Below are 72,089 nucleotides of genomic sequence, written 5' to 3' on the forward strand. Positions count from 1 at the left end.
ACCAGGTTCAGCCTTCATGACCAGTTCACCAGATTACTCTCCTGAGGAGCACATTCCCATGCTAGACCTTATGAGGCCCTGTTAGACCTTAGAAGCCCTGGTGTCTTAGCACCAGCAGGTGGACCCTAGCAGTGTCAAGTGTGGCTTAACCTTGACGGCCTGTCCACCACAATCCATACTGAAGTTCACCTCCAGTCTTGCGGGCAGGCCTACGAAGCAGCACACCCTAAAGCAACAGTGACTCCATCACTGAGGCCACAGGACCCTTGAGGTCAGTCCGCCTCACCCATTGGTACCTCCGTTGGCCTTGTTTCAGCAGTGGTAGTGCAACTCATCAGGGATCAGCAATGCAGGATTTGCACGCACACCAAAATAAGTTTGCAAGCTTTACAGTCTCCCTGCTTCATGCAGAAGCACTTTAAACATGTGTTGTCTGCTTTAGGGCCACTGGAATTATGCATAAATCGAGGACAAAATGATGTCGCAGTCTTGACTAAATTATGCAGCAAAAAAAGGCTGCCGCATAATGTGGTACATTTTCTAATACTGTATTATTTTGAAATTTTTACACATAATAACAGTCTCTGCAATGATTGTGCCTCAGTGCTAGTGTAAAATACAAATGCATCAGTGAGAACGGTGACCAGTCAACCTTTGCAAAGGGCACTCCACTTCGCAGCAACACAAGTCACATCTTTTAGTAACTTTTGATCCGTTTGAGCTACAAACTATTTTTTTGTTAAAATTGTCAGATTATGCAACATATGATGTATTATCTGGCAAATATGGCAGAGCCATAATTATGTGGAAAACATTTGCAAACTAGGATATTTTTCCATTCCTGTTTCAACTGCACTTGTGGAAAAGGGGAGGAGAAGTGCTGATGACAAGTTTTGCAGTTTTAAGAGTATTTGGGACATTCTGTGATTGGAAACGTATTCCACATTGTGCACATATTGTAATGTCAATAACTCATAATAAACCTTCAATAAACATGTGTATCCATTGGTTGAATTAAATAACGTAAAAAGCTGTACGTGATCAGTGAAATGCCAAACAAATACTAATAAATTAGATGTTTTGCTCTTTCTAGCCACACTTCTGACTTTGCCCGCTGACCCAATCCTTAGGTTATTCTCACCTCTGATTCTCCGCCCACAGTTTCCCTACTTTTTCCCCCTACTTCGACCACTGATAACACTTTTCAGTCTGACAGAGTGTAGAGCCCGATCGTATTGTGTTTCTGTTGTTCTTTTGCACATGAGAGCTTCTCTTTGGTCTAAATAATATGGCTGTCTTCCACCCTGATTCAGTTCTGGAAATTCAGCTCAGGTCAGCTCAGGTTTTTCAGATGTTTCCCAGGCTAATGACAACTGTTGAAGGAGGCTGACAGTCTGTGAGTGAGGGTGTTTGGACATTTTAGATTGGAAAGCCACTATTCTGCTGCTTTGTGGACAAATGTACAATGCTGTGTTGGAGGAAGCACACATGACTTACTTCTCATCACTCACAAGGCATTTATTAGAGGGAGCTCACACTGTTGCACTGCATTGAAATTGGAAAGCAATTCTGTCTGCTGTATGTTTCAGACTGCACACATTTTTTATTGTGTTTCAGCAGCAGTTTCATGCAGAGTTTGTGCTGCACACCTTATATGTCAACCAACGCCTCATTGCTTTCCTTGTTAATATCGAGCAGGAATTAAGGTTAAGGACCAGATATACTAAGCATTTTTACAGTTGCAAACACACTGATTTAGCTTTTGTGGTCATAAAAATGCCTTTCCCTATGTACTATTCCCAGTTTAAGGTTTTTTTCCCATTTCGAAACCAATTGCAAGACCGGTTGCATTTCCAATGCTTGTTTTTCAGGAGCCTACATATGATTAAGTTGAGATTCTTTTTTCAGCTAATTTTTAATGTTAGTAAAACATTGACGCTAAGAGGAAAGTGGTGGTATCCTTGCATGCAACACAGTATTTTCCTGATTCTCTGGATTTTTAAATCTCTGAAGTTTCATTGGGTTCCATAAGTGACAGCTACTTCCAGGCTGAAATAGGGAGCCATCCAGTTACTGTAGAAAAACTCTTGTCTAACCTAAATTTCTTTTCAAGCAGCCTCCAATAGGCTCATAATCAAGGCAGATCCACAGCACGATGCTTAACAACAATCCATTATACAAAATACATTTATTTTTCTTTAGCACACTTTTTTAAAAATATAAACATAAAAAATAATGGTAATCTTTTTTTGTATATTTCGTTCATAGCAATTCAATCTGAACAGAATTGTACATTAAGTTCACTTTTTTTTTTTAAGATAAACAACATATATTTCATAAAAGCAAAACAACATTGTTTGCATTAAAAGTGTTTCCTAAAGAATATGACAAAGGGGCATATGTAGGTAATTTCCATTTTGCCATTCCCAAATAGCGATTTTTAAGGAATTGCTATTTGAGAATAGCAACATGGAATGTAGGTAAATATTTGCAATTTTTTTGAGAATCTTTAACATTCCTTATTTGCGATTAGCAAATGGCGAATCGCAATTAAGGAATGAGTGTCCCATTCATTCCTATGGGCCAAAAGGCCCATAGGAATGAATGGGGATACATTCTCAAATTGCGATTTTCTGTGTGAAAATCGCAATTTGAGAATCGCAATTCCAAGGGTGCCAGGGTGTCCAAAGGACACCTGTTGCACCCCTGGAATGTACCTGTAAGTACATGTGGCGCACATACATGCCCTAAGGGCATGTCTGTGCACCACATGGCACTTTGAATTTTAAAAAAAAATGCATTTTTGAAGGAAATCGCAAAATACCATCTACTTGAAGTAGGTGGTATTTTGCAATTCCTTATGCAAAAATCAAAATGTTTTAAACACCCCTACATAGCATTTAAGGAATCGCAAAATTGTGATTCCTTAAATGCTATAAGCAAAATAAGGAATCGTAATTGTTGCGATTCCTTATTTTGCTAAGTGGCACCTACATATCAAAACGCCGTTTGCGATTCGCAAACGCCGAAATTCACTGAATTTCGGCATTTGCGAATCGCAAACAGCTACCTTCATATGCCCTAAAGTGGCAAAAAGGATTAAATAAATAACATCATAAAAAATGTCAGTAACCTTACAAACAACCATCAAGCAGTCACTCTCTCCAATCAGAACTTTCTCCCACACGCAACACACTCACACACAAGTGTGATTCTGTGGTTTTACTTAATCTAAGGAGTATCCACTGATGTTTTGTTTTAGGAAGATTTCCCCATATGGTCGGGGGAGTTTTTTTCCCCCTCACTCTTGGACCTCAAAGTTTATATTCGGGGTACCTTTCTTTATATGAAGGAGCCATCCCTCATGCAAATTTGCTGTCATTTTTGGTCCAACAAAAAGCACTTGGTTTGATTGTGCCGTTGACCCTCTCCTGTCCTATACCACAGGCTCACTCACAAATATGGGGTGCCATTTCTGAGGGGAACACAAGATGGTAAGACTTTTGCTGCTGTCTGTGGTGTTTTCCAGTGCATAAATGTGAGGACATTTTGCTTTTTAATTGATCGTTTGATGTTTGCATGGAATCCCAGTAAGAAATTGATGGCAACCATGCAAGTCACACTTTCAGAATTTCCTAGTGTCTCTAGTTTTCAGAAATGCCTGGAGTTGGATTCAATGGCTGCCAACCGGACAAGGGCTCAAATTCTGCAATCATTCACCATCCTAAATGTTTATCTTTTCTAAGCACCTTTCCTCCTTTCACTTGAGTATAAAAAATGTGGGGGCATATCAGCACAGCCAGCGATAATTAACGCCAAGCGCTCTTAGCGCTAGGATAATTATCACCAGCTATCGCTGGATTTTATCGCAGACATAGCGTGTTATCATCAACGCTTATCTCCAATGTGATATAAAATCCAGCGATAGAGGCTAAATGTGCGATTATCGCTGGAAATCAAGCGATAATCGCACAGCGAAAGGCGAATCCTTGATGGTAGGGCAGGGTGATCTTAGCCATACAATCCACCTCCCAAAGGATATAATGGCTAAGTCAGATTCAAAGCAGGGGTAAACAAACCTGCGATAAGCGCGGTTAGCGCTACTTTTATTATCGCTACGCGGGTTAGAGGCGAAAGTTGTGTTAGCGACATTTCTCATGTAATTTTAGTAAGCAACGCCTACTATGCATCTCATTAGCGTTGAGATGCTGGGCGTTAAGGGAACAGGCACTGAGGCATGGATTAACGCGATAGCCTGACCTTGCTGATCGTGCGATAAAATTATCTCTGCTTTTCGCCCATAAACGGACGCTAAAGCGGCGATAATTTTATCGCGGCGCCTTGATGACATACCCCTTGGATGGTAGAACATTTGCTATTGTGAATTTATTTCAAAATATTTCGCGTTTCTATTGTAGGTGTTGATACGTATGCAAGTCACAGCACCCTGGATTTCCTTGAGCTAATCGTTTAAAGAAATAGCTTGTGCTGGTGATGTACTCCCAGAGCTGACTGACACTGGCCCAAGTACTCCAGCATCTTCCAAGGAAATTTGTGGGGGGGGGTTATTACTGGTCCTCTAAATGGCATTTGTCTTTGTTGCAGCTTTGGACCTTTCCTGTCTTGCATGACAGTCAAAGCCACATTTGTGGGATTCCATAAATATCGAGAAAAGTGTAGGAATGCAGGTTGGTGTATCATATATTACTACCAATTAATTTCCCCCAAACGTTTGAATTCTAATTGTAAGTGTGTATTCACAAAAATCAATTTTGCACAAAGTGCCTCACAACAACCGCATAGCATCATAAATCTAGGTAACACAAATGACACCAAGATCTAAACTGAGCTATATGGTGCAATTAAAACATTGATGCAACATTTCTAATAATTTTTTTGTGCAAATCATGAATAAATCAGTAAATAATGGAAAGTCGTGGCTTGCTACAAACACTATATACTTGTGACTAGAAGTGTCTGGGCAATGTAACAGTACATTTTTGTTTGTCAACCTTCAATAAAAAACAGTTAACGATTCAGGCATTGTCACCCATTTATTTTTTATGTCTTATATACATCGACTATTGGTTCGTTTTTTGAGAAAACATTGTCCAATCCACACAAATGATCCTTTGCCGAATTCAATTTTTTTTCTAGGTTCTAGGCCTGTAGAGGTTTCTTGTTTCACGCATGGGTTTCACATCTGTTTCTACCACAAACTGCAAGCAGAGAGAGACCACAAAAAATAAGAAATACTGAGGACGACTTACAAATGTTTTTTTTTCTGACTCAGAAAGTTTAGTATGATTTTAGCACAGCAACATGTGATGCCTTTTAAAGAGAAATACAACACACATTTTTTTCCACAGGACTTTTTCATATGTTTTGAAAAAATCTGAATTTTTCATATTTTGAAAATTTTCTTAGACCATTCTCTCATAGAAACTCACAAACACTGGATATCTTTATAGTCCTTAATGTGTGCTAAAAGATTGCAAATTTGGGGGGCGATGTATCAAGCGTGAATCGCAAAATAGCAGCGTTTGCGACAAAAAAACGGGAATTGCGATGCATGAAAAAATCGCATCGCAAAATTAAGGAATCACAAAATTTGCGATTCCTTAATTTTGCGCTACCATTTAAGGAAACACAAAAAGTGATTCCTTAAATAGTATGTAAGAAAGAAGAAAGGTTTGCGATTTCACACTAAGAAATCGCAAATTACCACCAACTTGTATTTGGTGGTAATTTGCGAATTCTTTTACAAATGCACTTTTTGCAATTTGTAAAGGTGGCATGTGACGCTCATATATGCCCTTAGGGCATGTATGTACGCCACATGCGCACACATGTAAATTTCAGGGGTGCAGCAGGGTGTCCTTAAGACACCCTTGCACCCTTGAAATTATTCTCAATTTGCGATTAGCAAATTGCAAACCGCAAATTGAGAATAATTTCACATTCATTCCTATGGGCCTCCTGGCCCATAGAAATGAATGGGAAATTAATCGCAATTAAGGAATTTTAAGAAATCGCTAAAAAATAGTGAATTTCTACATACATACCATTTTGCAATTCTCAAATAGCGATTCCTTAAAAATCGCTATTTGAGAATCGCAAAAGGGTATCTTGATACATCTAGCCCTTAGTATATTTATTTATGGTTGATAAAACTTAACGAAAGATAGAAGGTTTAAAAAACCTACAGTCACAAATGACAAAAAAATGACTTAGCATTGCAGTGTGTTAGGGGACCATTAGCTCTTACAGGATTAAAGCCCTGCTAATGCCCTACTGGCAGCAAACTCAAAATGCCCCTGAATACTTCGGGCAGTCAAGGCTTGTTGTAATCCTATGTAGCTGTGAGTGCGGTAGGTGTGCCCCTGTACTTTTGGATCCAGTCATGGTTTTTGAGGAGGGCCCATACGCATCCCCCTCCCCCCTTTAAATTCCCCAGACCCTTAGTACTAAGCTCTCAAAGTGAGGCATAAGCTTTCTGAATACAAAAAAGTCATCTCAGCTTGAAAAGCATATCAGTGCCCAACCCTGGCATAAATCAATAAGCACAGACTCCTTTATGCGTGTAATGACTCCAGCAGCGCCTAGACTAGCAAAGGGCCACTTTAAAAGAAAACCAGGCATTGAACCTTGTCACAATCACTCATAAAACCACCCTGTGTGCTAATCCGAGGGAAGGTTCTTAGCTTATGCATCACATAAATATTTATGCAGTGCCTGAAAAGAAAAGCAAAAAGTCGTGGTACAGGCCATGCACATCCAGCAGGAAAGTGCTGGTGCATAATTACAAAGTGCATGTGAGGACGTCTGTAGAGCTCGCGGGCTTGCAGAGACATGTTGCCAAGTCGTTGGTGCATCAGAAAGTAGGGAATGGTAATGCAATTACTCACATGTTATAGAACTACTGAAGGAATGAAATTATTGATCACTTAAAGTCAAGGATCGCTGAAAGTATATATATATTCACTGAAAAAACCTTAGGTTTCAGGCACGTTATAGTTAGAAATTAGCATTTAAAAAACCTTAGAAATTCACTGAAAAAAAACAAAGGTTTTAAGGAATGTTATAGTTAGTTGGAAATTTCACTCGTACAAAACCATAGAAATTCTCCCATTATAGTTAGTTCAGCTAACTATAACTCACGCCCCCACAATGCACTGCTGATGATGTCACATATTACATCACTCATGACATGGTCAGTGACATCACTGATGACATCTCAAATGACATCACTGATGACATCATCCAGTAACTATGTGTTTCTGTAAAGTTTAAATATGTTTAATATATATAGGGAACGGCGTATTGAAATATGAGTGGATGTATAAGTGTCTAAATGGATGATTTAGTAGGTGCGTGACTGACTCTATCAGTGAGTGATTAACCGTATCTTACTGAATGCATGGGTTAGTGACTAAACTGTGTGAATGTCTGTATTCGTCTGTCTGTTGGTGTGTAAGCAGCTGCAGGGGTTTGCGAATAGCTGCATAAGTGTCGATATGGGTTATTGATTGGTTGTCTGAGTATCTGTAGGGGTGCCTGAGTGTTTGTGTGGGTGGGGTGTGTGTGACTGTGCATAGATGTGTGAGTGGGTGATTCACTAGGTGCATGGTTTCAAGAGTGCATCTGTGATGGACTATATGGATGAGTGAGTGTGTGTATGGGTGTGTTAGTGAGTGAAAGTATATCTCAGTGGTACATGTGTGAGTAACTACATATGTGAAAAGCAGTATATCTGTGTGTTGGAGTACATAAATGGCTATAAGTAAGAGTGTCTGATTATGAGAGTGGCTGTATGGATGAGTGTGTGCTTGTGTCAGTGATTGTATAAGAGCGTAAGAATGTGCTAGTATGTGTATGAGTAATTGAGCTGGTATGTGTATAACTGTATAGATGATTAAATGGCAGTGTGATTAATTAGTTGCTTGACTGACTAGGTGTGTGAGTACCTCTATGGATGAGTGGTGGTGTGTGAATGTCTATATAGGTGTATGAGTGCATATGATAGTCCTCTACTGAGTGACCATATGTATGAGTGACTGTACGGGTGAGTGAGTGGATGTATGTGTAAACCTAAGAATCAGTGAGTGTGTATGTAGTTATTGGTGTTGGAGTGTCTATGGTTTTGAGAATGGTCTGTAATTCAGAGTGGGTGTATCAAAGGTTATGTTAGGGTGTGAGAAGATGCATCAAATTATCACATGGATGATGTCATCAGTGATGTCATTTGAGATGTCATCAGTGATGTCACTGACCATGTCATGAGTGATGTAATATGTGACGACGTCATCAGCAACGCATTGCGGGGGTGCGAGTTATAGTTAGCTGAACTAACTATAACGGGGGAATTTCTATGGTTTTGTACGAGTGAAATTTCCAACTAACTGTAACTTTCCTTAAAACCTATGTTTTTTTCAGTGAATTTCTAAGGTTTTTTAAAAGCTAATTTCTAACTATAACAGTCCTGAAACGTACGTTTTTTTCAGTGAATTTCAAAGGTTTTTCAAATGCTAGTTTCTAACTATGCCTACAGAGGTAGGACATGTGAAGAAAGAAGAAAAAACACACAGAAAGAAAAAAAAGAAATGCAGAAAGAAGCAACAGAAGTCCACAAAGATGAAGAAAAGTGCAGGAAGAAGCAAGACATGTGCAGAAAGAACCAACAGAGGAGCAGAAAGAGGCCTTGTTGCAAATTCATCCTGTGCCCACGACTTTTCCAGACGGGTACTGGTGGTAACTGACTCTGACTAACCAGGCCTAGAGCCAGTGCTATGCTAAAAGACACTTAGAATACAGTGAAAACACCTACATACACTAGGGAACACTATGCGTTGGGGTACCCATGTGATTAGCATGACCTCCTCTGTAAGGCCCTGTAAGGCCCTAGTACATAATAGGGCAGAGGGATTAAAACTACCTCTCAAAACGCGCTACGGGGCGTTTTTGCACAGTGGTGAAGGGAGGAGGGGCCTGAGGTGACATGTGTGCAAACACGCCCTGTGGCCGTTTTAGGTTGAGAGATTAAGTCCCCTTGAATCCTGACGTCCCTGGGTTTAACTAGACAACCAGGTACCTCCAGTAAGCGCCACAGAGCTGCGTTGCAGAGAGGTGTAAAGAGGGGCATGGCCTGGACCACCTCTCTGTAACGCAGGCCTGTGGTGCTTACTGGAGGTACCTGGTGGCCTAGTTGGCCCCCAGGGGCCCTCAGGATTGAAGGGGAATTAATTCCCCAATTTAAAACTCACCACATGGTGCGTTTGCAGAGTGTTGCTGGGAGGGGGCAGGGCCTCTAGCACGATCGCGGTCCTTTTTTTTAAATTTATGTTTTAATTTTTTTTGGAAGGGCCCCCCTTCTTTTCCCTTTTTGGGGGCCCTGGGGACCCCATCCCCAGGGCCTGACCCCTTTTAAAAAAAAATATATGAACTGGAAGGGGCTGCCTCCCATGGCCAATTCTGGCCCACGGGGACCCCATCCCCTGGGGCATGGCCACATTTAGGTTTTTTTATGTGGAGGGGGCTGCATAGCCCCCCTCCTGAGGCCTCTATTGGCCCAGGGGACCCCATCCCCTGGGGCTGGCCTTTTTTAAAATGTATTTATTTATTTTCATTTTGAGGAGGGGGCCGAATGCCCCCCTAGGCCACTTCTAGCCCCGGGGGCTGGCCCTCTCCTTTGGGGACCATGGGGGGAGCCCCAAAACCCCCACGGTCCCTGCCACCTCCCCGCCTCCTGCAGGAGCCGGCATTGCTTTTCCACATGGAGAGCTGCTAACATGCAGCTCCCCGTGTGGAAAAGCAATCTGCTTTGCTTCAGTGAAACGAGAGCCGGTTTCCCTGCTCTCGCTTCAATGAAGCCAAGCAGTTTGCAATGACAGGGCGGGAGCTGTGGGCTTCTGCCCTGTCATTGCAAACAGCAGTTTCCCAGGGGTGGGCAGACCGGGACACTGCAGGAGCCAGCCCTGGGGGGTGGTGGTCCCTAGGGCCATCACTTGCTCCAGGAGGGGGTCCGCGCAGCCCGCCTTCCAACATTGACAAAGCTCTAGGGGGTGGTGGTCCCCGGGGCTCAGGGGTCCGTAACGGACTCCCACATTTAAGTATTAGTGCCCCGGGGAGGTGGCAGTCCCCGGGCGTGTGGGAGTGCGAGCCCCCCATGCAGTTGTTTTAATTAAAAAATAGCCCTAGGGGTGGCGGTCCCCGGTGCTTGGGTGGGTCTCCAAGGCCCCCCCCTACAGATTAAAAAACGAGCCCAGGGGGTAGCGGTCCCCGGGGCTGCTGGGGGCCTTGTGCTCCACGCAAATACTTCTGAAAAGCCCCACGGGGTGGTGGTCCCCAGGGCAGTGTGGGGGGATTGGGCCCCCCCACACATTTTTTATTGGCCCCGGGACCTGGCCCACCCGGGGGCTTTAATACAATGAAACAAAGGAGGCCGCGCTTCGTTTTTTTTTCTCAGCCGGATTTGCGCACCCAGCGCAAATTCGGCCGTTTAAAAAACAATGCTTTTTGGGGCCCTGAGCAGGCCTAGGAGGTCAGGGTGTTTCTACCCTACCCCCTTTTCTTGTTTTGCACATCTGTTTTACTGTTTTCTTGTGCCTCGGTTCTACAGAGGCACAAGATGGCTGCCAACACTTCCTGGTTTGGAGTGTTGACAACCAATTAGCATAAAGCTTGTGGTCGGGAGGGTGCGCGGATCCTCCGTGCCTCTAAATATCAAAACTTTTATTTTTGATTTTCTCAGCAACTACTGAACGGCTTTACGCCATTTTTAAAAAAGGATGCTTTCTGGAGCAAGCACTACCTTTTTGCCACATTTGGTGAAGTCGGTAATATATTTTTTTATATATATATATATATATATATATATATACACATACATACATATATATATATATACACATACATACATATATATATATATATTGCTCACAGAATCCGATAATATTAGAGGATGGCAGAATGGGGCGGTCCTCGCTCAGGGTATCGGAAACCCAGCAACATGCAACACCAATTCCTGACAATTTCTCAGAATAAACGAGGACACCTTGGAAGTAGCAGTGTACAGAAATTACTGACTGCACCAGAAACACAGTTCAGCTTACGCCTTGGTCACGCTGAAGGCTAAGCAGCAGCATCATCTTTTTATTTCATTTTACAAGTGCACTAAACATAGTAAAAGGACAATACCCCCAAAAAATGTGAACGTTTCACAAAAGCATATTGGCCATCTTGTTGGTGTTAAAACAGTTAAACACATAGGAAGCCTTTGTTTACTATACGCAGTTCAAGGTATTTGTAGTTTCTCCACATAAGCTGTTGTTACTTATGAAAATCTATAATGCAAATGTAATCCAATATAGACCTATACAGCATGAATCCACTGTATACTCATGTGTTTTAGACTACTCCTAGCCATTTAGTTTAAACACTTTGAGACAACCAATCATATGCTCATGGTTTACTAGTACCCATAAAATTCCATCTGCTGAATAGCCACAATAGAACAAGGTAGCCCAACAGTCCCACATCCATGTATTCACAATTCTGCCCAAGTGGGCGAAAGATTTCAATATCTCTAATGTGGATAATCTGATGTACGTAGACAACAATTCTGCCCCAGTGGGTGATGGATTCCAAACTCATAAAACGAGTTCATGGCCAAAGTTAAAGAAGTGCACCCCATCGAAAAAATGTGAAAGACGACATAAAATCATTAATCTACATTAGAAAACTGTTACAAAGCAGACAAATCAAATGAACTTTGCAGCCTAAAATGTTACACTCACTATTTCAGATTCCTTACATGTATGCAATTCATTAACTTTACTGTCATAGATGTACCGCTAGTTTGTCACTTGACTTCAATCCCAAGGGGGTCATAGTCTCCAGGTCAACGATGTGACCAAGTTGGCGTAGCTGGGGGCGAAGTAGGTTCCCATTGCTGTGCGCCGCAACTGACGGTAGATGGCATCATCAAACATGAAAAAATTGTTAGTCAAGCAAAACTGAATCATTGCTACAATCATTTCAGAGTGTGACCATAGAGAGATTGAGCGGGTTTACAAATAATGTCTTATGTCATGTAGCCAAAAGTCGTGTTGGATGCATGTGTATAAACTACACACATCAAGGGTACCCAAGGTGTAATTAGGTTCCCAATGTATCCCATCGATAATGGTTAAGAAGTGTGTTGTATCCCTCAGGTAGGCTGGTAAACTGACTACAAACGGTCGTATATAGTGATCAATAAAATGAGAAGTATTCTCCAATAGTGCTCCAATGGAGAAAACAATCGGCCTCCCTGGGGGGTTGACTGCATCCCTATGGAGCTTTGGTAACAGATAGAGTATGGGGACTTGTGGATGGGGGCACTTGAGATAATTGTACTCCTCCTATTCCAGTAGTCCTCGCTCTCTTCAATCCACAAGCAACTCTCCATATTCCATATTCGATTTTCCATTTGGCATTTCTATCTGAAACACTATAGCATGTTACATCCGTTAACTGTGTGGAACCTCTATCAAATAAGCCTCTTTATTCTGTACCACCACGCTCCCGCCCTTATCAGACTGGTGTATTACTATGGTGGTATCTGCTTTAAGGTCCTCTAATGCCCTGATCTGTTCTAACTGCAGGTTTTTCTTCAAAATGGGAATTTTCTTATGCAGTATTCTTTCAAAATCGGCCGATATATATATATATATATATATATATATATATATATATATATATATATATATATATATATATATATATATATATATATATATATATATATATATATATGTATATATATATATATATATGTTATGTTATAAGTTTTATAGAGCGCATACCTGCCCCAGAAAAGGGGCGTCCCAGCGCTAATCACCAACTGACATAAGGCACACACAGAGACTCACAGAAATTAAATAGAGAAAAGATGTGAGCTGGCAAGCCTGTCTGCAACTGTACGCACCTGAATTTCTCCCAGTGCCAGGAACTCTGGCCCTCTATCCTCCCACAGATTCTCCACAGCTGAGCTCTGAGCACTCGACACCAGACGCCGCAACAACTACTGCTGCATCACATCAATGGTAGGACCTTTCACCTGCCCCCGCTGTTTCTTCACCTGCGACTCAGGACCTCCCACCCTCACTGAAGCCCTCGCCAAACTCAGCTCACCAATCACGACCACCCCAGATTGACTCCAGTGCCCCATGTTCAATGCCCCATCACTCTTCAAGCACACCACGGAAATCTGGAACACCATCACCACCCTCACCCCGATGTGCTCTTATTAACACAGAGACCTGGCTCAACCCCTCCTCCACCCCTAACATCGCCACCACAGCTCCCAGCGGCTACCAGATGATACCCTGGGTCTGCACCAGTAAACATGAATGAGGCATTACCAACATCCACAAAGAAACCATCCATTGCACCACTACCGAAGACTACACCACACCAATCATGGAACTCCTCAATGTCCAGCTCCAAACCAATGGCAGAACAACCATCAGAGGCACCCTTGTGTACAAACGTTCCGTCTTCTGCAACATCATTACATCTTCCTCAGTGGCCTCAACTTCCACCTCAATGACCCCACAGACGCTAACTCAGCCAACCTACTCCACACTATACAATCCGGTCTCCAGACACAAGTCTTAACTCCATGCTCATGCGATGCTACCCAAAAGGATTCTGTAGCCGATGTGGGCACTTGAGAGGACACCGCTTTCCAGATGTCACAGGTAGATGGTGTAGGTCCCTCAGGGGAGATCTTTCATGTACCTGAGATCACCAGGAGAACAGAAGGCCTGCCGACGCGCCCCTGGAGAACACAGGGCACCACAGTTCAGCAGGTCTTCAGACCAGGCTAGCCACTATTCAGAAAGGGCATGCGGTCCCCTTTACGGGCAGTAATCCTCCATGTGCACAACAGAGTCCTCTGGTAATGTGCATCATGCAGTCTGGGTTCTCCGGTCCTGCGTCCCCACAAGCATATCTCACCCCTTGCTGAAGGATGGCATCCGTAGTTATAATGTTGCGTGTCTTTGAAGTTAGGGGTGGTTTAAGGGGTTTCCCTTTGAACCACAGATGTTGCCCCTAAATTGTAGGCCTGTTTGCCATGGGGCTGTGGAATGCACATCTTAATTGTTAGTGGGCCATGATCTGACCCGAGAGGCTAAGTGTGAAAACCTCTCTCTTCAATCTATTCCATCCGCCCTCAAGTGGCAGAGGTCTTGTTGTTGTAGTGGGATGCCCATGGCTTATGACGGTTGCTGGGGAATGCACAGATGTGCTACCCCGACCCCTGGTGTCCACCGGATCCAGGCACCTTGGCACACATGACTCTTAGAGAATAGAAATGTCCATATTCTATAAGTGGCATTTCTAAGTGAGTTATGCAAAAATCCACTTTACCATTGGAAAGGGTTCGGCATGGCAAATCCATTGATAGGAAACATCATGAGGCTGCTCTACTACAATCCACTATTGCAGCCTGAAGTAATGTCAACCACTTCCCTATGTTAACCAAGGGAAGAGCCAGCCTCATAGGTATTACTACTGGGGCGCACCTACAGCTGCCCATTAGTGTAATCATGATAGACGCCATTGTGCACACGCCAGTCAGGCCAGGCACATGGGCTTACCCAGGTGCGAGTGCACGCACATCACCCTGCCCGGACCTGCCAGACACAGGTTGCCACCTTAAGGGTGCGATTGCGCACATCTGGCCTTTGACGACTGGGCTAACTCTTGTGTGAAACTCCGGGGATGCAGGTATGCCCTCCCTAGCCCACTATGGTAGGCTGGGCACCTATCCCAAATGTCACAGGTGCCAGGGCGTGTCCTTGAGCATCCAACAGCAGGTGGAATGTGCATTTGAAACAGCATGAGGGCTGGTGCGCACACCCACAGGTGTGAGCGCGCTCTCCCCAGTCTGTATTGACAGACTGGCCCATGTTTCTGAACACCGGGTCAACACTTCTTACTAGACTATGTTGGAAGGCACACACACTTCCACACTGTGTTGACAGTGAAGACATGCTCAAAGCCCTGCGACCACACTAGACAATTGGCAACATCCCAGGCATAACCCATGGTAAGAACTGACTCCAAGGCAGGGGAAGCCGCACTTTGGGGTTCCTTACTACCTGGGAAGGAAACACCCATATGTACCCACCCGGACTTCAGCCTACCACCCCTATGTGCCCTTCAGGGCATCCCTGGGGGAGGTGCAGTCATGGTATGGGATGACCCACCCAGGGCTGGATGAGGCATAAGTGATGCCAACCGAGGAAGGGCGCAATGGCGCCCCACTGGCCTGCAATGACAGGCCTGTTACAGGGTTGACAAGCTATTCCGATGGAGGCACACTCAGTGCTACGTACCACTACTAGCCAGTACGGTATCCGCCCCGGATATGTGATGTACCTGTTTACGGTGTGCATGGACATACGGACCCTAAACCCCCTGTCTAATGCCGGCAAGTCAGGAGCACGCACCTTCCCTCTGCAGGCCCGGAGGATGGTGCCCATAGTCCTAAAGTCATGGGGTCTGATCAATAAAAGTAATCTGAGGCAAAATCCTAACTTTATGACTTTCGTTAACAACAAAAGGCATTTAGGAGTAGTAAAGTTAGGATTCTTACATTTACTACTCCTAAATGCCTTTTGTGAATACCGAAAGTCATAAAGTTAGGATTTTGTCTCAGATTACTTTTGTGAATCGGGCCCACGCTGAGAGAGTCAGCAAAGACTAGGAGGGAAAAGCAAAAAGTTGTGGGGTCAATTCCCTTAAGAAGGGCCATGTCCAACAGCGCAGCAGCAGAGACCCCAGAGACAGTCATCCTTAAGTCAGCCCTCAACAAACCCCTGGGACATAGCGGTTTCCCTGGGAAACCTGTGTTTGCTCTCGCTTGGTAGGAGCAATTTCATAACTCCATCTAGCTGGGAGACGACTTCATATCTGAGCAGTAACGCAGGCAGGGAAGCAGACCTCAATATATTGCTCCTGCCCGCTGGGAGCAGCATTTTTAGCTTTCCCAAAATTGGCCCAGGAAAGGGGGCTGCATACCCCGTCCCTGTATACAATTGGCCAGGCACCAGAAGATGGGGTCCCTTGGGCTTAAATCTGCCCAGGGAGTGGGACTGCACATACCCACTCCCCCGTAAATCCAGTGATGGGGATGGGGTCCCTGGGGCCAAAATGGCCCAGGGAGGGGGACACAAAATCTGCCAGCCTCAGGAAATCGGCCTGGGGAGGGTCTGCGTGCCCCCCTCCCCCGGATGGCGGCCTTTGGGGGGTTGGCCACAGGACCCGGCCGCAGGCAAGCCCTTTTGGCCAACCCCCTGCTGTGCGGTGTAGGGGTGGCTGCAAGTAGGGGGTTGGCCACAGCCAGACTCTGCGGCCTATCCCCTGCCAATCTCCTGCAGTACCCGGCCAAAGACTTTGCGCAGCGGCGGTTTGATTAACATGTGGCAATTAAATATTACTGTACGTTTAAAAAAAACTACAAAATTCACTGAAAACACCAAAGGTTACAGGGACGTTACAGTTAGGTTCAGATTTTACACACTCAAAAACCATAGAAATTCAGCAGTTATAGTTAGAGTTATCTCAAAAAACTATAACTCGTGCCCTAAAATAACTATAACTCACTACCTTGCCATGCACTGTTACTTACCTCACTTATTACATCAATCATGACATCTTGTATGACATCATTGATAATATCACTGCAACATTTGCTGTAAAAGTATTGATGAGAACACTGTGCATGGGGAGGGAGGAGTTATAGTTACCTTAGGTACAGTGTGCAGGTATATGTGTGGTGTATGTGAACAGGAGAAAAAGAGATAAAGAGAAACATATACATACATACATAGATACACATATATTTACATATTTGTATATAACTAAATGTGTATATAAATATATATATATATTGCCAATATTGCCAATATTTTTTGAAACAGCGTAACATATCTGATTTGAACCACACAACGATGCTTCTAATCATGATACGCATCTGCCTTGCCAACAATATTTTCCTATTCAATAAGGAGCTGTTTAAACAAGAATGTGGTACAGCAATGGGAATTTCGTTTTCCCCAAACTATGCCAATATCACCATGGGTGGTGGGAGCGGACCATTGCATGGAACACGGAAAATCAGATGGAGATGGAGCGGGTCATCCTGTGGGTCTGCTACATCGATGACCTGTTCCTTATCTGGAATGAAACAGATCAAGAATTCCGCAAATATTTCTCCAAACTTAATCACAATGAAATCGGTCTATAATTTACTTGCACCACAAACAAAAAACAAATTGACTTCCTGGATACCAACATCTTTATAGAAAATGGCAAAATTGAATCAACAGTATTCAGAAAGAAGACCGCGACAAATAGTGTTCGACATGAAACTAGCTTCCACGCGAGGCAACTAATAAACAGCATCCCTTACGGGGAATTCACACAAATGAAAAGAAACTGTTCTAAGGAAGCAGATGAGGAAGATAAAATCCAAGAAAGCAAGAAGAGGTTCAAATTAAGAGGCTATCACGAACGTACACTGAGTAAATGCAAAAAGAGAATTGACCAAAAAAACAGAGCAAAAACCTTGACATATAGCAAGGAAAGTGGATGCATCGTGAATAAAATGAAGAAGTACTGGCACCTAATCTCGGGGGATCCTGATATAGGTGAACTAGTAGGTAGCAAACCAACTGTAACTTACAGGAAAAATGTCTCCCTTAAAGACCTCTTGGTGAAAAGCCATTTTGAGATGAAACAAAAAACTGATTGGCTTACGAATCAACGTAAAGGCTTCAAACCATGCAAATCTGGTAAAGCCTGTAAAATAGGCAGGAGTGTGACAAACTTCCCAGAACCAAATGGAAAAGTAATGACTATTGATGAGAATATAACCTGTACATCAATTTTTTTCATATACATGATAGAGTGCAAATGCAGTATGAAATATATCGGAAGCAACGAATTTTGGAGCGCATACGTGCAGTGAAGAACGCCAATATGGCATATGCAACAGCAAAACACATAAGCATGTGTCAAAAAGGAGACTGGAGAGCGATGTGCTTCTATGGGATATAAATGATACCGCAAGAAGATCGAGGTGAAGTGGAATCGCGTCTGATCATAAAATTCAGAACCAAATACCATGGAGGTATTTATAATGATGAGGAACTTTATGTTCGTTTGGAATAGTACCAACCAACCATCCTTAAGAACTGTAATCAATCTTTCATTTATGTAAACTGCGTGAAACATACATTTTGAGTGGGTACTATACCCAATAATGGACTTATGAAATCACACTACATATATATTCTAAATAATATTGTAAATATAGCATGATACGGTACTAAACCGACAGTACATGTAAATACATTAGCAGATTTGAAATATTGAGGTGAAACAGTCACGAGTATATAAGTCTGATAAATAGCGCACTTGTCTTTCTATTGTATGTATAAAGTTTTGAAAAATTGCTATAAACTACATATCCCACAATGCCACTTAAAGGCAGAAGTGAGAGTATAAAGGGTGAAATTAAAGAAGGACTTACTGACCGTGAAAAAAGCCTAGAGTGGCTGAAACACGTTGGTGGGGTGAAAGCTTATCAATACAATAGGCTAAAATTAATTCAGGAGTGCCGCATCTTTTGTGGAAAAATATACATATTTATACATATATATATCCAAGAAACTCCTCTAACAAGAAGAAGAGGCCACAGCAGGGGAAACGAGAGAAGCAGCTTTATTTAAAACCACAGGCCATGGCGATTCAGAACACCCACTGTGGCGAATGCATTTCGGCGTCTGTGCCTTCTTCAGCGTCGAGGGTGTAACAAAACAGGAGGCAGGCGTGTATCCTGGATTAAGTATCCTGCCCCCTCCTGATTGATGAAGAGCTGCTCCACCCCCAAGGGGTAAGTACCAATCGCCTTATACCTCCTCCCAGGCGCCTCGTGGGTGGCGCCTACAGGTCCCAGCATGCACCTTTCAATGCTGGCAGGTATTGCGATGGGAGTGGATTAATGCTCCGATGTTGGTGAACCCCAAAGTCCATGTGGCCTCCAAACAAAGTGTCCCCTCGAGTCCCCAGACCACATCAACCCCCCTGCCACAGGAATCCATTCAGCGGGGGCAAGGCAGGGAATCCACCTTGCCCAGCTTGATGCCAAGTGACTTCAACACCGCCCCTTCTCCTCCCGGGCCCGGAGGTGGGCCGAGGTCGTTCCAGTACCCTGGATTCCAAACGAGATTCCACCGAAGCGGAGACCAGCAAGTCCAAGGCCTCTTGAGGATGCGGGGGCCTCTTATGCGCGACGCTGGAGCGTACGCTGTGAAATGTCCAAGAAACTCCTCTAACAAGAATATATATTACCTACTGGCGATAGCCAGTAGGTATATATAGTTAGGATTTTTTCTCTATGGGATTTCTGAAAATTCTATGTCTAATAACTTTGGCGTTTGTCGACGGAATTGGCTGAAATTTTCAGGAAAATGGCACATGTTGTTTCTAAGCAGCCCCTGAAAATTTGGGGGGGTTTCGTCAAGCGGGGGCTGAGAAAAAAGGGGGGTCCCAAAACGTGTTTTTAACATTGAGTTTTCCATAGGGCGGTTGGACTCACTTTTAGCTCGAACGGCTGAATGGATTTCCACAAAACTTGGCAAAATTGTAGGGACTGGTAGCCCGATGTGCCTTTGCTATGTCTCAAGATATATGCTCCAGTGGTTTTTACGAAAATTAACTTTGAAAAATATATATTGGGCTACATTGGGCTATATATATGTTGGAGCCCAATGTAGCCCAAAGTAGCCCAATGTAGCCCAAAGATGGCCACCAGAGACAAAAGAGCCCAAATGTAGCCCAAATATCAGCCAGATGTAGCCCAACTATAGCCCAGTGACAGAATGTCCCAGAGTGTTCTAAAGAACAACTAGAGCGCTAACAGTCTTACTTATGACAAAAGTATGGCACACCTGAAGTCATCTTGATTGGAATAAAGTGTTAACACTTAAAACATTTAATTTGCAAAGGAACAAAATGAGGGGTTTCATTTTGCCATAGAAATGTTATATATATTACCTACTGGCGATAGCCAGTAGGTATATATAGTTAGGATTTTTTCTCTATGGGATTTCTGAAAATTCTATGTCTAATAACTTTGGCGTTTGTCGACGGAATTGGCTGAAATTTTCAGGAAAATGGCACATTTTGTTTCTGAGCAGCCCCTGAAAATTTGGGGGGGTTTCGTCAAGCGGGGGCCGAGAAATCAGGGCGGTCCCAAAACATGTTTTTAACATTGAGTTTTCCATAGGGCGTTTGGACTCACTTTTAGCTCGAACGGCTGAATGGATTTCCACAAAACTTGGCAAAATTGTAGGGACTGGTAGCCCGATGTGCCTTTGCTATGTCTCAAGATATATGCTCCAGTGGTTTTTACGAAAATTAACTTTGAAAAATATATATTGGGCTACATTGGGCTATCTATATGTTGGAGCCCAATGTAGCCCAATGTAGCCCAATGTAGCCCAATGTAGCCCAAAGATGGCCACCAGAGACAAAACAGCCCAAATGTAGCCCAAATATCAGCCAGATGTAGCCCAACTATAGCCCAGTGACAGAATGTCCCAGAGTGTTCTAAAGAACAACTAGAGCGCTAACAGTCTTACTTATGACAAAAGTATGGCACACCTGAAGTCATCTTGATTGGAATAAAGTGTTAACACTTAAAACATTTAATTTGCAAAGGAACAAAATGAGGGGTTTCATTTTGCCATAGAGATGTTATATATATATATATTCACTGAAAAAACCATAGGTTAGAGACCATATATAGTTAGGAATTAGCATTTAAAAAACCTTGAAAATTCACTGAAAAAACCATAGGTTATAGACCATATATAGTTAGGGATTAGCATTTAAAAAACCTTATTTTACTCACACAAAACCATTGAAATTCCATATATAGTTAGTTGCACTAACTATATATCGCGCACCCGCAATCCACTGCTGATGATGTCACATATTACATCATTCATGACATGGTCAGTGACATCACTGATGACATCACTGATGACATCTCAAATGACATCACTGATGACATCATCCAGTGACTGTGTGTTTCTGTAAAGTTTAAATATGTTTTACATATTGAAGAATGAGTAGATGTAGAAGTGTCTGGATGAAGGATTTAGTAGGTGCGTGACTGACTGTATGAGTGAGTGATTAAATGTGTCTCACTGAGTGCATGGGTTAGTGACTAAACTGTCTTAATTTGTGCATCATTATGTCTGTTGTTCTGTAAACTGCTGCATGTGTTGATCAGTAGCTATATGAGTAACTATATGGTTTATTGATTGATTGCCCAAGTATTTGTATAGGAGACTGAGTGTGTGTGTGGCTGGCTGGGAGGTGTGTGACTCTGTGCAGATCAATGTGTACTTGTATCAATGATTGTATAAGAGAGTAAGTATGTGTTAGTATATGTTTGAAAATGTAAGGTGCTCTATGTTTAACTGTATAGATTAGAAAATGGAAGTGTGATTGATTCTTTACAGGACTGACTAGGTGTGTGAGTAACTCCATGGATGAATGACAGAGTGTGAGAGTCTGTATAGGTGTATGAGTGCATATGATAGTGTTGTAAAGATGAGTGATTGTATGTATGAATGATTGTATGGGTAAATGAGTGAATGTGTGTGTAAACATAGGAATCACTGAGTGCGTATGTAGTAACTAGTAATGGTGTGTCAATGGTTTCAAAAATTATAACAGAGGTTATATTAAAGTGTGAGGAGATGCATTGTATTGTCACATGAATGATATCATCAGTGATGTGGTCATTGATGTCAAATGAGATGTCATCAGTGATGTCATCAGTGATGTCATTTGAGATGTCATCAGTGATGTCATTTGAGATGTTATCAGTGATGTCATTTGAGATGTCATCAGTGATGTCATCAGTGATGTCATTTGAGATGTCATCAGTGATGTCATTTGAGATGTCATCAGTGATGTCATCAGTGATGTCACTGACCATGTCATGAATGATGTAATATGTGACATCATCAGCAGTGGATTGCGGGTGCGCGATATATAGTTAGTGCAACTAACTATATATGGAATTTCAATGGTTTTGTGTGAGTAAAATAAGGTTTTTTAAATGCTAATCCCTAACTATATATGGTCTATAACCTATGGTTTTTTCAGTGAATATATATAGAGCGAGAGAGAGAGAGAGAGAGAGAGAGAGAGAGAGAGAGAGAGAGAAAGAGAGAGAGAGTGAGTGAGTTCAGTGTGCTCGAACACCTTAACACAAAATTTCCTCTGCATTGTTTTTGTATGAAGCTGTCTCTCTATAAAGTGTACTAAAAGGATCTACACTGTGCAAAGAGTCCAGAGGGTCCCCGATTGGTTTACAGAGACTAATGCTCTCTTTTGTGGCAGTGTGGGTGAGAAGTTAGACTTATCAGGGTACAGTGCTAAACATGTGTTGTACCCAGAGGCAATAAATAAGACAGATACTCAAAGAATAAACCCAAGACCAAATTAGAAAAATAACACTTCTCTTGATATATTTTGCAAAACCAAGAACTTATTTCATAAGTAAGGAGTTTTTTAACGCGATTTTTATAGGTAAGTAAACGTTTCAACGTAGTGCACCTTTATGCACAATGCAATCCTATGAAAGGAAACAACATGTATGCATAAAGAATGTTACAGTAGGTTTCAGGGGTTCACGTTCTGAGTTTCGAGTTGTAGGGGGCCAATGTCCAAAGTTCTACCAGGAGTTCTTCTGGAACTGTGCGGATTCGGCTGGGAGCAGGGTGCTGGTGAAGTTGGTAGCTGGGCGAGCTACTGAGAAGGAGGGCCACTAGAAAACAAGCTGCACAGGGGGTCTTGGGTACAAGTCAGAGAGCTTCCAAATTAGGGCTTGAGTCACAAGGGGCTTTGGAGCAAAGGGGCACAGCCGGTTGGCTGGGCTGGGCGTCTCGGATGCAAAGTGGGCTGGAAGTGCAAAGGTGCTCATTGCGGTTAGGGACAACCAGCTGACAGGGGCAAAATAAGCACAGCTGGGCCACTCACAAAGGGGGTCTCAGTGATGCTGAAATCCCTCGACAAGTCAAAAGGGAAAGGTTTGGGTCCTGTGTCTGTACTGGCTTGGACCACTCAAATCTGCTAAACAAACAAAGATGCCAGACAGATTTTATTTTTTCATTTAATGTTCCCACGCAGTCGAAGTGTACTGGGGGGTAATCTATTTTATTTTAGTTTTTTTGATTTTTTTGAAAAAGCATTCATCACATTAAAAATATATGTCATCAGAAATAGTCATCAAACAATGAAAAGATTACATAAAAACAACAGATGTGCAATTCTGTGCAATGGTAAACTGTACAAGTGCTCAAACGAAATATGTGTAAATTAATACAAACAACACAAAACAATACGCAATCATGTAACTAATGATACATTCTCATTAGGAACCAGTCCTTTTTGTTGGATATAAAAGACAAGCGGGCCTCAAATTGCAGGTGAAAAACCCGCCTGTCTTACTAGAGCCTAGAATTAAGAAAATTAATTGGGGGGTTGCGGCACTGGGGAACACGCAATGTGGATTTTAACAGCCCTAGTGGCACCCTAGAGCCTGGAAAAATAATAAGGGTGCCACTAGGGCTGTTAAAATCCACATTGCGTGTTCCCCAGTGCCGCAACCCCCCAATTAATTTTCTTAATTCTAGGCTCTAGTAAGACAGGCGGGTTTTTCACCTGCAATTTGAGGCCCGCTTGTCTTTTATATCCAACAAAAAGGACTGGTTCCTAATGAGAATGTATCATTAGTTACATGATTGCGTATTGTTTTGTGTTGTTTGTATTAATTTACACATATTTCGTTTGAGCACTTGTACAGTTTACCATTGCACAGAATTGCACATCTGTTGTTTTTATGTAATCTTTTCATTGTTTGATGACTATTTCTGATGACATATATTTTTAATGTGATGAATGCTTTTTCAAAAAAATCAAAAAAACTAAAATAAAATAGATTACCCCCCAGTACACTTCGACTGCGTGGGAACATTAAATGAAAAAATCTGTCTGAAATCCCTCGACAGCTGCTTGGTTGTGGGGCAGTGAGAATTTGGATTGTGCTCTCGCTGTTGGTGTTTGGTGCAGGGCATCCGTTAACCCGGGGATTGGTGCTGCATGGCTCCTGTTGGTCCTGGTGTCTTCACACTCAATGGGGAAACAGATCTGACCTTCCAAAGCACAAATACCTCTTGCTGGTCTTCTGCGGCATTGATCGGGCTGGGGAGCAGCAAGGCGGTGGACCAGACTCTGCTGTTTGGTGCCTGAGGGCTGCAGGGAGTAGCTCCTCTTCTCTAAGGGAGTCTGCAGGCATGTGTTCGAGTGCTGGCAGGCTACCCAAGGCTGTGGTAGATCTCCAGCTTGCAGGACAAGTAACACTGTTGCGATTGTCAAGAGATGTGTAAGCAGGCAGGGTTTTGTGCCAAAAGTTCACAATCCTGTAGTTCTCGCCAGGCAGTGACTCTTCTTCATCCTTCTTCTCTTCATCCATCGAATCTGAGTACTTGGGTTCAGAGGCGTCCCCTAAATACTCAATTTAGGGGCATTAAGGGGGGGTGACAGGTAATAGCCAAAGGGCTACTTACCTTTAGGGTGTCTACACCTTCTATATGACCACTTCTTGTGAGAAGTGGGCATAACCATGGCACTAGAAGGCTAATTCCATCCAAAACAAGATGGAGGAATCTGAAGGTGGTGTCCACATCAGCTAGTCCACCTCATGTGTCTTTCCGCCAAAAAATGGGGCCAGGACAGGGGGCGGGCATCTCCAATACCTGGAGAGGCCGAGGTTGCATAACAAAGGCGGTAGGGCCTTTGAAGCGTCCCGCCCTGAAATGCAAATTCTGCGGGTAGGAGGTATAAACACCCCCGTCCAGAGCAGGTTTTATTCCTGACCTCTGAGAGCAAAGGCTCTCACCTCAGGGGGTCAGCAACTAGTCTATGGTGGCTAGTTGGTTGAGACCAGTTAGTCAACTCACTAGTAGTTCGTAGGTTTTCAGGGACACCTCTACGGTGCCCTCTGAGTGCATTCATTAATAAATCCAACACTGGCATCAGTGCGGGTTTATTAAGACGAGGTGTTTGATATCAAACATCTGAGGATACAGTGAAGCCATCATGTAGCTGGGGAACTCATAATCATGCATGTCTAGCCCATTGCACTCATCATGTCTTACCTGCGCACTTATGATATCGAAGAATGGACTTTGATATCACAGGGACACTTCCACTTACACACTATGCCCACATCTGTGGTATAGTGCACCCTGCCTTAGGGCTGCAAGGCCTGCTGTAGGGATGACTTACCTATACCACAGGTAGTATTTTTGCATGTATGGCACACAGGGATGTGTGTAATGTTGACCCTTCACTTTTCTCTGCACCAAGACATGCGGCTGCAATGGCACAGTGTATGTTTATACTGAACCTTTGCAGAAATGTAATAGTATTGAGGACTATTCAGAGGAGCACTCTTGTTGCATTGTTGTAGGTATGGCTAAGCACAGAGTGCAGTGAATGATACATGTGCATAAGCTCATTCATGCCATCTTCATGTGAGTTGGCTGATTGCACCTCTTGCAGTCTGTTGTTTCTGGAGCTGCTTCATGGACGGGAGGTGGTGGGGTTCTCTATTAGACAGCAGTTAGGTCTTCACTGCCTTCCTGATTTCCAGATGATCGCTGAAGTTACTTATTTTCCAGAGTTTCACTCCCAGAACAGGGTACGAAGTTCAGTGGATGCAGGTCTTAATGAAGGGTGGTCCAGTCAGTAGCCATGCCAGTTTTTGGTGTAAGGTTCTATTTTAGATGTATCGGAGAACATGCATTTGGATAAAAGATGGTCCTATGCCTTTGAGTGCTCTGTGGGCGCTGTTGGGTGCCTTGAAGGAGGAGCATCTGCCTATTGGTTTCCAGGGAAGTGCTTCGAGTGTCACTTAGGGGCATATTATCAAGGACGGCGTTAAAATTATCGCCGGTCTAGCTGCACAAAACTGCAGCTAAAGCAGCCATAATGGGCTTGATAATATGCCCTAGAGAATTCCAATAGAAGCCCATGTTTACACCAGAACATGGACTTCTATTGGAATTTTCAAGGGCATATTATCAAGCCCATTATCGCTGCTTTAGAGGCAGTTTTCTGCCGCTAAACCGGCAATAATTCTTAACGCCGTCCTTGATAATATGCCCCCAAGTCCTTGGTAGAGAGTGCCTTCTTAAACTGCACAGAAGTCACAATTACAAATGGTGTGATGAACTTTGTACCCTTTGCAGTTTATACCTTTCTGTTTTGGCAGGTAAAACCTGCCCTATTTTTTATTTATTTTTTGTGTTCAAAGTATTTTATTGATTTTCATAGACAAGTACTTTAGCATTTCTGTTGCGAGGTTTAGCCAAACTTAACTTATGTTTCAGTAGATACAGGTACATTGGAGTACATGTTTAGCTAATCCCCTCTGCATTGAATGCTGGGAAATTAGGCAAAGGATGATAGAAGGAGAGAGAATAGGAAAGAAAGGGTGAAGAGAGGATACAAGTAGGTTCTATAGCGGTGAGCCAATTTGAGTTTATGGCTCTGTGTCAAATTTTTATGTGAGGAAAGGTCCTGGGAAATACCAGGACATGCAGATTTTGGTGCACAAAGAATCAAAATTGTCACCGTAGGTCCCATTTGTAGGGTAAATTGTAATTGGTGCTATTTGTCACACATGCAGAATTCTCAACTCCTGTTTAGTAGATTTCACTGGGTGTGAAAAAAATAGTGCCAAATCCTTGAGGCCATGCACAAACGAGGTATAAGCAGGGCTCGAGTCGGGGTACCACGCGGGTGGACGGCGTCCCCCCACTTATTTTACCGGGAGCTCGATAACTGGAGCAAATAGAGCCACACATTCACTCGTTGGCCTCTCTGGGGCGAGATCGGAGCTCATTCAGAGCGCTGCTCACGCGCTGGCTTCTCTGATGCAATCGCATCTAAGGGGTGAGCGAGGGGAGGCAATTAGTCTGATAGTGCAAGACACCTTTCGTGACGTCACTTCCTATGGTGATGTCAGCGTCCCCCCACTTCTTTTTTCAGGACTTGTGCCCTGGTTATAAGTGTGCATTTGTGGCACTACATGAGTGCAGAGGTATCACGTAGACCCCCTACAGTCAGTGGGGGAATGGGTTTTGTGCAAGGGATTTTCACATCTGGGATGCAGACAGCTAAGGTGACGTGAGTGACGTCCCTCACCTAATCACTACTATGTGTGTTGCCTGTGTATGTTTTCCTACATGTGTGTGCAGGTGTGTGTGTGTGTGTCTGAATGGGTGTACTTGTTTGTGCATGCATGTGCGTGAATGTGCACTTTGTTTATACGCCTGTTTCAGGACTCTGTGGATATATGCAGGGCACAAGTCCTAAAAAAAGAAGTGGGGGGACTCTCCAAGGTAGGCGTGGTCACAGGAAGTGACATCACGACAGGAAGTGACATCACGACAGGAAGTGACATCACAACAGGAAGTGGCATCACAGCAGGAAGTGACATCACATGTAAGGCAGATCTATCATTTGCATATAATGCAAGATTTAACAATTGAAGCTGCTTGGTACTTAAGCCTGTGACTTAAGGTCCCTGCATGGAGGAATTAGCAGCCCAAATGTGGATGAAGTTTGGCGAAGGTGACATGAACACATTTTCAAAACGCTACAGGAAAGTTTGACTGCAAGATTTAGTATACATTACAGGTTCCCAGAGAGGCTGCTTCCCACACTCGATAATGACTATTACACACAGTAGGGCTCCATATTCACGTTATTCTATTGATGAGTGTTATATGTTATCTCCCCACCTATTGTAAACTAGCGACTCTGTATTAAATAGTTTTGTCCCAGCTGCCTCTCTCTAGCTGTGGCTAGATTTATTTATTTTATTTATAAAGTTTTATATAGCGCGAACTTGATCCCGAAGGATATCAGAACGCTTTACAATTTGCAGCAAAGGTAACAAATCAGAACATTAGTCTAACATTGGGAATCTTGGCTGAAGACAATGGAGCTGCCGGGGCATTAGCTTGGGTCAATGCCTAAATTTTAGATATATTAACTGGCCATTGTATTTATTTTAGCAGATTTATTTATTTCTATTTATTTTAGGAAATGTATTTAGTTTTGGTATATTTTAGTTTGACTTATTTGCCTTAATTTACTTCAGTGCAACAAAATATAAACATTGCTTTACTTTGTATTAATACTGTTTATTTTTGTGATAGTTCCTAAAAAAAGGGCCGATTATGACTCATGCATTGTAATGGTTGTTTCCCCCTTTACAGAGACTACTTACTATAAAATCGGGGTGGGCCTAGCTCATGATGTCATTTTGTGGGGACCCCTTGAAGAAAGCGGGCAGAACCTTTGCAAAACTTTGTGCCCCCCTATCCAGTAGTGCAATTATCCAAACACTGACAGGATTGAGCCTAAATTAAAAATATACTGACATACGTAATGCCAAGTCAGACGTCATCATGGAGTCATGTTTAAATGAACAATCCAGCACCATCCTACACCTCCCCATTCCACAAAATTATACAATTCAGACCAACAACACAAACTAGAAGGGGGCGTTGCTGTCATCATTAAACATTCCATGTGGAAACAGCGACACACGGAAGAACACACAAGGGTACACCATCATACTACTTACATTTTGTAGCCTGGTGTCAATTGTTCAATGCAGGGCGTAATTTGTGCCAGTGCTTAGCGCCGGCACTTAATTGGCAGGGCCGGGTCTAGTGGGACTCTGATTCTACACGCACGAGGCGCACAGTGCATGTAAAATGTTTTCATTTAACTTACAGCACACTTGCTAGTACTAATACTTAATTAACTCCTCAAGTCTCGTGCAGCCGCATCGCATTGTGTTTAGTTTTTCACATCTCAGTTTACCCTTAATTGTTCACAATCACTTGAATAATGAAATATTCTGAGTGGGAGAGCTCTTTGGCAGCACTCTGCCAGGTTTCTCTCTCGTCACTCTCATGCTGCTGTGTTAAAGAGCCTTGGTTCTACCGCACAAAGAATTAGGGTGACCAACTGGCATTGGTGCAAATTCAGGACGGTGAGTGTAAAAATTCAGGACAAAGGGTCAAAATTCAGGACACAAATTCAGGACAGGAGGTCAAAATTCAGGACAAAACTTTAGGACAATAGGTACGTTTTACAGACACATCAGAGGTTGTGCAATAGTATATAAGTAAGCCCAGCCATTTCCAAAAGTATTCAACCATTTGCAAACCTATCCATCATGTATCCTTCCATCTATCATTTCACTCATCCATCCCTTCATCCATCCTTTCACTCATCCTCCATTATCCATCCACCCTTTCACCCTATCCATCTGTACACTTATCCATCCACTCTTCATCCCATCCATCCATTCACTCATCCATTCAGCCATTTACCCTTTCACCAATCCAGCCATCCTTTTACTTACTAATCCTTCCACCCATCCACTCTTTTAGTCATCCATCCATCCTCCCTTTCTCTCTCCATCGACCCTTTCACTTAGCCTTCCTTCCTTCCATCCATCCATCCACCCATCCATCCATCTACTCATCCACTCATGAATCCATCCATTGCCCCTATCACTCATCCATCTATCATTTCACTCCTTCACACATCTATTCATCCTTTTGTCCATCTACTCTCCCTTTCACTCACTCATCCATACTTACACCCACCCTTTCACTCATATGTCCATTCATTCACCCTCGCACTTATCAATCCATCCATCCATCATTTCACACATCCACCTACCCCCCATCATCCACCCACCATCCACACACACACTCATCCATCCTTTCACCCACCCACCATCCAATCCACTGATCCATCCTTTCACCCATCCACCATCCACCCACCCACTCATCCATCCATCCTTTCACCCACCCACTCATCATCCATCCATCCATCCTTTCACCCACCCACTCATCATCCATCCATCCATCCTTTCACCCACCCACATATCCATCCATCCATCCCTTCACCCACTCTCCATCCATCCATCCTTTCACCCACCCATCCATCCATCCCTTCACCCACTCTCCATCCATCCATCCATCCATCCGTCCTTCCCCTCATCATCCATCCATCCATCCCCTCATCATCCATCCATCCATCCCCTCATCATCCATCCATCCTTCCCCTCATCATCCGTCCATCCTTTTCCCTCATCATCCATCCATCCTTTTCCCTCATCATCCATCCTTCCCCTCATCATCCATCCATCCTTTTCCCTCATCATCTATCCATCCATCCATCTGTCCTTCCCCCTCATCATCCATCCATCCTTCCCCTCATCATCCATCCATCCTTTTCCCTCATCACCCATCCATCCTTTCCCCTCATCATCCATCCATCCATCCATCCTTCCCCTCATCATCCATCCATCCTTCCCCTCATCATCCATCCATCCTTCCCCTCATCATCCATCCATCCTTTCACCCACCCCCTCATCATCCATCCATTCCCTCATCATCAATCCATCCATCCCCTCATCATCCATCCATCCACCCTTCCCCTCATCATCCATCCTTTCACCCACCCCATCCTCCATCCTTCCCCTCATCATCCATCCATATATCCATCCTTCCCCTCATCATCCATCCATCCACCCTTCCCCTCATCATCCATCCTTTCCCGTCATCCATCCATCCTTCCCCTCATCCATCCTTCCTTTCATCCATCCTTCCCCTCACCCATCCATCCATCCTTCCCCTCATCATCCATCCTTTCCCGTCATCCATCCATCCATCCCCTCATCCATCCTTCCTGTCATCCATCCATCCTTTCCCCTCACCCATCCTTCCATCCCATCCATTTATCCTGCCCTTCATCCATCCATCCTTCCCCTCCATCCATCCATCCATCTCCTCATCCATCATCCTTCCCCTCACCCATCCATCCATCCCATCCATTTATCCTGCCCCTCATCCATCCATCCTTCATCCTTCCCTTCATCCATCCTTCCTTTCATCCATCCTTCCCCTCACCCATCCACCCATCCCATCCATCTATCCTGCCCTTCATCCATCCATCCTTCCCCTCCATCCATCCATCCTTCCCCTCATCCATTTATCCTTCCCCTCATCCATTTATCCTTCCCCTCATCCATTTATCCTTCCTCTCATCCATCCTTCCCCTCCATCCCTCATCCTTCCCCTCATCCATCTTTCCCCTCATCAATCATCCAGCTACCCTTCCACCCATACATCCAGCTATTTACATTTTCTCTCCATCCTTCCCCTCACTCATCAATCCATCTATCCTCTCTCATTATCCATTTATTCAATCTTTCATTCATCCATTCACCCTTTCACTAATTCATCCAGCCATTCACACATCCCTTCACTTACTCACTCGCCCACCTTTCCATATTAATTTTGAGCTGAGCCCTTTTGAGAAGAGGCCCATCAAGAACTTCACCCTCGCTGCAGGGGCCGTTCCAGGACTGGGACAGAAGCCACCCAGGGCGGAGACAGGATCCACCACAGGGGGGGACAAGAGCCATCACAGGCGGGGGTGGACTGGAGCCACAACATGCGGGACAGGAGCCATCACAGGCGGGGGTGGACTGGAGCCACAACATGCGGGACAGGAGCCATCACAGGCGGGGGTGGACTGGAGCCACCACATGCGGGACAGGAGCCATCACAGGCGGGGGTGGACTGGAGCCACAACATGGGGGACAGGAGCCATCACAGGCGGGGGTGGACTGGAGCCACAACATGGGGGGACAGGAGCAGGAGTCATCACAGGAGAGGGAAGGTGATCCACCAGGGTGGGCATGCAGTATTCTAGTATCATCTTGGGCTTCTCGCTCCCTCCTGCACAAGACAACGAGAAGACAGGCTCCATGTCCAAAATGCCACCCCCCACTGTGATATACAGTACTTACAGAAGATACTCTAAGAGAACTGATTGAACTGATTGTCCTCCATACTTTGTTCATCAGTGTGGGTGCGATTGTGCCATTTCTTTATTGTATTACATTATGCATGTTTGAAGAACCGAGGTTTGCTTACAAATTAGGGACAGTAATTAAGCTCGGTGAAGAGAAGCAGGTGCTGCCTCGGTGTAATCAGGGGTGTAATCTGGCCGAGTCTAGGATGTTTGGGGCCCTGGGTAGAAATGGATGTGTGAGCCCCCCTCTAAATAGCAGATACAAGACGCATTCAGGGCTGTTTGCATGCGAATGGATGCCCTGCTCCTGAACCTGCAGCACCTCCCTCTGTCACCTTCACGCACCTCTTAACAGCTCATCAAGGGCTGGAGGTGTGAGGGCTGCCATCCCGCTGTGCCTCTACAGTGCTGCTGCTGCTGGGGGTCGGAGCTTTCATACAGCCTCGGAGTCAAGAAGGGAGGTGGGGGCAAGCTGTGCCCGGTTCAAATTACGGAAATGCTTTATTTACTTTGTGCGCGCCGCGCTCCCGTTTTTTTAATGGTGGACGCGGTTTTGATTTAGCAGGGTGGACGGCGTCCACCCTGAAAAACCCTCGGAAATAAGTGGGGGGATGCCGTCCACCCGCGTGGTACCCCGACTCGTGCCCTGGATATATGGCTTATAATCTCCAAACCTACTCGTCAGGCTTTTGGCATTCGTGGGCCAAAAGTGTCCTTATACAAAGGGGAACCAGGAATAACAAATTATAAAAGATTGTGTCTTGCAGGTGGAAGGGCGAGATTTTGATCGATACCTCATCACCATTGATCCAAACCTCGATCTGGTCGACTGAACCTTTGTTGCCTGTCTTGGAGGAAGTAAAGTGCCCCTCTCTTCAAGCTAGTTCACCCAATAAAGGACTCTGCTCCCAAAGATCACAAACAACTTCTAGCTTTCAAAAGTTTATTGTAAAGATATGATAAGCTGCAAATACAAGCATCTCAGAATGAGATTCACGAGATACACAGGTCCAATTACATACATGTGCTCTCGGAAGGCCCTCAGACGAGCAACGGAAATTACTAACACAAGTTCTAAGAATAATAAAGCTATCAGCATTGACGCATATCTCTCCTTCATTTAGGTTGGAGGAAAACGCACAGGTTAGGCTGTCCCTACCCTGCTCTAGATGGTATCCCTACTTAACCAAATCCCAACCTAACAAAGGTGTCAGCAGTGAATGACCCCCAAGGGAAGTCACTCACTCTAAGTCTCTTGGTGAAAACCTATAGTTCTCCAGTCATGACCCCTCTCTGCCTACCCATCCGCTCTCTAAAGGGTCCTCAGGTATCTGCTCTAACTCCACCCAGGGGTGCTGTCCCTAATACAAAACAGTCAACAACATTTGAGACGCCCCTTGCGAGACGCCCCTCACGTGGTGTAACTTCTGGCTTTTTCCATGATGCTTTGTATTGGGCCTCATACGTTAGAGTTGACCTTGCTTCTCAGACTCTTCTCCGGCCCGCTGATACCCCTCAAACATTCCGGAACCCTCCTCCATGTCTGGGCCGTCTACTGAACAGACCTCTATTCATTCATTTATAATTGGATCCCCCCTTTCCCTTTGCAGACAGATATCTGCAGCCAAGAACCCAACTCTCATAGACTTCCAAAAAGGCTTGCAACATTTCTCAGCCCAGACATGTACGTGCAAATCAATGTTAAAACATTTCAGGCCTACAATATTTCTCATCATGATTATAGCATTCAACTTCTTCATTAATTAAAGCATGTTAATATTCTTATTCTATTATTCAGTAAACATCTCTATAAATCATGGTCCATTTAATGCAATGACCAAAACATTAATACAATCTGTCGTGAAAAGAAACACCTTCCCTTTTAGCTCTGGCCCTGAGGCCTACCACATTCTGCGTTTAACCACATACCACCTTACATTTTACCAGCTACACGACATGGATTCAGAAATAATCACGTCTACTAAAATCATATAATGTCACACATTTCTGTATTAGTTCCACTTCTACTTAAATCTCTACATTAGCTATACATTCAGAATATAATTACGGATACTATTAGCACTCATGGCATTTCTCCTCATGATTTGTGCTTACTACAGGTAAGTGTGATGTACTCATACATTTAGGTCAGTTTGCGCTCTCTCAGTTCCCCCCTTTGATGACCTCTCGGGGTCATCACTAACATTTAAACTGCAGTTATTGGTAGCATAACTTGTCTCTGCGCTTCCAGAGCCCTCAGACTCCTGTACTGATTATCTTGTATGGCAGCCAATCTCTGCAGCTGTTCCCTTTGGGCCCTTTCTGACCTTCTTGCTCTGTACCATTTGAATACCCTCACCAATCCCCACAATATAATCCCACAGATCAATATTATGATGATAGGTTTTAGTATATACCACACAAAGCTTTTGCCTAAGGTGGAAATCCACCCTCCAACTTCACTCATTCCGTGGCCCACCTTTTCCCAGACATTTTCTCTACTCAAGTCTTCGATCTCCTTGTGAATATTAGTTATGTTCCTAATAACTTTCTCAAGGGGCTTCGAATTGTCTGGAATGTAAGTACAACATTCCTGGACCTTCAAAGCCTTACAGACTCCGCCCTCTTTTGCTAGTAGGACATCTAACGCAAGACGGTTCTGAAGAACCATAGCCCTTATCGATTGCATCTCTCCTTCTACCAGCATTAAGGACTGAGCAGTGCTGGCAGACAACCTGTCGACAACTGTTGCCAGTCGTCTAATTTTAACATCATTAAGGATTACTCCCAAAAGAGGGAACATAGCTCCAAAGACATCTCCAACCATTTCTGCATCTCCTATATCTCTCCTACCCCTCGATGATGTCTTGCCCTCAATGATCACTAAGTCTTGTGCATGATATATTTTGGGGAAGACAATTGCTAGGTAACATGATCCATACCAGTTGTCAGGTAGTCTCACGTAGGCATTTCTTCCACATACAAAATACACATTTGGAATCACTTGCATTCCCTTCAGGAAATCTTTAGTATAGTACTCTATATTGAAAGCGTGTTCACAGTCGACTTCTCCCACGTATACATTTTCATAATACGTTTTGGCTCGGTGAAGACATAGCTTTCCTCTCTGCGTCTTATCTAAAGCTATTGGACCGCTACTACCCTTTCTCTTGTGTGCCTTCTCTTCCTCGGTCCAATCTGTTTTCCATTGTCCTGATTTTTTCAAAATCTTTTGCTTCCTGTAACGATCATCCACCTGCCCTATGAACTTCTTCTCGACTTCTGACACCTTGCATGTCAGGTTATTTCTACGGGCATGTGAAGTATCTAAGGTAATCCAAGGAATGAAGAACTTGGCCAATCTGTCTTCACTCTTCCAGTAGTCCCATTTGTTCATCTGCTTATAATTTGGGACTTCTGGCAACACTGAATCATAATTGGAGAAATAGTATTCGAAACTATCTCTCTCGTAAAATATACTAAGCAATAAGCTACATGTAATGCCATATGTCAGCGGGAGGTGATGGTATCTAATACCTTCATCTACAGACGCCGGCAACTGCATGCAGACGTAACAATCCTTAACCTCCATGGCATCCACGTATTCATATAAGAGTTTAGCATAAGCATTTGACCTAAAGTCTCCTTGGGACTCATCTACGTGTAACCTACGGGCTTCTGCAGCTAATAACGCTTTCTCTTGAGTGTTTTCCCTTTTCTCACCAGCAACAGTAGGTGTAAGCGTTTCTACAGAATTCACATCAGTTACCTTTGCCTCTTCCTCATGTCCCTTTACATAAGAAATTGTTACCACTAAAGCTATTAATATTATCACTCCTACTATTAGTGTACCTATTATACATTTAGCTCTGCGGTTCTGGGTGCCGGCCTCCATTTCGTCAGACAATATGGCTCTCTCTTATCTTTAGCAAAAAGTTCTTTTCCTCTCGTTCCTTTACAGTCTCTTTTAATCCTTTTGTCTTTAGAATCCACACAACTGGAAGCTGACAACCTTCTTCGCAAAAGTCCTTTAACAGTTCAATAAAGACAACCCTAGCCCTTCTCCATCAACTCAAGGGAAGTTCCCTAAAATTCTCTGCTTCCTGGGCGCTAGGTAATCTTCTTTTTCTGCTCACTTTATTTACAAAGTCCTTTAACAGTCTACTATCAAGCCTGTGCCTGCAGCTTCAATAGCATAGTTCAGTATTTCCAAACGAAGATTGTGCTCTTCATGTGCTGTTATCGTTGTACCAAAGTCGGGGAATTGCAATTCTGAAAGGAACATGTGTTTTAACTTGCTGAGGCGGGGAGGTCTGGGGAGCATGAATGTTAGTGACCCTTCTTGTTCGACTCCGGGTACCAACAGTCGTATTTCCACGGTGACAATGGGCTCAGAACTGGACACCACCACCGCTCGGATCCTCCCTGTCTCCTGTTTCACAGACATTTGCCGCCAGATATGTCCACTCAGGTGTGGAGTATCTTCTGTTAGGCACACGCACTCTTCTTGACCTTCTTCGGTCGGGTGCTTCAGCGCCCTGAGCACCTTCTTCTGGGTCTGAGTCTTCTGATATCGGAGGAAGGGTTACCTCTGGAGTTGACCTCAGGCTAGAGCTCCTTCTTTGCGGCCAATTAGCTTCTCCACGTGCCCTTCTACTCCTTCTTCTTCTTGTCTCTTCTCGCTCTCTGTCAGACCTGTCAGGGTCTGACTCGTACTCCCAGCTACTTTCTCCTTCTGTAGCGTCTTCCGTTTCGCTGTTGTACTGACCGTCCTCAGCTTGGTCAGACTCGTTCCCTGCTTCCGCTGGCACCTCTACAGCTTGGCTAGCCCCCTCTATGGCTTCTCGGTCCTCTTCTGGACGTCTATCCGAGAGAGGAGCTGTTTCTTCCCGAGGTGCTGGAACCCTTCGCGTATGTGACGCGTGGATCCAATTGGGCAGGCCTCCCACCTTCACAGCTGTGCTCGTGATCAGGATGATCTGGAAGGGCCCACGCCAACGAATATCCAAGCAGCTTCTTCTCACATGTTTCTTCACCAGGACCCAGTCCCCAGGGTACAGGTCATGGCACGGGCCCTGGCACGATGGAACCTCGGCAGCCTGCACCTGAAGAGACACAGAACGAATGGCGTCAGACAGCCCCTTACAATAGTCCAGGATCATATCATCTGTGATATTTAACAGTGCAGTAGTTGGGACAGATGGCAGCCTCATTGCTCTCCCCATTAACACCTCATGTGGTGATAACCCCGTTCTTCTGTCTGGGGTACTACGAAGGCTCCTGAGAACCAATGGCAAGGCGTCAGGCCAACTCAGGGTCGTTGAGGAACAAACTTTGGCTATTCTGGCCTTGATCGTGCCATTGATCTGCTCCACAATTCCTGAGGCTTCTGGTCGGTAACTGCAATGCAACTTCTGATCAATATTCAGAGCTGCGCAAATCATTTTCACAAGCTCGCTGTTAAAATGTGTTCCCCTATCTGATTCCAAAAAGGCCGGCACCCCGAAGCGCGGAATGAGTTCCCTGAGCAGTAACTTGGCCACTGTGAGGGTGTCGCACCTACGTGTAGGGTATGCCTCAACCCATCTGGAGAACACACAAACAATCACCAGGACATAGCGGAGGCGGTTGCACCTTGGCATTTCAATGAAATCTATCTGCATTCTATTGAACGGACCTCCAGACCTTCCTATGTGGCTCAGTGCAACCGGTGTTCTTTTTCCTACGTTCAGCTGCTGGCAGGTTACACAACGCTGGCACACTGCTTCTGCTGCTATTCTAAACTTAGGATTGTACCAAGTCTGTCTAAACACTCTCAGCATAGCATCTCTCCCTAAATGTACGGGACCATGTATGAGTCTAGCCATTGGACTCACCATCTCATTGGGCAACACTGCTCTGCCATCTGCTGAGACCCAAAAATGGGACTCACCCATTACACATCCTGCTTTTTCCCATGTTTCTTTTTCAATATCAGGAGCATTTTCTTGCATGATTGACAGTTCATCCCAAGTATCAACAGTTTCCAGTATCATGGCTAATTCAGACCTTACATTTATTCCACCCACTTCCACCTCTGTGAAAGAGTACCCTTGTTCCGCGCAATACCGCGCAACTTCATCAGCATATCTGTTGCCTTTCGAAACGAAGTCCTCATTTCTGGTATGTGCGGTGCACTTTACAACTGCGATACCTGCTGGGCATTGCAACGCCTCTAACAACAGGCGCACAAACTCTCCATTGCGAATGGGAGAGCCTGAAGAGGTCATGAAGCCTCTTTGAGACCATAACTGCCCGTAATCATGAACTACCCCATAACCATATTGGCTGTCGGTGTATATGGTGACTCGAATTTGATTGCTGGCCAAGCACGCACGTGTCAAGGCAACAATCTCGGCTACCTGAGCGGAGTGTACTCCTTCCAGGCACCCAGCTTCCACAACTCCAGCAATTGTACAAACAGCATAAGCTGCTCTCAACTGCCCAACTTCGTCTCTTACACATGAGCCATCGACAAAGAAAATTTCGTCTGGGTCGGTCAGTGGCTCATCTACGATGTCGGGTCTGGGTTTGGTGCATAGTTCAGTCACATCGAGGCAGTCATGGTCTGTACATTCATCATCATCCTCGATATCATTTGGGAGTGGCATCAAAGTAGCAGGGTTCAAAACAGAGCATCTCTTGAGGGTCACATTCTCTGCAGCAAGAATAACTTGCTCATATCGCGTGAGCCTGCTGTTGGTCAGATGCTGTGTTTTGGTCCTGGTCATCAACAGTTCAACAGAATGGGGCACGCACACCTCTAACGGGTGCCCCATGACGATATTTTCACATCTCTCAATGCTGACACCCGTTGCAGCAACGGATTTGAGACATCCGGGCAACGCTGCGGCTACTGGGTCTAAAGTAGCCGAGAAATAAGCAACTGGCCTACGGGCATTCCCATGGATTTGGACTAACACAGACAACGCGCAACCTTCTCTCTCACAACAGTAAAGAAAAAATTGTTTATTGTAATCAGGCATTCCCAATGCCGGAGCACGACACAGGTCCTCTCGCAGCTGTAGGAATGCCATCAAACAGTCTTTGTCCCATGGTACCGGATCACTCACCTCCTTGTGCGTCAGTTTTTGCAAGGGCTTTGCTTTCAGTGAAAAGTTCACGATCCACTGTCGGCAATAACCCACCATCCCTAGGAACATCCTGACCTCTCTCTGTGTCTTAGGCGCATTCATTTTCATGATCGCCTCTATCCTGTCTGGTGACACCTTTCGTTTGCCTTTCTCTATTCTGTGTCCCAAGTACTGCACTTCGGTCAGGCAGTACTGCAATTTTCCCGGGGACACCTTGTGCCCATTGGCAGCTAGGTGATTTAACAAAGCAATGGAGTCCTCCCTGCAAGCTTCTTCTGTTTCTGACGCCACGAGGAGGTCGTCTATGTACTGGACCAGAACTGACTTCTGGGGCAGTACTAGACTTTCAAGATTTTTCTTCAAAAGCTGGTTAAAGATCGATGGGCTCTCTGTATACCCCTGAGGGATACGACACCATGTTAAGACGCGATTTTCCAGCTTAAATGCGAAAAGAAAATGGCTTTCTTCGTCCAGAGGGATCGAAAAGAAAGCCTGACAAAGATCGATCACAGTGAACCACTCAGCTTGGAATGGAATCTGAAACAGTATCACTGATGGGTTCGGTACCACTGGACAACACGAAACGACTATGTTATTAATCTTTCGAAGGTCCTGTACTATCCGAAATTTCCCATTTGGTTTCTGCAGACCCATAATCGGGGAGTTGCATGGACTACCCACGATTTCTTTCAGTATTCCCTGTTTAATCATGGACTCGATCACGGGTTTTATGCCTGCAATCGTTTCTGGAGTCAATTTATATTGGGGTGTTCTTGGGAACTCAGCATGCGGTTTCACTACAATTTTCACTGGGTCCACCCCTTTTACCAATCCGATCTCTTCCCCAGTGAAATCCCATACTTCTGGTGCCACTGTCTCTCTCAAGTCCCATGGGAGCTCATCTACTGTTAAAGTAGGATACAGCTCCACGCATATTCTTGAGTTGGCAACTTTGAAGTCTGCATCATCATCATTGGTCAATACCTCCACTCCCTGAGGTGTGCAATATATAGTACAATTCAATTTACACAACAGGTCTCTTCCTAGCAGACACACAGGACTTGAATCGCAAACCACAAACTGGTGCTCATCGCTGTACTTCCCTATTTTCACCTGTACCGGTTCTGTCAATTGGCTGGTTATTCTCCTGTTTGCGACCCCCACCACCTGTATGGTCTCTCCAGACATGGGCAGGTCTGGAACTGCAGCTGATCTGATCGTGGATCTAGTGGCTCCTGTGTCCACCAGAAATGTCGTAGGGCACCCTGCTACTTCTGCTTCCACATAGGGTCCCCTCTGGTCCACCTCCAAGGCTGCCCCGAGGGTGCAGTCTTCTCTTTCCACCCTCTGTCCGGTTAATGGGTCCACATAATAGCACTCTTCCCCCTCTACAAACAGGGGCATTTGTCTATAGGTCTTACCCATAGTCCCTACTCGAGGAGGTTGCGGGAACTGGGCTCGGGGAGGAGCCCCCCCCCCTTTGAGCACCTTTCCTTGGTATGGCGTCACCCCTCTTGTAGGCGCGCTCTGGACCTCTTCCTCCTCTATCTCTTGCTCTCCTATCTCTACATTGTAGGGGCACTCGCGTTTCCAATGCCCCACCTCGTTACACTGGTGGCACCTAGTCGTTTTCTTCAAGGCAGCTATATCTATTCTGGGTCTAAAGGTGGAACTCTCCTCATTGCCCTTGTTCTGACTGTACTGCTTCTTTCCTCCTGTACCTGTCCCTTGCTGCTGTTGCTGCTGTCCCCCCTTTCCTGCTGCCTGCATCTGTACCACCATCAACTTTTCTTTTAGTTTCTTAGCCTTGGAGTCTATCTCATCACAGCAGTACCTGGCATATCTCAGTATTTCGTCTAGGGGTTTACTTTGCCAACAAATCGAGTGTTGCTGAATCATTAAACTAATATCCGGTCTCAGTCCCAGGACGAACTTGGACACAAATTGCCCTATGTCTTTTGGATCCATTACATCCAAGCCGCTATACTGTTTAAACGCCTTCAGCAATCTCTCGTAATATTCGTGGACTGTCTCTTTGGGTTCCTGTCTTGTTCGGTCTATTCTGACCCAATCTATGTCTTGCATTGGCACTTTCTCTTTCAGCCAAGTCATTACTCTCTCGAATTTTGCCATCACAATCTCGGACGGCCCATTAGTCTTAGCATCTCTCTCTGGCTTCGTTGTGGGCCACTCAGCGCTAACCTTGCATGCTGTCCACAGATCTCCTGGTACTACAATGTCAAACAGCGTGTTCAGATCTATCCATAGGACCTTTGAGATTTTTACAAATCTCTCCACTTGCTTGTACCACTCCACTGGGTTTTCCCGTAATTTGGGGAAGGAGGTGGTAAAAGCAGCTAAATCTCCCCTACTCCAAGGGACATGTACATAGTTCCCATTTGCGACTTCACGCAAAGGGTAAGCTTCTATTCCCTGCTGTCCTCCTGGTGTCATACCAAGCGTGCTTCTCCTGCCGGTCCCTTTCTTGGACCACCTCTCTTCCCACTTATCTAGAGCCCTCCATGTCCTTATTCCAGCGATCAGTTCCCTTATGTGCGTTTTCAGCCCAATCGTTCTCCTCTCATCTAGGTCTCGATCTGTATAATGTAGCCTGTGGTTACCCTGTAATGCTTTGGTTCTTGACAAGTCCACCATATATTTGCCTGCTAGTTCGACTAACTTCTCATGGACTGCTCTCGCTTTTCGAGTAATGTCCTTTGCCATATACAGTATTTCATCCTGTTCATACATTTCCATTCTTTCTAAAGGCAGGGTACCATCTACCATATCATCCAGGTCTGACCTTAAACTGGCGACATCGAGTCTCTTGGCTTTTATCTCAGCTCGCAATATGTCTTTCGAAGGGGGCTCACTGGTCTCCCTACCATCCCAACTTCGAGCTCTACGTTTGGGCTCGGGAGAGTTAATGGGTGCTCTCCCTTGCTCCCATCTCTCCAGGTCCCATGCTCGGCCATCCGATCTTGGAAGGTGATGGAACACGGGCCTGTTACCCCCACTCTCCCCTGCTTCTCTCCTCTCACCGCACACCTCTCTGTTATTTTCCCTCTGATCTCTACTCTCTCTTTGCCTAGTATCGCTCAGTATCTGATACGATCCTTCCTGGTTCCCCATATTCCCTGGGCTGCGCTCATTTCCGTCATCACAGGGACTATGGCGCGACCTCTCACAACTCCCATTCAGTTCTCTGGTGCCGGGCACACAGTGTGGACACTTAAAGCTGTTTCTGTACTCTTGCGCTCTCCTCTCCCCTTCACTGAGTATTGGGCGCGCCACCCCTCCACTCCCGGGGCCCCCGTTTTCCAGGTCTGTTCCATCTCCTCTCCGGGCCCAATGGGTGACTCCCCTACTATCTCTCTCTCCACAGTCCCACTCCGGGCTGCTCTCCCCAGCCCCGCAGTGAGTCCGAGCTCGGCTGTCCTGACTTTCCCTTTCAGCTTCCGCAGCTATGATGCTCTTTTGAGCCTTCACTGCCTCATCCCACTGCTTCATGTACTCATTTAGCTCTTGAAAGGATTTTCGTCCAGATCCCCTCAGATCCACTGGCCATCTAGGGCCCCCAGGATCTCCTCCTGGGTCCCCTGCTGTGTGCATCGGGGTGCTCCACTCTCTCGGTATCGGCATCTGACTTGGGGAATTGATCGTATCGTTCCTTCTTGCCTTCTCTGCTCTTTCTCTGTCCTTCCGTACCCGTTCTTCCCCTCTTGCTCTCTCTTGGTCATATATCGATATTATAGGACCTATGGTAACAGGTACCTGTAGTGCATCTGGTAATGCGTAGGATGTGGCGCTTTCCGTTTCCGGCGCTCTTTGTACCACAAACCTCCCGACTACCTGTTGCACCTGACTAGGCTGGGACAGCTCTTTCTTTGCCTCAGGATCCCACTCTGAACTGGGAAGCGGTCTATGCTCTCCTGCATTGCCCCCCTTTTCTCCTTCTGTATGCTCGACCTCTCCCCCTGCTCTATTATACGGGGGTGGCCTATCTGTCAGTAATCTGTTTATCAGGCTGTCCTCTGTTTCGCTCTCATCATCTTCTTCTATGGGGCTTTTATTTACGGGCACCTCTAACACTGGGTACAGTTTATTTACTTCCAGGTTATGCACTCTCCATCTTTTAGCATCCGCATCCCACCTGGCATCCTGCACTGCCCTTACCGATCGTTTCACCCTTTCTTGTCGTCTGTTCATATTCTTTTCATGCGCTGCTCTAATCCAGGCTTCAAGAGCTTCAAACTGGGTCGGTCTAGGCAAGGGTCTCATTGAGGTCATGACTGATTTTAATCGATGTAACACCTCTAATCTGAACGTCCCGTACTTCGGGAACGTCAGTTCCTCATTTCCTTCAGTAATCTTACTCCACTCTGATATCCAAAGGATCGTATGCAGTCCAACATTCACTGCCATATAACGAGCTGGCGTACCCTCCGGCGGGGCTTCTTCCCCTTCATACGATCCCCGCTTCTCTTTTTTAAACACCGCTCTCAGCCATTTAAAACACTTCATAATTATGCGCACAATATCCAGCCTCGCTACTCTGTTTACTTCCTGATGACAATCCACCAATCCTGTCGCGGCTTTGCTAGCTTGGCCTATCGCAGCGCGGTCTTTCTCCGGTCGGCCAATCACGTCGCGACCCTTTCTGACGTCGTTTCTAGCTGGCCTATCACGGCGCGGTCTTTCTTCGGTCAGCCAATCACTGCGCGACACTACCTGACGTCACTTTTCTCCGCTTCGCAGCAGCACCCCTCCTTTCTCAACTCGTCTCCCGGTTATGCATGCGTCCCATTCATACACCGAAAAATGACTACTTCCGACCAAGCGGTCACTTCTCTCGACTGTACGTCCACAGTCTATCTGTAATTGTCAACACAACTGACGAAATGTCTATCGTCTCTCTGATAGGTTGCTTACACACACAGTAACTTCCGACCAGCGTCCGTTACTCACGCACTCACTCTTACGGTCCCCCTATCTCGGTCTTTCGGGTGATCAATGGTACCTCATGACCCCCTTCACACTAGTTGACGATTACTCTGGGTGTCCGATACACCCGAACCACTTAAGCTCTCCTTGAACTTAAGATTTCCACCGGTTGCGCGCGCTCACAACCTGTTCCACAGTCACTCTACAGACATTCAACTCCGCCAGACATTACAACATAGATACAATACAAAACACCGCAATCTAACACGCATAACCCTTTATACTCACTCTCGACCGATACTGCTGCCTTTTCTGTCTCACGTCATCCGGATCTTCTCCAGCGGGCTGTTCTTCCGATCATCGATCTCTAGGGGCCTTGGGGTAAGCTAACCTGGCCTAGGTCACCGTCCTCAAGAAGGCAACCATCCTCTATAGCTACCAACTGGAAGGGCGAGATTTTGATCGATACCTCATCACCATTGATCCAAACCTCGATCTGGTCGACTGAACCTTTGTTGCCTGTCTTGGAGGAAGTAAAGTGCCCCTCTCTTCAAGCTAGTTCACCCAATAAAGGACTCTGCTCCCAAAGATCACAAACAACTTCTAGCTTTCAAAAGTTTATTGTAAAGATATGATAAGCTGCAAATACAAGCATCTCAGAATGAGATTCACGAGATACACAGGTCCAATTACATACATGTGCTCTCGGAAGGCCCTCAGACGAGCAACGGAAATTACTAACACAAGTTCTAAGAATAATAAAGCTATCAGCATTGACGCATATCTCTCCTTCATTTAGGTTGGAGGAAAACGCACAGGTTAGGCTGTCCCTACCCTGCTCTAGATGGTATCCCTACTTAACCAAATCCCAACCTAACAAAGGTGTCAGCAGTGAATGACCCCCAAGGGAAGTCACTCACTCTAAGTCTCTTGGTGAAAACCTATAGTTCTCCAGTCATGACCCCTCTCTGCCTACCCATCCGCTCTCTAAAGGGTCCTCAGGTATCTGCTCTAACTCCACCCAGGGGTGCTGTCCCTAATACAAAACAGTCAACAACATTTGAGACGCCCCTTGCGAGACGCCCCTCACGTGGTGTAACTTCTGGCTTTTTCCATGATGCTTTGTATTGGGCCTCATACGTTAGAGTTGACCTTGCTTCTCAGACTCTTCTCCGGCCCGCTGATACCCCTCAAACATTCCGGAACCCTCCTCCATGTCTGGGCCGTCTACTGAACAGACCTCTATTCATTCATTTATAATTGGATCCCCCCTTTCCCTTTGCAGACAGATATCTGCAGCCAAGAACCCAACTCTCATAGACTTCCAAAAAGGCTTGCAACATTTCTCAGCCCAGACATGTACGTGCAAATCAATGTTAAAACATTTCAGGCCTACAATATTTCTCATCATGATTATAGCATTCAACTTCTTCATTAATTAAAGCATGTTAATATTCTTATTCTATTATTCAGTAAACATCTCTATAAATCATGGTCCATTTAATGCAATGACCAAAACATTAATACAATCTGTCGTGAAAAGAAACACCTTCCCTTTTAGCTCTGGCCCTGAGGCCTACCACATTCTGCGTTTAACCACATACCACCTTACATTTTACCAGCTACACGACATGGATTCAGAAATAATCACGTCTACTAAAATCATATAATGTCACACATTTCTGTATTAGTTCCACTTCTACTTAAATCTCTACATTAGCTATACATTCAGAATATAATTACGGATACTATTAGCACTCATGGCATTTCTCCTCATGATTTGTGCTTACTACAGGTAAGTGTGATGTACTCATACATTTAGGTCAGTTTGCGCTCTCTCACAGGGAAAGTTGCTCACACAGTGTTCATTGCAAAACACTGTACTCACTCGAGTGCACAATTAGGTTACCGGAAGCGGAACCCACCCTCCCCCCTATCAAGCATCTTTCATCCCGGTAGGTTCTCAGACTGTGCCTGGAGTGGAGAAGCCCAGACAGAGTGTGCTTTGCTCCTCTCCCGCTCCCGGCCCCGCAGGCTTCTCATTAGTCAACAGCACCCACGTGGGCCAGTCCCAGGCCGCCGCTGCTGTGAGTCAAGCAGGCCCGCAGACCGGAAGCAGAGCGGTGGGTGTGACTCCAGAGCCCTTGTCGTATGTTGTGTAAATGGTGTCCCTGAGCAGTGCAGAGAGCTGCCGAGCATCTGTCTGCGCTTGGAGGTTCAGAGGCGGTGCAGAGGCGGCGAGCGGGAACAGCTTCAAGGAGGGGGGAGGCGGGGTATTACCAGCCCACCACAGGTCTAAAAGTAGATGCGATGCGGAGGAACCCCGAATGTCCAGATGATGCTTGTTTGACCTGTGTGTGCAGCATGTCCAAAAATAATAATGAAAAATCTATGATGCACCCAGCCCTAATGCACTTTAAAAAAAACGCATTAAAAAAACGCATTAGCCTTGGCTATATCATAACGCTTTTTAGAATTAGTTTAAGCCACACGGCAAATCATCTGCGCTTTCAACATGGTTATAAAAACGTTGCCAAAGCCAATAACTCTCATAGCCGAGACCAATTAGCCTTTGCCAGTGCTTGTTGAAAAAGTACATTGCATTTGGTTTTAGTTCTACCTACACGTAATTTTTCCATAGTGTTTTAGGGCCCGATTCACAGAATGCACTTACTACTTTTGGCATTCACAGAATGAATTGACTATTTTTGGTATTCGCTGAAGTTAGGATTTTGTTTTAGGTTTGTCTTAAGACAAACTTAAGACATATTTAAGACAAAATCCTAACTTCTGTGAATACCAAAAGTAGTAAGTGCATTCTGTGAATGCCAAAAGTAGTAAGTGTATTCTGTGAATACCAAAATAGTAGTAAGTTTAGGATTGAGTCTTAAATTCATTCTGTGAATTGGGCCCTTAGTTAATTCAGTGCCATTCATTAAAACGTTACTTAGTATTCTTCATACATACCGTAACAGTACATACACAGCATAAAACAGATGCGGCGTCCCGTGATGTGAGTTAGCAGGCGCTTTTATGTGTGCTGCGGCCAGCTCCTCCCCTGCCTCCTAGACGCAGGGACATTATGAGTGTTGCAGTTTTGGCACCCAAGCACAGCAGATAACAGATACACCGGGCCTGATTCACAGAAGTAATCTCAGACAAAATCCTAAACTTACTACTTTTGCTATTCACAGAAGGCATTTAGTAGTAGTAAAGTTAGCATTTTGTCTTAAGTCTGTCCTAAGTCTGCCTTAGCCGCATTGCTGCGGCGGCTATTCCCCCGCAGCGCTAAGGGGACAGGGCAGCCGCATGCTGGTGACGGAACCGCTCCGTCATCAGCCGCGGTTGGGCTGTGCTCATGACGGAGCGGTTCCGTCATGGCCCCGCCTGCTCAATAGAACGCCCAGCACAGGTGCGGAATCCACGCCGCGCAGGCGCGGCGGCCGGGCCATGACGGAACCGCTCTGTCATCAGCACAGCGCCACCGCAGCTGATGACGGAGCGGTTCCGTCATCAGCATAGAAAGGGCTAAGTCTTTCCTAAGTTTGTCTTAAGTTTGTCTTAAGTCTGTCTTAAGTCTGTCTTAAGTCTGTCTTAAGTTTGTCTTAAATCTGTCTTAAGTTTGTCTTAAGTCTGTCTTAAGTCTGTTTTAAGTCTGTCCTAAGTTTGTCTTAAGTTTGTCTTAAGTCAAACTTAAGTCAAACTTAAGACAAAATCCTAACCTTACTACTTTTGCTATTCACAGAAGACATTTAGTAGTAGTAAAGTTAGGATTTTGTCTTAAGTCTCTCTTAAGTCTGCCTTAAGCCTGTCCTAAGTTTGTCTTAAGTTTGTCTTAAGTTTGTCTTAAGTCTGTAAGTCTGTTTTAAGTCTGTCCTAAGTTTGTCTTAAGTTTGTCTTAAGTCTTTCTTAAGTCAAACTTAAGTCAAACTTAAGACAAAATCCTAACCTTACTACTACTAAATGCCTTCCGTGAATACCAAAAGTAGTAAGTTTAGGACTTTATCTCACATTAGTTCTGTGAATCGGCCCACCGTCTTGGTCATGCATGTTGACAATTTATTTGGAAGGTATGTTAAAATCCTTGCTCACAAACCAGCCTTTGCCCTTAAACCAATGCATGAATTATCGCCAACTTTAAATATATCATGAGCATATATGTATGCTTTTGTAAAAAAAAAGGGTTCTAGTTTTTTAAAATAGCACGTTTTACCACGAATACTAGCTATATATAAATTTCAATACATAAATCAATTTGTCTTCGAATAGTAGCATTTGACCTTAACTAAAATATGCAATTTTTGTTCCCGCATTAGATCTACAACTGAACCATGTGTACTACTGCTTTACACACACAGATTCTGTTTCATATCCACATGTGTCACTATCACATACCATTAATTAAAGACAGCCTTGATCCAGAGGAGCCATCAGATGTCAGTGATGTTCAACAAAAGCCAAGGATAGTTAATAAATGTCAAGGGAGGCCACCATAAGCAAGAGCCTTCATTTTTTTTAAAACAGATTTTATTGAGTATAAACCCATAGCATATTGCAAATATGGCAATATAGGTACATTCACTATTACACTTAGTACTTCAATTTTCACATGGATCAAGTTTCTATCCCCAGGCTGGGCAACGTTTCAGTAAACATTAAACTGTGCGAGAACTCTTTTCCCCACAACATACTTTAGTTATCCAATATGTTATCTAGCCAGAGCCTTTATTATGGGATAAACGCCACTAAGGCTTCGAAGGACACTATTAGGCCAAGGGTGGACATAATGCCTTGACACAATTTCTCCTAAATCCTGCCAAAATTATGTGAGGTATAATCAAAGATATGCCTGTTATGTGTATTGTTATTCCAGAAAATCCCAACATAATGCCAAGAGGGAACACAGTCTACAAAGACAATAGGTCAGACCTCCTAGGAGTAAATACTCCAATGCCAGGATGGCTGTCACTTTGGTAGAGATTGCACCAATGATGTTGAGGATTCCCTGTTATGCAAAGTGTGGCCACATTTCATCAACTGTATGACAGCGACAGCCAGAACTAACCCTGGGCTTAGTTCGCGTAGTAGCGCTACGTGTTCCTACGCGAAGTGCACTTCACACTACGCGAGCTACGCGAACTGCGTAGTGCACTGTGCAAAATGCTGTTCGCATGCACTGATTGCACAGTGCCGGATGCTTGTCCGCACTGTGCAATCAGTGCAAACCGCATCTTGCACAGTGCAACCGGTCGTTTTCTGCCACTCGAGTTGATTTCTACTCGAGCAGTAGCTTTCTCAACGTGGACTGGTAGTTTCTCATCGCGAGCGGTCGCGAGCATACGCGACCACTCGCAGTGAGAAACCTGACCTCCTCGTGTTGAGAATCTCACCGGGAGGTTTATTTTCCACACTCGCGATCGGCAACTTGATGTGACTGATCGCGAACGAGGAAAAAGTCTTGCGGGATGTCATTTTGCTCGCTCGTGGTCGCCAACTTGACGTTGAGGACCGCGAGCAAGCAAAAAATGACTGTTACGCTACGCGTGTTTGCACTGTGCTACATGCACTTCGCATAGTGCGAAGAAGCACAAACTTTGCGAACTACACGAGCGTAGCGTAGTACTTCGCCCAGGGTTAGCCACGACATTGCAGAGTATTCATTCTGCAAATGGTAATGGTGGAGCTTCATCAGTGTTTAAATGATTTCACTTTCAGAAGTCAGTCTGATTACATTTGTCCCTCGTATTTTATCATTCTTTATCATTGCCATTTATTCATTTATGCATTTTTATATAGCGCATACTTTAGCAGAAGGTGTTAGAGCGCTTTACATTATAACCAGGTACATCACATAGGGGCTTCAGAGTACATGAATTACATATAAGCCATTGATGGACAAAGGGCGGTTGTGTTTCTCAAATGCCATTATTCTCATTTTCAGGTATCAGAAGGGCAGGAATGCTACTTTCCTCATGTTTTGTTCGGCTCATGACCAGGGGTCAAGCAGAGTTAAAATTGCAATTGTTTCATTATTCTCGGTTTGAGCAGTCAGAGTGGGGATGGATGGCATTGTTCTTATTGTCTGAGTGTTCTGTGTGGGAAGGATGAACAGAGTAAGATTAGCACTGATTAGCACTGTTCTCATTGTTTCAGTCAGTGGTTAATTTGTAATAAAATAAGTGCCGGGGCTCTGGTCAGGAGGCAGCTTGCACCCACCTATTTCTCCAGTTAGCGCAGACTAAAAACAGAACCAATTACTAACCATGAAAGTGGGGAGAGGGTGTGGTGTAATGACCTGAGCTGCCGACTTTGTAGCTGGGGGACCAGGTTCGAGTCTCGGCTTCGGCTCACCATCCTGTGATTCTGGGCAAATCCTTTAATCTCCCCATGTGAATGTGTCCTTAACTTGTTGGTGCTCGTGAAAAGCGCTGGTCTTTATGATTAAGTGCTGGTACTGAGTACCGGAAACCACCAGCTCAAATTAAGCACTGGTTTCAGTGTTCTCAATTTGAGAAGGAGGAGCGGAGTAAGAACTGCACTGTTCTCATTGTTTCAGTGTTCTCAGTCTGACGAACACAGTAAGAATGGCACTGTTGTCATTGTTTCAGTATTCTCAGTGAGAGCAGAATAGACAAAGAAAAACATTCTTCTCACCCTTTCAATGTTCTCAGTGTGGGAAGGTGAACAGGGTAAGAATGGCACAATCTTCAAAGTTGTTAGAAAAAGAGAGCCACAAGTGATTATTTATTCTTGCTCACATAGGTCAAATATGATTAAAAAAAACACTGCACTGTCACAGATTCTTTCTTCTCACTCTCAGCATTTAACAGTAGAGAAGTTTGTGTTCTCAGAGTTTTATTATTTCCATTTTCATGTGGCGACACATTTTACGCGACATGGTGGATGGCGGAGGAGTGTCGCCCCGCTGAGAATAAAAAATAAAACGACATTAAAATAATTTTTCACTGGTAGCCGATGATGCTGAGTGTAGGGCGGGGCCAGGCAATCAGACCCCCCAGGATATAGCGGCATGGATTCGCAAATTTAGCCGCACAAATATGGAAATTTGGCGGCACAAATATGGAAATTTAGCGGCATTTTTTAATCATTAATTTTTAGCCTTAAATCAATGGAAACTGTTTTAGCAGAGTATTTCACTTTGAATAGGCAACCTGGAATATGGAATAGAGGAAGCAGCCCACAGGTGAAGGCCGTTATCCCTTGGAATTTCAATTCTTCATCTGAAATCGCGAAATCCTGGAGGGTCTGTTTATTGGCTCTTCCAGAGAGGACGAAAGTTGCTGTTGTCATTTGCATTATACATTTGTGTTAGTTTGTCATTTCCTCTTAACTCACTTCAGAAGAAAAAAACTGCTACAGATAAATATTTTAGGTGAAAACCTTTAGATAGAAAATATCTTGTTTGTCTGGGTGCGCTTTGCAATCGATACTTCAATAAAAAAAATGTAGGTGATATCATTTTTTTTGTTGAAATCTTATACTGGTTTTGAGTGGTTCTCTCTGCTCGACTTAGAATGTATTTTAAAATCCTAAACAATAAGCTAAATCCCAACCTAATGTCTGACCGTAACCCATTTTCTAAATCATACCCAAGTGTTACTTTATCTTAACCATTTTCATAAACCTAACTAAACAACCTAAATTGATCAAAATCATGTTCCATACCTTTACCCAGATATAACTCTAAAATTATCTAAACTTTAAAAGAGCTGGCCCTCTCCAGTCCTAACTTCTACTGTTAGCCTAACATGACCGTAACCTCACACCATCTAATCCTATGCTGACCCTAATACAGTCATAAGCGTGACCTTTTCCCATATATTAACAATAACTATTCATTATCCTGATCCTGTTCTGTCACTATTGTAATCCTAACTTCATCCTTTAGCCTGGCCCTAACAATAGCCATGGAGAAAAGACCTGTGCAGGAACTACGAACTGACAGGTGGGGGGCAGTCCCAGCACCGTCTATGGGTTAAAAATGCAGTGATCTATCGACGGCCTCACCGAAGCAGCGACCAGTGTGAAATACATTTAACCTGCTACCTGAGCTATAAACCGAGAAACAACCTCTGTTCATCACACCACCATAGAAATCTGCAAAGGGCATTGTAAAGAGCCACCGTAGCATTGTTTAGAGGTCACTGGGAAATACCACTTCCAGACAGAGCGGTGCTACTTATGTGGAAACTGCAATTCAACAACTGATAAAGTGGTAATGTCCCCAACAGGATCTATGACAAATACCATAACCTGAAACAGCCCAATGATGCCAGAAGCACACACGAGCGACCTGAGCTCAGCCACTTAAAAATGCCCCCCTCCCATCCCCAATCAAGTATATTCGCTAAGCCTTTGGAAACACATTAGCTCCACAGATTATCCTGAATTACGGACACAAGACTTTTTTTACAAGCACAAGCCAGTTCTACCAGGAAGCGATAAACCCGGGTACTGCTTTTTAAGTGGTTATTTTCACTTGCAAATTTGCCAATGTAAATATGACCCAGGCGTGCCCTGTCCTGCTGACACGCCTAATGCGCCTCGAGGCCTTCTCCCTGCTCCTGATACTGATGTTAAATTCTAGACTGTGGCATAAACATTATCGGCGCCATCTTGTCCCTTTCCAGACTCGTACGTGCGCGTAAGCAGCAGCCATTTCGAATGCCATGGCCTCTCTGCCCACTGCTGATAGCCAGCGCGCCTCTCCCCCCTCACTCTCCGGCCTCGCAAGCATCCCCCGCGCTCTGACAGCCCCCGATCTCTCCTGCCTGGGCCATAAACGCACCTCCAGCGCGACCCTGCCTCAGAGCCACAACCCGTGCTGAACCCCCACACTCCTTTCATCTCATTTCCCTTTGATAACCTCTTCCTCCTTGTCCGATTGTCCGAACCGTTCCCAGGCCACCACCTAGCCCTACAGCTGCAGTTTATTGTCCCTACAGTAGGAACTCACCCCACATCAAAGGAGCGGGGATTAATCAATGCCTTCACACCCCTAGATCCGACCGATCGCCCGCATTCCTGTTCCCAGCGGAATGTCCAGCTGCGCGATAGCCATCACATGCTGAGATCGGGGTGGGAACTCCTACTGTAGATGTGTGTGGGAACGGGTCTGAACCGGAAATTCCGAGGATGTCTTTCTATACTTCAAAGAAACGTTACGGATGCAATGTATGTAATAAAGCAATAAACCTGTGAATAAGAGGCCAGGCCTCAGAGATGCGGTTAGAGCACCTCGAGAAGATACCCTGTTGTCTGATTTGACGTGTTCTGCTCCGTCTGAATAAACTCCTGTTTCCTGCCTTCCAGTCTCCAGCGCCTGCCTCTTTGTTTGGTAATCTTGAGTTGGGTTAGAGGCGGCTACGCCGGGCAATCCTAAAAGGGTTATCGATCATATTTGCTTGCCCTTTTTACAATTGGCGTCCCAAACGTGGGGCCCATCAGCGACACGTGGATCCAGTGGGAGAGGTCCTGACGACAGTGTGAACGACTGCAACGATCGGGAAGAGCTCCTGCCCGATAGACCCTCGTCTGGCAGCCGATCATCCGAACTTCACCGGTTCCGAGCAGACCTCTCTCGAGTGATCTACGGTCCTGACTGGGAACCATCAGGAGTGCCACAGCAATTACAGAGAATAGAGGACGATCGGGCGCTGGAAGCGGAAGACGAGAAACTGTCCATGCGGTCCGGGTAAGGTCGTGCATCGCAGCAAATTGCGAATTGATTGTTTGATTATTTGAAAATACTAGTATTACTCATTTGATTGATTGTTTATCCAAGTAATTTTGGAATTGATTGTTTATCCAAGTATTTTTGGAATTGATTGTTTATCCAAACATTGACTGTTTTGGAATTGGTTCTCTTTGGATCATTCTCTATTTGCAAACAAGCACAGAGTTGCAATACTCTGTTTAGTCTTTGCAGATAGTGAAGGATAGGTAACGCAGGCTTTTGCCCCCATTGTAATCCGTTGTGCCTTTTTTTATCCATCATTTGATTGATTGTTTATCCGAACATTGATTGTTCGGAATTGGTTCTCTTTGGGTTATTCTCTATTTACAAATAAGCACAGAGTCGAAATACTCTATTTAGTCTTTGTGGATAGTGAAGGATAGGTAGTGCAGACTTTTGTCCCCTTTGTATCCCGTCATGCCTATCTTCGCCCCGTTTGTTGGTAGTTGGTTCAGCCCGGACAGCTTATTAGAGATGAACCATCCGGCTCCACTGGAAGGCACCCCTAATAAGGACATGTTTACTAAATATGGACTAGTCGCCGTGGCTTATAGTAAGCTGTGGCATAAATACACGAGAAAGGATCGGGAAAGTCAGTGGCCACTGACAGGATCCTTTGATGACGATAAAATAAACGTACTGGGAACAGCCCTTTATAACAATAAGACAACACCCACTATGCTTGATAGTTTCGGCATGTGGCGCAAAGAAACAGAACAGCGGAAAAAGAGAAACGAGGTCAGGTTAGAAAAGGAATTACGCAAAGCAGCTCACCTAGCCGCTAACAAATTGAAGGAAGAAATAAAAGAAAGAGAGGAAGCCAAGCCGAAACAAGAATCTGAAGCATCGGGCCAGTGTCCCGTCAGGACACCCTCTACACTTTACCCTGAGCTACCTTCGAAACAGCGAACGAACGATGATTTACTACTAGGTCCCCCGATCATCTACATGCCCCCTCCATATGCCCCTTCCCAACCCTTAGCGCAGCACCCGCAACCCCCAATGACAGGCGAGAGTAGTGCCAGAGCTTCGGTCCTCGCAGCCTCCGCACCGACCGAACCCCTTGTACTCAGTGCAGCGCGAGCAGCGACTTCAGATGACCCCGAAACTAGGAAGGAAGACTCCACTAGAATGAATCGATTAAGTAAGAATGAACGAGCAGGGATCGATAAGATTGTAAAGACACTGGTGGAACGAAAGGAAAGTGAGGATTACGTAACGGATATGTACAGTACATATGCCAATAGCCACAGACGACACTTTGTCGTACGCCTATGTTACATACCCTTAATGCCTATGAAGACCGATACCAAGAAAAAGGCCCTGAGAACCTGACGAGTCTGTATAGGAAAGTTGATGTCAGAGATGAAGGTGAGTGTGATGTGACGAACCTCTTCACGCGTACGCTTGAAGTTTTCCGCCACCTCACTGAACAGAAACCCGAGACTAACACCACGACTCCTGTAGCGACTGAACCCCGAGTAGAAAAAATTGACACAATGATGCCCATAAAGGAGGCCGCTCCCTATTGGGTTCCCCCACGAGGACAGGGAACACACGACGATATTAACCACCAAGATGCGAGAGGGAGGGTAGTTTACAACTGGGTTTACCAACCATGGGATCGGCAAGACATCCTGACTTTCCGAAAGTCCTTGCCTGATCTGTGAAAGAACCCCACAGCCTTCTATACAGAATTAGGCACCGCCTTGGGTTCAACGATTATGACCCTAGCGGACATCGATTTGTTTTTTGGGCTATGTCTGCCAGCTGATGTGTGGAAGCAAATCCGGAAAGTCGACCACCTTGAGCTGTTCGGACATACCTGGATACAACTCGGTGACGTAGACAAGCAGCGAGAGCCCGGACAGAAACCTTTGAAAGCCATTCTAGACCTACCAGATAAGATCGTACAGAAATTGAAAACCCTAGTCCCAGAAAGGAAGGTGGACTGGTCGATAGTAACGGCCTGCCGCCAGAAACCCCAGGAAGACGTATCGGAATACTTCTCCCGGTTTGAAACGGTGTTCTCCGATTACAGCGGCCAGGACATGACCACTGCAACCGGACATCACTTGTTTGTCCAGAACTATGTGAAAGGCCTGACACCAGAAGTCTCGCAGAAACTACAGACTAGCGAGAGTAGTTGGGCGGCCTCCAAGCCCGCAGCTATCCTTCAGATGGCTCAATACTATGAACGACAAAAGAACGAGAACGATCGAGCGACTGAGAAAAAGAAGAAGGACTTGAAAGAGAGGGTGATGATTGCTCAGTTGCAAGGGGTGACTATAGGAAGGGAACAGTATTGAGGAAACTACCAGTCGAATGCTCCTAGAAATCCACCCCCTATAGACCGCACACCCGCACCCAACGCTCCACGAACAGACATCGATGAGAACCAGTGTGCATTTTGCAAAGGATTTGGCCATTGGAAGTCTCAATGTCCAGTAACTGCACTTTTTGTTTTCACTGCACAAGTTTTATTCCCCTTTACTTTCATGGTTGACATTAGCTGATGATGACAAGTGAGGATTCAGGCGAGTACCAGTCTGTCAGATCCTCCCCTGGGTGTTGCTCCCGTGAGGCACTGTCAACCCCCCTCCCCCTTTTTTCAGATAGAAGGGTAGATTGAGGGAACATGATTAAATGAGGGCGTCACACACTAACACATACATGCAGCGGTTTTTAGTACCAAAACCAGTGACTGCGAACAGCACATAAAGCTAGAAGGTTGATGAACACTTGTAGCATATACATAAAAATACCACAGAAATCGATTTTGGGTCAATGACCACAGAAGTTGGAAGGGAAGGCCAGTATTGTTGAAAATGATGTGAGTGGGGGACGGTCTTTCCCTGTAATTCCCCTGGGGCTCCAGTTGAGATTGTGTCAATACTATGAACGACAAAAGAACGAGAACGATCGAGCGACTGAGAAAAAGAAGAAGGACTTGAAAGAGAGGGTGATGATTGCTCAGTTGCAAGGGGTGACTATAGGAAGGGAACAGTATTGAGGAAACTACCAGTCGAATGCTCCTAGAAATCCACCCCCTATAGACCGCACACCCGCACCCAACGCTCCACGAACAGACATCGATGAGAACCAGTGTGCGTTTTGCAAAGGATTTGGCCATTGGAAGTCTCAATGTCCAGTTCTGCAAGAAGCACTCAAAAATAAAGATACGAGAGACGTAGCGGGTGGGCCAAGAAATAGAGGACAGGGACGAGGGCACACAAACGACACCAACAATGACAGACCAGGCAGACTGAACACGTTTGACCGTCCCCGACAGAATCAGTGCCAACAGTCTGACTGCGACAATGCCCACGACTTTGCATAGGACTGCCAAGGGCAAGGGAGGGATCCAGTCGAACTCCATGTTGACCAGCAAGGTCCTTATGTCACCGCTAAGGTCCTAGGTACGAAGTCTCCATTTTTGGTAGATACTGGTGCAACACGTAGTGCGTTGTCTAAACGATTGATTCCCAGGGCACCCTTGTCTGGCTCACATATTACATCAATAGGTTTTGATGGAACGCCCTCCACTAATCCCTTGTCCACACCGATCTCCTTTAACCTGGATAATAACACCACTGACACCACATTTTTGCTCTCCTCCAACACCCCCGATGCCATTATGGGACTTGATTTATTGAAACATTTTCGAGCTACTATTAGGTGTTCACAAGACGGAGTTCGAGTCATTCTGTACGACAACCCAACACTGCTCAGATCTTGTCCTACACGACGCATGTTTTCCATCACTGACGCTGACTTGTCCCTACTCGACACCCTACCTCTGTACCTATGGGCAAAAACTGACTCGGACGTAGGACGCATGATGATAGACCCGGTGCATATAACTGTTCGACAGGACGCAGTGCTCCCAAAACTCCCACAATATCGGATATCGCCCGAGGGCGAGAAGGCATTAGTAAAAATCATCCAGTCCTTGGTAGATGCAGGAGTGGTAGAGGAAGTAGTTAGCAATGTTTGCAACAGCCCTATCCTACCTATTGTAAAGAAGCAGGGTGAGGGAGATGAAAAAGCGTACCGCTTCATCATCGACCTACGAGAAGTCAACAAAGTAGTTATACCTCAGTACCCTGTAGTCTCAGACATCACCACCATTCTGACCCTGATTCCTTCCACTGCCTCTACCTTCACGGTAATCGATCTCAAGAACGCATTCTTCTCCATCCCCATCCACCCAGACAGCCGCTACCTTTTCGGCTTCACTTTGAAATCTCGCTCATATAGATTTTGTAGAGCACCCCAAGCCTACACTGAAAGTCCCAGCATCTACAGCCAGGCCCTCAAGAGACAACTGGACGCAGTCCAGTTACCGGATGGAGTGGTGTTGATACAGTACGTCGATGATATCCTTTTGGCGGCCGACACCACTCCACTTGCAGTCAAAGCGACCATCCAACTCCTGCACTTCCTCGCGGAAAATGGCCACAAGGTCTCCAAGAAGAAGTTGCAATTCTGCCAGCCCCAGGTCACTTACCTAGGCTACCTCTTGTCCAAAGATGGAAGAAAACTCACACCCGATCAAATTCAGGCCATTCTAGAGACCCCTATCCCTAAAACCCAGAAGCAAGTCCGCTCTCTAGTAGGCCTCACCTCCTTCTGTCGACAATGGTTGCCAAATTTCAGCCTCATTGTGAAACCCCTACTTTCCCTACTGGCTAAAGATGTCCCCTTCCTGCTCCCTTGGACCCCTGAATGCCAATCCTCCTTCAAAGAACTACGAGACACCCTTTGTTCTGCACCATTCCAAGGAACCCCTGATTACACAAAACCCTTCTCTCTCTACACTCACGAAAGGGAGGGATGCGCTTTGTCTGTCCTGACTCAAACCATTGGCCCCAAGCAACGCCCATGTGCCTACTTCTCTGCCACTCTTGACCCTGTAGCGAGAGCTTTGCCTGCCTGCCTTCGAGCCGTAGCCGCTGCTGCCGTCTCTATCCGGCAAAGTGAGGGGATCGTACTCTCGATTCCCTCACGGTGTTAGTGCCCCATGCTGTTGACACCCTCCTGAACCAGACTAGGACACAACACCTGACTAGTGCACGACTGACTGGGTACGAACTAACACTGCTTGCACCCCACATCACGTTGAAAAGATTCACCACGCTGAACCCAGCCACCTTGTTGCCTCTGCCTGAGAACGATCCCAATGTGCCCCCTATACACGACTGTGTGACCCTCACGGACGAACAGACCAGGAGTAGGGTTGACCTTCGAGACACAGCTTTCCCAGATCCTGACGGAGAGCTATGGGTGGATGGCTCTTGCATCAAACTCACCGATGGCACCACCTCAGCTGCGTATGCAGTTACCACAGCCCGAACTGTAGTTGAGACCGCCCGCATCACACAGAAATCTGCACAGGCAGCAGAACTGATTGCCCTCACACGAGCGTGTATCCTAGCAGCAGGGACGACAGCAAATATTTACACGGACAGCCAGTAGGCCTTCGGGGTGGTTCATCATTTTGGGCTCCTGTGGAAGGAGAGGGGATTCCTGACCTCACACGGCACACCCATCCTACATGGAGATTTAGTCTCCGCTCTGACTGAAGCGGTCCTCCTTCCCAAACGACTTGCTGTGATCAAATGCCAGGCACACAAAAAGGTGACAGATATCATTGGACAGGGGAATGCACTGGACGACGTCACCGCCCGGACGACAGCCGAGAATAGGACAACAACACGCATATACGTGACCAGGTCACGAACAGAAAAATGGAAAGACGCTAGGGAGACCATTAGGGACATCCAGATGGCCAGTGCACCACACGAATTGACTGAATGGGCAAGGGTGGGACTGAAAGACGATGAAGGCTGCTGGCGGACAAAAGACACGAACAAATGGTTGCTACCCAATTCATACTTGATCCCTATACTGACCATGACTCACTCCCCTGCACACATAGGATCGGTCCCTATGGCTGAACTTGTCTCCTGAGTTTGGCATAACGACAAAATCACAGACTCAGCTAAACGTCTTGTCCAACAATGCCTAGTCTGTCTGCAACTGTCATGCCTCGGGACTCCCCTACGCTGTCCCTTTAAGACACATGCTATTTAAAGAATCAGGAAACAGGGAACGACGCTTCACGTTCTTGCGTCAAGCTTCCCTTGTTTCCGGTTCCGTCTCTTTCTTGTTGCCTGACCTTGCATTTCCTGTTTCGCTTTCCTGATTCCTGTGCGGGTAGCGTTTGCGTCCCCTGCCTTCCCTAACTCGGGAGACGCCATCGCAACATTGATTCGGCAGTAATCCGCTGCCTTCGGCGTACATAGACGCCTATCTCCCTTTTCCCTTTACCGTGTGCCTCGCCCGGCGGCCGGGCTTGGCTCCGCCATCCGGCCGGGCACAGCATTCTCCGACGTTGGAATAAGCCTGTACTCAACGCCGGAGTTTACTTCTTTACCATCCACTGATTGTGTTCTCCATCCGGCGGCCGGGCCTGTCTCCGCCGTCCGGTGGAATCCATTCCTCAGGCTGCATTCTCCACCCGGCGGCCGGGCTTTGCTCTGCCATCCGGTGGGGATTGTTCTCCCTTATTCTGTTTTCATTTACTTGTGTGCTGCACCCGGCGGCCGGGCTTAGCTCCGCTGTCCGGTGTCAGTAACATCCTCGGTCATTATTTGTTTTCTTAGTTAGTTAGTTAGTTTCTTCCTGTTCTTATCCTATGTCCACCTAGTCCCTATGATCCCCATTTCCGGTACATCAGCCATTTATCGCTGAGACTTCACTGGAACCTCTTTCCTTGATATTTGGTGGCACTCTTGCGTGGATCAGGGTGGGTTCATTTTCCACATTACCAAGAATCGCGGTAAGAGCGCACATGCGTTACCAATCTTTTACTATTACTATATACATGTATGTATGAATTAAATAGCTTGCTTTGGTTCTTCTAGATGGTGATACACTGTGTAAGATATCTCCAGAAGTGTTGGGCGGAAAGATCATTATATGTCACACAGTAGTGAAAGTGTCTTCGAAGGCTGGTCTATTATAGTTGATGTAAGAAGGGAGTTCTATGGGCCGTTATTGTACCTAACACCATCTCACATGCAGGTGCTCAACAGCCTATTGTGTCATATCTGTTATAGCTCCAGACGCTGTGCCATTGTCTTCACCTTCACATGTGACATCTGCTACATACTAAGAACCTGGGGTATGTGAAACGGTTGTATTTGTACATTGGTATATTAGTACTGGATTAGAACTAGAATTGTTGACTTCCTCTTGTTATTACAGCCTACCTGTTTGTTCCGGTTCCTTACATAAAGACACCATCGTATTCACTACTGGAGAGTACCATCAATCATCGTTGTCTTCCCCCATCTTTCCTTGTTTTGTTTCCCTGTTTTCCCCTGGCGTGTCTCTCGTACTCTAGTGCTTGATAGAGTCGGAAGACCGTAGGGGAAGGCTGCGGATTACTCTTCGGATCCCTGACGCTCCTGTGGAACCAGCCTGCAATCATTACAGCAACACAACCCTGGGAAAGGAACTGTCGTACCCCGGGGAGTATTTGGGGTCCCCAACCATCCATTTGAGGTCCTACAGATGGACTATATCCAGTTAGAAAGATGCCAAGGACTGAAGTACGTGCTTGTTGTTGTGTGCGCATTCAGCAAGTGGGTGGAAGCCTACCCGACTCGTGACAACACTGCTATTGCCACTGCAAAAGTACTACTGAAAGAGTTCTTCCCTCGCTACGGCCTTTGTCGAATTTTGTGGAGCGACAATGGCCCCCACTTCGTAGCCGAGGTTATCCAACTTATCTTGAAGGGGTTGGGGGTACGACAGAAGTTCCATGCAGTCTTCCACCCCCAATCTGCTGGACTGGTTGAACGACATAATGCCACACTAAAGCTCAAGCTAGCAAAGATAGTAGCTACCACAGGATTAAAATGGCCAGACGCCCTCCCACTGGCATTGCTGTCAATGCGTTCCACCCCCACCAAACACCACTTGACCCCTTACGAGGTCGTTTTTGGCGGACCCATGAGCATCTGGTCTGCTCCAAAACCGACATCCATTCACGACGTCCCGGAAGTCCTTATGTCTGACTATTTGTATAATTTAACCAAAACACTGTCTATTATCCATCAACAGGTGCTGCAGGCCATCCCCGATGCTTCCAGGGGCCCCGGGCACGATCTCCAGCCTGGTGACTATGTGTTAGTCTGGAATTTCCAGCGTGCGAAGAGTCTGGAACCCCGGTGGACTGGCCCCTGGCAAGTCTTGATCACCACCCGAACAGCTCTTCGAGTGGAGGGGAAGCGAAATTGGCTGCATGCACATCACTGCAAGAAGATCTCTCCGACCCTGACGTCGACCGAAGACGTGACCACCCAAGAAGAGCTCCTGAACAAAGACCGACCATCCCTGAGCTGCTACCCTGAACCAGAGACACTCGAATTGGCAAAATTCCCTGATCCCACTGTGCCATCCAGAGAAGGGTATAACCTGCGACGAAAGGAGGGAGCTTCGGCTAAGCAGACCACTGACTAAGTTACAATTCTCAGAGCGGTGGCCTAACACTACTAAGGCTGCCAGGAGAGAAGCCAAACGAAGTTTGTGGTTCTGCCCGCTACCGAGCCCCTTGAAATTGATGGAAGCTCCCGATACAAAGATGATGGAAGCAACCGGACATCCGAAGACCCACTACAGAAACCCGAAGACAAACAGGTTACACAGCTCAAAGACTATTGCCCTCTTTATCGCTCTTCTCTTTTGCCTCCTCCTCATGACTACCCTCTGGATTGTGGAAGAGAGCGCCCCGGCTCATAAAACATTTCTAACAACTGCACAGCCTACCACCATGAAAGAACACTACCTGGTTTCTCTTTCACCTCAACTCCTAGAAAGACGTAAGGAGTTTTGGAACAACTCCTTCGTACAGTTGCTTCACAAACACAACCTTGCTGCCAATGCCACAAATTGCTGGATTTGTGGGTTGATACCACATGCCGCCGGACATTCCATCCCTTTCATCCCTTCACCTTTCTCTGTTCATGGTTCCTGCCTTGCTTGGCTGATCCTCTTACAAGAGAGTTACAAGGACAATACCACTTCCAGCGAAACTATGTCACACTTTTATCATGGGGTCTGGCTGAACAAAACAGGAAGAAATGCTGCTCCCTTTTGCCCTCTGACCTCCAACGTCTCTATCCACATGGACATCCCCGTTAAAGAGCGAGTCGAAATGCAGGTATTCAACAACCCAGTCAGACCCACCTTCTCCTATCTTCGAAAACGAACAGCTGCCACCCTAACTGTAGCCCTATCTGTCGTCAATGTCTCGGGCCTTGTATACATCAAAGGCCTTGGGACACAGATGGTGGGCCACAGTGCTTGCCTCATCACCAGAACTTTGGACTCACCTGATCCACCCTCTTTTGTTACCTCTCCGAACATGTACTTTATCTGTGGTACGAAAGCCTACACCTGGCTCCCAAAGGGCTGGGGAGGTACCTGCTACATTGCCTTCATCCTTCCACCAACCTATGTGGCTCCAGCAACCATCACCAACAAAAGCGAGCAAGAGACATAGAGCAAGCCGACTCTGCTGGAGTGCAATTCCTGGACGCAGTGAAGGGACTTGTCCCGCTCTGGGGGCCGATGGCGAACAGCCGTGCCATCCGACATCTGACCCAGGCAGTTGAAACGACAATGAACATTACAGCTGGCATCCTCACGAACAACACGGCCGAGCTTGTCCGCCTGGTAGCCCTTCAGAACCGCCTTGTTCTAGATGTGGCTCTTACGGATCGTGGAGGAGCATGCCGTATCATCGGGTCCAGCTGCTGCACCTACGTACCAGACAATTCACCCTCAGTCTACAGAGCCATTGAACACCTCCACAGACTTTCCTCAGAGGTTCATCAGGAACAAGAAGAATGGTCGCTTGGGAGTTGGTTCTGGAGTGCTGTAAAGGACTGGGAGTGGAGGTTGTTTATGATCGTATTAATACCGATTGTCGTAATATGTGGATTCTACCTGGGTATTCAATGCTTGCCACCCCTGTGCTCACTTTTGGCTAACTGTATCTGCCGTAAGACTCTGGACTTTGAAGCTGAACGCATGAAAGCTTTGTATGACCTTGAAATACGAAATATAATGGGGATAGACGTAAATTGACAAGCTGGCTAGATATGTTGAAAAGGGAGGACTGTTAAATTCTAGACTGTGGCATAAACATTATCGGCGCCATCTTGTCCCTTTCCAGACTCGTACGTGCGCGTAAGCAGCAGCCATTTCGAATGCCATGGCCTCTCTGCCCACTGCTGATAGCCAGCGCGCCTCTCCCCCCTCACTCTCCGGCCTCGCAAGCATCCCCCGTGCTCTGACAGCCCCCGATCTCTCCTGCCTGGGCCATAAACGCACCTCCAGCGCGACCCTGCCTCAGAGCCACATCCCGTGCTGAACCCTCACACTCCTTTCATCTCATTTCCCTTTGATAACCTCTTCCTCCTTGTCCGATTGTCCGAGCCGTTCCCAGGCCACCACCTAGCCCTACAGCTGCAGTTTATTGTCCCTACAGTAGGAACTCACCCCACATCAAAGGAGCGGGGATTAATCAATGCCTTCACACCCCTAGATCCGACTGATCGCCCGCATTCCTGTTCCCAGCGGAATGTCCAGCTGCGCGATAGCCATCACATGCTGTGATCGGGGTGGGAACTCCTACTGTAGATGTGTGTGGGAACGGGTCTGAACCGGAGATTCCGAGGATGTCTTTCTATACTTCAAAGAAACGTTACGGATGCAATGTATGTAATAAAGCAATAAACCTGTGTATAAGAGGCCAGGCCTCAGAGATGCGGTTAGAGCACCTCGAGAAGATACCCTGTTGTCTGATTTGACGTGTTCTGCTCGGTCGGAATAAACTCCTGTTTCCTGCCTTCCAGTCTCCAGCGCCTGCCTCTTTGTTTGGTAATCTTGAGTTGGGTTAGAGGCGGCTACGCCGGGCAATCCTAAAAGGGTTATCGATCATATTTGCTTGCCCTTTTTACACTGAGGGAATGGCTGGAGTACAAGAACCCTTTGGCGTGTATGTGTATTGTAAATGCTAACTTTCTGAACTCTACTCCCCAGAGCAGATTTGCTCAGGCGCTTTGCGTCACAAACTGTCTGTGAATGCGCTCGCTTAATTGGCAATTTACTGCAGACCCCCAGGATATAGCGGCTTTTGTAAAAATGCCGCGATTTCTACAAAAGTGCCGATTTCGCTGGCACTTTTGTAACAATTGCGGCATTTTTACAAAAGTGCTGATTTCGCAGCAAACCGCGAAATCGTGAAATCCTGGAGGGTCTGGGCAATCCTCTCAACACTAGCCAGGGACTTGGAGGAGGAGTGGAGGGCGCTGGTAAGTGCACATGTTTGTTTGGGCAGCCATCTTAGGCCGACCAAACAGACATGCGCACTTAAAATTTCTCGACCCAGCTGTATTGCACAGCTGGGTGGAGAAATGGCACAGGCTCCCAGTCCCTTCGTGAGCGCCAAACCTGACCGTTCAGACCAATCCAGGGGCTGCTCTCACAGCATGAGAGCAGCGTCTGGATTGGGTGGGGAGACTGGGAGCCTGTGCTGGCCATGGACGTTCGGAAGAGGAGCACCAAGGCGTCCGGCAGATGGAGGCAGTGGAAGAAGCAGGTAAGTGCATTTTTATTTTATATTATTTGCCCCAAGCGCTGCCCCGCCATTTTATTTTGGCAGCAGTCGCTGCTGCGTTTAAAGTTTTTTCTTGTCGTTTCCAGAGGCCTTGCAGAATGAAGACAGATTGATCTTTTAGGTTTCAAAATTCTCACTTTCAGAGGTGGGGCAGAGCACTGAATGCCTGTACCTTCAGTGTTTCATTACCCTTAGATATCAAACATAGCAAGTAACAGAGTCCACAGTGATCATTAGCCTCGCGCTCTTCGGTCCAGTGGAGTTGGGAGGGTTATAGCCTCACTTTTTCATAATTCCTGGTCGCATCAGTCTTAAAAAAGATGGAGTCTAAGTGTTTGAATATTGTCAGTCTCAAAGACTAAACACAATAGAGTCATAATCTCCTCAATTTTCGTTATTCTCATTTCAGAAATCAATCATAGTAGTGATAGCTGTGTCCTCAAAGTTTAATGTACTTTTTAGGTTTCACCTGGACAGTGCTTACGGTCTGCTTGAGAAATCTATTGTTTTTTATATGAACTTAAAAGGGACTTACATCCCGCTTCCTCTCTTTCCTGGCTTCTCATTGGTTCATTTGCGCGCCACTTACATTTCCTCTATTTATATTGGATGTAGCATATTTTCCTGAATTTACCAGTGCTTGTTCGTCATCTGCTTCTCTTATCAGTTTCCTGCTGCTGAAATACTGTTAACATCCGCTTTGGTGGAACTATATTTTCATAAAGTTTTGCCATTTACTCTCGCAGTATACTTATGTAACAATTTATCACCCAAGGAGAGATGAAGTGATTTGCATAGAATCACAAAATGTTGGCGGCGCCACAGAGACTCGTACCAGCATCCCCAGCTCCCAAGTCAGCAGCTCTGGCCACTGTGCTACATCCTCACCACTCCTTTGTTATCTGTCAGGGAGCTCTATCCTTCTCCATGTCGATGATTGATGAACACAGCTCTTTATTCATTACATAGGCGAAACTGATGCATTACCAATGCTTGCTGTCAGTTGGAGGGATTAGAAGGACTCTCATTCTGTTTGGCATTTCATTCTCAGAGGCCGGCTCCATCCTCTAATCCTCATTTTTCTGATACTCAGAGGCCCAACATATGGTGTTGTATAATGATGAAGGGATCTAGGCTTGGAACTTACCCTTCTGCCCTTGCTACCTCCTACCATATTTACCCCTACTGCAAGTCTTGCCATTGCCTGCATCAAGCTGCAGCGTGGCATAACGATTTTCTATATGCAGATGTACACCACAATGAGGTTAAGCTATGCACTAATTTTACCAACGCTTGTGTTTCTTGCTGTAATCACTCTTTTGATGATTCCACCCCCCATTCCTGGGTTTCGTTGTCTTCACCTTGAAGAACCGGGGTTTAACCCAGCGGCGTCAGGGGCACGCCTAAGATCTTCGAGTTCACTTGTCTTGGTATTCAAAGACACAGAATACTTCTGGATGGCGTCAGAGACCAAGTTTATTAGCTGCAGCTAGTAACAGTGATCCTAGAAATTCATTACGGTGTAAATTCTCAGGAGACGGCTCATTTTACTACGGCAAGACGCCTCCTTTTATACCCAATATTCACATTATAAATGTACACCCACTGCACAACATTCTAGCCAATAAGATACATTTTCAAACAAAGTATCACATAGCAAAAACTCAATTTACAGTAATCCAACCCAAAAGTTAATTATTAGGAATGTCCCAAATTCAATCTCCACAAGCCGGACAAACCTATAATTGAAAGCATAACCCATGTAATGAAGAAACATAAAAAAGAAACAGTAACAGATGCTGAACAAGATAAGGCATGTGCAAGGAAACCAAAAAGTTAACGATGTCCTGAACATTGATTGGCAATCTCAGACAAAGATCGATCAGGGAAATTAGCTTTGCGAGGTCAGTTTCAGGTGAAGAGGTCAGTCTCTTACAGTTCATTTCAGAGTCAAAAGAAACCTAGTTAATGTATACATGAACTAAGAAAGCCAGGCCACTTTGTTCGCCAGGCTACCTTTACAGGCCTAAGTGAGGGCAACACAAAATGGTGGCACAGAACAAAATGGAGTCAGACTCGAGAATTACAGAACCTCAGACTCATGGTGTTCAGGCCCCTGTCCCATCCCCTTCACCTCTGGAGTTCTATGGAAAAAGCACGGGAGAGGCTACCTCTTTGACGGGTAACCGCAACCGCATCATCTCATGAGTCAATCTTGAGGCTGGTGCAACCAATGACCCTGAGAGACCATATGCTCAGCATCACTGCTGATGAGTAGTTTCATCTGACGGGTCGTTTAATATGACCCTACGATCAGGCTCTGTTGCACAATCACTGTTGAGACATCTGGCCTGTTACTGCTTCATGAAATGCGCCACCTGCTGTACATCATTGCTGTTGCCTCCAAGCACCACGGCTGCATACCTGGGCATGTCTGGGTGGCCACTGAGTGTCCCTTGCGTGTCCTCAATATGGAGTGCTGCCCCTCCATACCACCAAGAGATTGGAGATGTAGGTAATTTCACTCTCGCTGTCGGCCCTTGAACAGCCGGATTCTTGCCTGCCTTGTGCCTCTTTTTCCTTCTTCTTGTCTTTGCCATTTGTGCCCTTTTCCTTGCCTTTGTGCCTTTCCCTTTTGTGCCTGCCTGTGCCTCATTTTTCCCTCCTTTTTCTCCCTCTTCTTTTGCTTCCTCCTTTTTCTCCCGCTTGTTTTCATGCTGCCCAACTCCCGACCCCCACCAACTCCACCCACCACCACCCAGCACCTCTCAGTCCTCCCAGTTCCTACCTAAGGGAGACTAGTGCTCAACCCCATTGAACATGTCCCAGGCCCAGCTCTCACTCTCGCTGTCAGCCCCGTAACAGCCAGATTCTTGCCCTCTTCATGTATCATTTTTCCTTTTTCTGGTCTATGCCTTTTGTGCCTTTTCCCTTACTTTTGTGACTTTCCTTTTTGTGCCTGCCTGAGCCCAGTTTTACCTTCTTTTTCTCCCGCAAGTTTTGTTCCATCCGCTTTCTCATGCTTGTTTTGCCGTCGCTCGTAGCCTGCCATCCCCACCCACTACCACCCAACGCCCCTCCCTTCTCCCAGGACCTACTTAATGGAGACCTCAGGGCGGCCAAAGGCAGGGTCGTCTGTGCCCATTCGTGCCTAGACCTTGCCACCCACCAGAACCCTGGTTTTCATATACCCCGTTGCTACACCTCCACCAAACTCCAAGCCCCACGTTCTATGGTAGCACCTTTCTCCTGCATCCACTGCTACTTCTCTTGTATCATCAGACCACTCGCTAACACGCCATCCACCACCATGCAAGCCAACAAAGTCAACTTACCTACTTCACAAAAACTTCACTGCCTTCTCCTCAACACACGCTCATTTTGCAAACACACCACTGAGATCTGGGACCTCATCACAACCCTCACCCGACATCGTCTTCCTCACCGAGCCCTAGCTCACACCCGTGTCCACTCCCCACATTGCCAGAGCATCACCCAATAAATAGAAGGTCACACACCACGACTGAACCAACAAACCTGGAGGAGGGATCGCCATCATCCACAAAGAGAACATCCACTGCACCACTGAGACTAGTGACACCAGCCAGACCATGGATCACCTCAACTTCAAACTCCAAACAGACGGAAAAAACACCATCTGAGGCACCCTTGCCTACAGACCACCTGGACCATGTCCTATCTTCTGCACCAACATTCCCGACTTCATTGCTTCTCTCTCTATTGACTCCAAAGACTACATCTTCGTTGGAAATCTGAATTTCCACCTCGACTGCCTAAACAACGCCAACAACGCCAGTCTACTTGACAGCATCAGACTCACCCAATTCATCACCGACCTGTGGAAAAGTAAATTTTGCCATGTTCTGTGTCCCTACGCGTCCTCCATCTTATGTTATGTGTGCATGATTAATATGCATATGTATCCCCCATGTTTGATTAAAGACGCAATTACAGTTGTGTCCATCACTAGTATGCCAGTTTCCAGTTCTCGTGAAAGCTACGAGTATTAGGCCTATGTAAAGTCACGTTGCCACGTTTATCAGTGTGCACGTTATTTCATTGTAAAGTCCCCGTTTCTAGGCCTCAGAAGGGCCCGGACACCAGATTTCAGCTCCTGTCTCCTGAGCCCTCGCTGAGGAGCGATACAGCCCCCACCTGTGTTCCTGACCCTTCACTTACTTCCTGCCTCACAGTGCCCGGCTCAGCCTGGCTCTGCCTCTGAGTCTGCCAAGAGTATGTTATGATTCTAGTTATCAGTCCAGCCCTCCTTCTCTGCATTCCTAAGCTACTGAATCGCATCAATAGTTTCCGTCATTGTCTAGCCTTTACGTCTCCATGTAAGAGAAATATTGTATTAATGGTCATTTAATATCCTTCATCACGCACTACATGTAGAATAATGCATGCTCCAGTCTTAGAGTCCGTTAGCCTCTCCCCTCCTGACTCTTAGTTTATATCAACATGTTCTCTAAACATCAGATACTAGATACTGTATAGGTACATGTCGCCCTGACTCTCCAGACTTCAGTCTCTGCTCCTAGCACAGAGTTCGTAGCCCCCAGCTTCTCCTAGTAACACGTCATTGTCAGTTTGCGCGCACCATTAGGTTAGAGGTCCCGGCTCCTTAGGTAGCCCCCTCCATGTCTCCACCCCATTCATGACATATTCTGTTACGTTTGCATCACATGTCTATGTATACGCCCCTGTTACACCCATTTTCACCCTTATCTTTCGCGACTGCTATTGACCACACCCACTGCTCCGCCTATCGTATGTATTGTAATGCAACTGTTTTTAGTATATATGTTCGTGTATTGTTATTAAATGTTAGCGCGCTCATCCCAGATCCTGCCCGGCAGCTGTCGGGGCCCCCCTGTCAAGAACTGCCATCCTATTCCTGTGCAGGTTGTCCTGTTCCTGTCCTTATGCTGTATTAAACCTGCAAACTCCTACTACCTCGAATCTTGACTCTTATTTATTGAGCTATCTGTTATTGCTATGCCTAGTCAAACCTAGATCCGGTATTATTTATTTATATACCACATAATGGCGCCCGAACAGGGACTTGCCCTTTCCCCACGCGCCGGTGAAGCCACGCCGGCCCCTGACCCTCTGCAGCCGTGACGGAACCATACCGTGCACGTGCAGATATTTCTGCTTCAAGTATCCCTCAGGCCCACGGAGGAGACGGAGGTGGCGGTCCAGCATCCAGACGAGGCGGTGGAGGAACGCGGCGAGTCCCGACCAGAGCCCAAGCCGAGAGTCCAAGGTCCGAGGTATCCGGAGGCCCACCCGTAACTGAAGTCCGAAGTTCGTCCGTCCGGCGTCGAAGCAGTCCAGTCCAGTCCGAGGCCTTCCGTTCTTGCTGCCCGGTGAGTACCATTGCTGGGGTAGTATCTAGACAGGGTTAATCTAATTGACTCTGGTCCGTGGGTTGGTGGTACACAGACCCACAAACGAAGTGTCCACTTCGGTGGATGCGGGTCCTGACGTGTCTCTTTATGAGACCAGTAAGTTTCGTACTGTTTCAGCAGTGCATCTAGTTCCTGTTCTAGTCAGTTCTGTTCTCGAGAAAATTCATGTATTCTGTTTTCCGTATTCCAGGTGGTATTCTGTTCGAACTATTATTCACAATGTTCTTCATGTATTTTAATGTCGTGGTATGAGTGTGAAGTATTTATCGTGTTCATTGTGTATCGTATTGTGTCTAGATTACAGTCCAGTCATGCCGTTATTTTCTAGACTACGCCAGTTAAGAACTAGAAAAGGTCTGTTAGAAGAAGCAGTTCCTGTCCCGCCTAGGGACAGTCCAGGTCATTTTATGTATCAGAAGCATGGCATAAGTGCCATATTATATCTAGATTTATGGGTAGAGTATACCAAACAGTTAGAAGAAAAGTATAGATGGCCCGTATCGGGTACATGGGATGCCGAGTGCATCATGCGAGTAGAAGAAGCATTATGGAAAAAGAAAGCCAGACAGTCACAGAAAGATGCCATCGAGTTATGGCGTAAAGAATCTCATAAAAGAACCGAAAAAGAAATCAGAAAGTCAGAACTAAGTAGAGAATCCTTAGAACGAGCCCAAAAAAAGGGAACTAATCGAGATAGGTGAACGAGTTAAAACAGAACAGTCAGACAGACAGAGGCATGCCCTCATTAAGGGTATGTATCCTCTTCTTGCCGAGGGCTTGCCAAAAGCGACCCCGGAGGCATCCAGTAATTTTCCGCCACCACTAGTTCCGACTAAGCTACGTCACAAACCGACCGCAGCTGATATTTTCATCTCGTCCTATTTGGACGACACAGTCCCGGAATATGCAAATCCTGTTCCGCCGGTCCCTGTAAATCAGGCAATTCCTGCTCCTCCAGACACCGGAGTACCTGTTACGGTACCCCCGGTCCAGCCCGCCATACAAGTCCAGCCTGCATTTCCATTTCCCACTCTGCCAGGACGAAGAGCATCAGTTGACGATTCTAGTTT

The sequence above is a fragment of the Lissotriton helveticus genome, chromosome 9 (assembly GCF_964261635.1).
Source record: "Lissotriton helveticus chromosome 9, aLisHel1.1, whole genome shotgun sequence".
Taxonomy (NCBI): domain Eukaryota; kingdom Metazoa; phylum Chordata; class Amphibia; order Caudata; family Salamandridae; genus Lissotriton; species Lissotriton helveticus.